We start from the raw sequence: 72,089 nt of genomic DNA, 5'->3' as shown, positions 1-72,089 counted from the left end.
TATAACAACGTATAGTACAACGTTATAACGTATTACGTTATATGGTATAACGATATATGGTATAACGTTATAACGTAATACGTTATACAGTATAACGTTATATGGTACAACGTTATAACGTATTACGTTATATGGTATAACGTTATATGATATAACGTTATATGGTATAACGGTATAACGTAATACGTTATATAGTATAACGTTATATGGTATAACGTTATAACGTATTACGTTATATGGTATAACGTTATAACGTATTACATTATGTGGTATAACGTTGTAACGTATTACGTTATATGGTATAACGTTATAACGTATTACGTTATGTAGTACAAGGTTATAATGTATAACGTTATAACGTATTACGTTATATGGTATAACGTTATATGGTATAACGTTATAACGTATTACGTTATATGGTATAACGTTATATGGTATAACGTTATAACGTATTACGTTATATGGTATAACGATATAACGTATTACGTTATATGATATAACGTTATAACGTATTACGTTATATGGTATAACGTTATAACCTATTACGTTATATGGTACAACGTTATAACGTATTACGTTATATGGTATAACGTTATATGGTATAACGTTATAACGTAATACGTTATATAGTATAACGTTATAACGTATTACGTTATATGGTACAACGTTATAACATATTAGGTTATATGGTATAACGTTATATGGTATAACGTTATAACGTAATACGTTATATAGTATAACGTTAGATGGTATAACGTTATAACGTATTACGTTATATGGTATAACGTTATATGGTATAACGTTATAACGTATTACGTTATATGCTATAACGTTATAACGTATTACGTTATAGGGTATAACGTTATAACGTATTACGTTATATGGTATAACGTTATAACGTATTACGTTATATGGTATAACGTTATAACGTAGTACGTTATATGGTATAACGTTATAATGTATTACGTTATGTAGTACAACGTTATAAGGTATAACATTATAACGTATTACGTTATATAATACAACGTTATATTGTATAACGTTATATCGTAATACGTTATATGGTACAACGATATAACGTATTACGTTATATGGTACAACGTTATATGGTATAAGGTTATAACGTAATACGTTATATAGTATAACGTTATAACGGATTACGTTATATGGTACAACGTTATAACGTATTACGTTATATGGTATAACGTTATATGGTATAACGTTATAACGTAATACGTTATATAGTATAACGTTATATGGTATAACGTTATAACGTATTACGTTATATGGTATAACGTTATAACGTATTACGTTATATGGTATAACGTTATAACGTATTACGTTATATGGTACAACGTTATAACGTATTACGTTATATGGTATAAAGTTATATGGTATAACGTTATAACGTATTACGTTATATGGTATAACGTTATAATGTATTACGTTATGTAGTACAACGTTATAAGGTATAACATTATAACGTATTACGTTATATAGTACAACGTTATATTGTATAACGTTAGAACGTAATACGTTATATGGTACAACGATATAACGTATTACGTTATATGGTATAACGTTATATGGTATAACGTTATAACGTAATAGGTTATATAGTATAACGTTATATGGTATAACGTTATAACGCATTACGTTATGTACTACAAGGTTATAAGGTATAACGCTATAACGTATTACGTTATATAGTATAACGTTATAACAACGTATAGTACAACGTTATAACGTATTACGTTATATGGTATAACGATATATGGTATAACGTTATAACGTAATACGTTATACAGTATAACGTTATATGGTACAACGTTATAACGTATTACGTTATATGGTATAACGTTATATGATATAACGTTATATGGTATAACGGTATAACGTAATACGTTATATAGTATAACGTTATATGGTATAACGTTATAACGTATTACGTTATATGGTATAACGTTATAACGTATTACATTATGTGGTATAACGTTGTAACGTATTACGTTATATGGTATAACGTTATAACGTATTACGTTATGTAGTACAAGGTTATAATGTATAACGTTATAACGTATTACGTTATATGGTATAACGTTATATGGTATAACGTTATAACGTATTACGTTATATGGTATAACGTTATATGGTATAACGTTATAACGTATTACGTTATATGGTATAACGATATAACGTATTACGTTATATGGTATAACGTTATAACGTATTACGTTATATGGTATAACGTTATAACCTATTACGTTATATGGTACAACGTTATAACGTATTACGTTATATGGTATAACGTTATATGGTATAACGTTATAACGTAATACGTTATATAGTATAACGTTATAACGTATTACGTTATATGGTACAACGTTATAACATATTAGGTTATATGGTATAACGTTATATGGTATAACGTTATAACGTAATACGTTATATAGTATAACGTTATATGGTATAACGTTATAACGTATTACGTTATATGGTATAACGTTATATGGTATAACGTTATAACGTATTACGTTATATGCTATAACGTTATAACGTATTACGTTATAGGGTATAACGTTATAACGTATTACGTTATATGGTATAACGTTATAACGTATTACGTTATATGGTATAACGTTATAACGTAGTACGTTATATGGTATAACGTTATAATGTATTACGTTATGTAGTACAACGTTATAAGGTATAACATTATAACGTATTACGTTATATAATACAACGTTATATTGTATAACGTTATATCGTAATACGTTATATGGTACAACGATATAACGTATTACGTTATATGGTACAACGTTATATGGTATAAGGTTATAACGTAATACGTTATATAGTATAACGTTATAACGGATTACGTTATATGGTACAACGTTATTACGTATTACGTTATATGGTATAACGTTATATGGTATAACGTTATAACGTAATAGGTTATATAGTATAACGTTATATGGTATAACGTTATAACGTAATACGTTATATAGTATAACGTTATATGGTATAAAGTTATAACGTATTACGTTATATGGTATAACGTTATAACGTTTTATGTTATATGGTATAACGTTATAACGTATTACGTTATATGGTACAAGGTTACATGGTATAATCTTGTAACGTATTACGTTATATGGTATAACGTTATAACTTTTTATGTTATATGGTATAACGTTATAACGTATTACGTTATATGGTACAAGGTTACATGGTATAATCTTGTAACGTATTACGTTATATGGTATAACGTTATAACGTAATACGTTATATGGTATAACGTTATAATGTATTACGTTATGTAGTACGACGTTATAAGGTATAACATTATAACGTATTACGTTATATAATACAACGTTATATTGTATAACGTTATAACGTAATACGTTATATGGTACAACGATATAACGTATTACGTTATATGGTATAACGTTATATGGTATAAGGTTATAACGTAATACGTTATATAGTATAACGTTATAACGGATTACGTTATATGGTACAACGTTATAACGTATTACGTTATATGGTACAACGTTATAACGTATTACGTTATATGGTATAACGTTATAACGTATTACGTTATATGGTACAACGTTATAACGTATTACGTTATATGGTATAAAGTTATATGGTACAACGTTATAGCGTATTACGTTATATGGTATAACGTTATATGGTATAACGTTATAACGTATTACGTTATACGCTATAACGTTATAACGTATTACGTTATAGGGTATAACGTTATAACGTATTACGTTATATGGTATAACGTTATAACGTATTACGTTATATGGTATAACGTTATATCGTAGTACGTTATATGGTATAACGTTATAATGTATTACGTTATGTAGTACAACGTTATAAGGTATAACATTATAACGTATTACGTTATATAATACAACGTTATATTGTATAACGTTATAACGTAATACGTTATATGGTACAACGATATAACGTATTACGTTATATGGTATAACGTTATATGGTATAAGGTTATAACGTAATACGTTATATAGTATAACGTTATAACGGATTACGTTATACGGTACAACGTTATAACGTATTACGTTATATGGTATAACGTTATATGGTATAACGTTATAACGTAATAGGTTATATAGTATAACGTTATATGGTATAACGTTATAACGTAATACGTTATATAGTATAACGTTATATGGTATAAAGTTATAACGTATTACGTTATACGGTATAACGTTATAACGTTTTATGTTATATGGTATAACGTTATAACGTATTACGTTAAATGGTATAACGTTATAACGTATTACGTTATATGGTACAACGTTATAACGTATTACGTTATATGGTATAACGTAATATGGTATAACGTTATAACGTAATACGTTATATAGTATAACGTTATAACGTATTACGTTATATGGTACAACCTAATAACGTATTACGTTATATGGTATAACGTTAAATGGTATAAGGTTATAACGTAATACGTTATATAGTATAACGTTATAACGTATTACGTTATATGGTATAACGTTATAACGTATTACGTTATATGGTATAACGTTATATGGTATAACGTTATAACGTATTACGTTATATGGTATAACGTTATAAAGTATTACGTTATGTAGTACAACGTTATAGGGTATAACGTAATAACGTATTACGTTATATAGTATAACGTTATATGGTATAAAGTTATATGGTATAACGTTATAACGTATTACGTTATATGGTATAACGTTATATGGTATTACGTTATATGGTATAACGTTATATGGTATAACGTAATATGGTATAACGTTATAACGTAATACGTTATATAGTATAACGTTATAACGTATTACGTTATAGGGTATAACGTAATAACGTATTACGTTATATAGTATAACGTTATATGGTATAACGTTATAACGTAATACGTTATATGGTACAACGTTATAACGTATTACGTTATGTGGTATAACGTTATATGGTATAACGTTATAACGTATTACGTTATATGGTATAACGTTATAACGTATTACGTTATATGGTATAACGTTATAACGCATTACGTTATGTACTACAAGGTTATAAGGTATATCGCTATAACGTATTACGTTATATAGTATAACGTTATAACATATTACGTTATATGGTACGACGTTATAACGTATTACGTTATATGGTATAACGATATATGGTATAACGTTATAACGTAATACGTTATATAGTATAACGTTATATGGTATAACGTTATAACGTATTACGTTATATGGTATAACGTTATAACGTATTACGTTATATGGTATAACGTAATAACGTATTACGTTATATGGTATAAAGTTATATGGTATAACGTTATAACGTATTACGTTATATGGTATAACGTTAAATGGTATAAGGTTATAACGTAATACGTTATATAGTATAACGTTATAATGTATTACGTTATATGGTACAACGTTATAACGTATTACGTTATATGGTATAACGTTATATGGTATAACGTTATAACGTAATACGTTATATAGTATAACGTTATATGGTATAACGTTATAACGTATTACGTTATATGGTATAACGTTATAACGTATTACGTTATATGGTATAACGCTATATGGTATAACGTTATAACGTATTACGTTATATGGTATAACGTTATAACGTAGTACGTTATATGGTATAACGTTATAATGTATTACGTTATGTAGTACAACGTTATAGGGTATAACGTAATAACGTATTACCTTATATAGTACAACGTTATATTGTATAACGTTATAACGTAATACGTTATATGGTACAACGTTATAACGTATTACGTTATATGGTATAACGTTAAATGGTATAAGGTTATAACGTAATACGTTATATAGTATAACGTTATAACGTAATACGTTATATAGTATAACGTTATATGGTATAACGTTATAACGTATTACGTTATATGGTATAACGTTATAACGTATTACGTTATATGGTATAACGCTATATGGTATAACGTTATAACGTAATACGTTATATGGTACAACGTTATAACGTATTACGTTATATGGTATAACGTTAAATGGTATAAGGTTATAACGTAATACGTTATATAGTATAACGTTATAATGTATTACGTTATATGGTACAACGTTATAACGTATTACGTTATATGGTATAACGTTATATGGTATAACGTTATAACGTAATACGTTATATGGTACAACGTTATAACGTATTACGTTATATGGTATAACGTTATATGGTACAACGTTATAACGTATTACGTTATATGGTATAACGCTATATGGTATAACGTTATAACGTATTACGTTATATGGTATAACGTTATAACGTAGTACGTTATATGGTATAACGTTATAATGTATTACGTTATGTAGTACAACGTTATAAAGTATAACATTATAACGTATTACCTTATATAGTACAACGTTATATTGTATAACGTTATAAGGTAATACGTTATATGGTACAACGTTATAACGTATTACGTTATATGGTATAACGTTAAATGGTATAAGGTTATAACGTAATACGTTATATAGTATAACGTTATAACGGATTACGTTATATGGTACAACGTTATAACGTATTACGTTATATGGTATAACGTTATATGGTATAACGTTATAACGTAATAGGTTATATAGTATAACGTTATATGGTATAACGTTATAACGCATTACGTTATGTACTACAAGGTTATAAGGTATAACGCTATAACGTATTACGTTATATGGTATAACGTTATATGATATAACGTTATATGGTATAACGTTATAACGTAATACGTTATATGGTATAACGATATAACGTATTACGTTATATGGTATAACGTTATAACGTATTACGTTATGTGGTATAACGTTGTAACGTATTACGTTATATGGTATAACGTTATAACGTATTACGTTATGTAGTACAAGGTTATAATGTATAACGTTATAACGTATTACGTTATATGGTATAACGTTATATGGTATAACGTTATAACGTATTACGTTATATGGTATAACGTTATATGGTATAACGTTATAACGTATTACGTTATATGGTATAACGATATAACGTATTACGTTATATGGTATAACGTTATAACGTATTACGTTATATGGTATAACGTTATAACCTATTACGTTATATGGTACAACGTTATAACGTATTACGTTATATGGTATAACGTTATATGGTATAACGTTATAACGTAATACGTTATATAGTATAACGTTATAACGTATTACGTTATATGGTACAACGTTATAACATATTAGGTTATATGGTATAACGTTATATGGTATAACGTTATAACGTAATACGTTATATAGTATAACGTTATATGGTATAACGTTATAACGTATTACGTTATATGGTATAAAGTTATATGGTACAACGTTATAGCGTATTACGTTATATGGTATAACGTTATATGGTATAACGTTATAACGTATTACGTTATACGCTATAACGTTATAACGTATTACGTTATAGGGTATAACGTTATAACGTATTACGTTATATGGTATAACGTTATAACGTATTACGTTATATGGTATAACGTTATATCGTAGTACGTTATATGGTATAACGTTATAATGTATTACGTTATGTAGTACAACGTTATAAGGTATAACATTATAACGTATTACGTTATATAATACAACGTTATATTGTATAACGTTATAACGTAATACGTTATATGGTACAACGATATAACGTATTACGTTATATGGTATAACGTTATATAGTATAACGTTATAACGGATTACGTTATATGGTACAACGTTATAACGTATTACGTTATATGGTATAACGTTATATGGTATAACGTTATAACGTAATAGGTTATATAGTATAACGTTATATGGTATAACGTTATAACGTAATACGTTATATAGTATAACGTTATATGGTATAAAGTTATAACGTATTACGTTATATGGTATAACGTTATAACGTTTTATGTTATATGGTATAACGTTATAACGTATTACGTTAAATGGTATAACGTTATAACGTATTACGTTATATGGTACAACGTTATAACGTATTACGTTATATGGTATAACGTAATATGGTATAACGTTATAACGTAATACGTTATATAGAATAACGTTATAACGTATTACGTTATATGGTACAACGTAATAACGTATTACGTTATATGGTATAACGTTAAATGGTATAAGGTTATAACGTAATACGTTATATAGTATAACGTTATAACGTATTACGTTATATGGTATAACGTTATAACGTATTACGTTATATGGTATAACGTTATAACGTATTACGTTATATGGTATAACGTTATATGGTATAAAGTTATATGGTATAACGTTATAACGTATTACGTTATATGGTATAACGTTATATGGTATTACGTTATATGGTATAACGTTATAACGTATTACGTTATATGGTATAAAGTTATAACGTAGTACGTTATATGGTATAACGTTCTAATGTATTACCTTATGTAGTACAACGTTATAAGGTATAACATTATAACGTATTACGTTATATAGTATAACGTTATAACGTATTACGTTATATGGTACAACGTTATAACGTATTACGTTATATGGTATAACGTTATATGGTATAACGTTATAACGTATTACGTTATATGGTATAACGTTATAACGTAGTACGTTATATGGTATAACGTTATAATGTATTACCTTATGTAGTACAACGTTATAAGGTATTACGTTATATGGTATAAAGTTATATGGTATAACGTTATAACGTATTACGTTATATGGTATAACGTTATAGAGTATTACGTTATGTAGTACAACGTTATAGGGTATAACGTAATACCGTATTACGTTATATAGTATAACGTTATATGGTATAACGTTATAACGTAATACGATATATGGTACAACGTTATAACGTATTACGTTATGTGGTATAACGTTATATGGTATAACGTTATAACGTATTACGTTATATGGTATAACGTTATAACGCATTACGTTATGTACTACAAGGTTATATGGTATATCGCTATAACGTATTACGTAATATAGTATAACGTTATAACATATTACGTTATATGGTACAACGTTATAACGTGTTACGTTATATGGTATAACGATATATGGTATAACGTTATAACGTAATACGTTATATAGTATAACGTTATATGGTACAACGTTATAACGTATTAAGTTATATGGTATAACGTTATATGGTATAACGTTATAACGTAATACGTTATATAGTATAACGTTATATGGTATAACGTTATAACGTATTACGTTATATGGTACAACGTTATAACGTATTACGTTATATGGTATAACGTTATATGGTATAACGTTATAACGTATTACGTTATATGGTATAACGTTATAACGTAGTACGTTATATGGTATAACGTTATAATGTATTACCTTATGTAGTACAACGTTATAAGGTATAACATTATAACGTATTACGTTATATAGTACAACGTTATATTGTATAACATTATAACGTAATACGTTATATGGTACAACGTTATAACGTATTACGTAATATGGTATAACGTTAAATGGTATAAGGTTATAACGTATTACGTTATATGGTATAACGTTATAACGTATTACGTTATATGGTATAACGTTATAACGTATTACGTTATATGGTATAACGTTATAACGTATTACGTTATATGGTACAACGTTATAACGTATTACGTTATATGGTATAAAGTTATATGGTATAACGTTATAACGTATTACGTTATATGGTATAACGTTATATGGTATAACGTTATATGGTATAACGTTATAACGTAATAGGTTATATAGTATAACGTTATATGGTATAACGTTATAACGCATTACGTTATGTATTACAAGGTTATAAGGTATAACGCTATAACGTATTACGTTATATAGTATAACGTTATAACATATTACGTTATATGGTACAACGTTATAACGTATTACGTTATATGGTATAACAATATATGGTATAACGTTACAACGTAATACGTTATATAGTATAACGTTATATGGTACAACGTTATAACGTATTACGTTATATGGTATAACGTTATGTGGTATAACGTTATAACGTAATACGTTATATAGTATAACGTTATATGGTATAACGTTATAACGTATTACGTTATATGGTATAACGTTATAGCGTATTACATTATGTGGTATAACGTTGTAACGTATTACGTTATATGGTATAACGTTATAACGTATTACGTTATATGGTATAAAGTTATATGGTACAAAGTTATAACGTATTACGTTATATGGTATAACGTTATATGGTATAACGTTATAACGTATTACGTTATATGCTATAACGTTATAACGTATTACGTTATAGGGTATAACGTTATAACGTATTACGTTATATGGTATAACGTTATAACGTATTACGTTATATGGTATAACGTTATATGGTATAAAGTTATAACGTATTACGTTATATGGTATAACGTTATAACGTAGTACGTTATATGGTATAACGTTATAATGTATTACCTTATGTAGTACAACGTTATAAGGTATAACATTATAACGTATTACGTTATATAGTACAACGTTATATTGTATAACGTTATAACGTAATACGTTATATGGTACAACGTTATAACGTATTACGTAATATGGTATAACGTTAAATGGTATAAGGTTATTACGTAATACGTTATATAGTATAACGTTATAACGTATTACGTTATACGGTATAACGTTATATGGTATAACGTTATAACGTATTACGTTATATGGTATAACGTTATAACGTAGTACGTTATATGGTATAACGTTATAATGTATTACCTTATGTAGTACAACGTTATAAGGTATAACATTATAACGTATTACGTTATATAGTACAACGTTATATTGTATAACGTTATAACGTAATACGTTATATGGTACAACGTTATAACGTATTACGTAATATGGTATAACGTTAAATGGTATAAGGTTATAACGTAATACGTTATATAGTATAACGTTATAACGTATTACGTTAAATGGTACAACGTTATAACGTATTACGTTATATGGTACAACGTTATAACGTATTACGTTATAACCTTATACCATTTAACGTTATACCATATTACGTAATACGTTATAACGTTGTACCATATAACGTATTACGTTATAACGTTATACAATATAACGTTGTACTATATAACGTAATACGTTATAATGTTATACCTTATAACGTTGTACTACATAAGGTAATACATTATAACGTTATACCATATAACGTACTACGTTATAACGTTATACCATATAACGTAATACGTTATAACGTTATACCATATAACGTTATACCGTATAACGTAATACGTTATAACGTTATACCATATAACTTTATACCATATAACGTTATACTATATAACGTAATACGTTATTACGTTATACCCTATAACGTTGTACTACACAACGTAATACTTTATAACGTTATACCATATAACCTAATACGTTATAACGTTATACCATATAACTTTATACCATATAACGTAATACGTTATAACGTTGTACCATATAACGTAATACGTTATAACGTTGTACCATATAACGTAATACGTTATAACGTTATACTATATAACGTATTACGTTATAACCTTATACCATTTAACGTTATACCATATTACGTAATACGTTATAACGTTGTACCATATAACGTATTACGCTATAACGTTATACAATATAACGTTGTACTATATAACGTAATACGTTATAATGTTATACCTTATAACGTTGTACTACATAATGTAATACATTATAACGTTATACCATATAACGTACTACGTTATAACGTTATACCATATAACGTAATACGTTATAACGTTATACCATATAACGTTATACCATATAACGTAATACGTTATAACGTTGTACCATATAACGTAATACGTTATAACGTTATACTATATAACGTATTACGTTATAACCTTATACCATTTAACGTTATACCATATAACGTAATACGTTATTACGTTGTACCATATAACGTAATACGTTATAACGTTATACTATATAACGTATTACGTTATAACGTTATACCATATTACGTTATACCATATAATGTTATACCATATAACGTAATACCATATAACGTTATACCATATAACGTAATACGTTATAACGTTATACCATATAACTTTATACCATATAACGTAATACTATATAACGTAATACGTTATTACGTTATACCCTATAACGTTGTACTACACAATGTAATACTTTATAACGTTATACCATATAACCTAATGCGTTATAACGTTATACCATGTAACTTTATACCATATAACGTAATACGTTATAACGTTGTACCATATAACGTAATACGTTATAACGTTGTACCATATAACGTAATACGTTATAACGTTATACTATATAACGTATTACGTTATAACCTTATACCATTTAACGTTATACCATATTACGTAATACGTTATAACGTTGTACCATATAACGTATTACGTTATAACGTTATACAATATAACGTTGTACTATATAACGTAATACGTTATAATGTTATACCTTATAACGTTGTACTACATAAGGTAATACATTATAACGTTATACCATATAACGTACTACGTTATAACGTTATACCATATAACGTAATACGTTATAACGTTATACCATATAACGTTATACCATATAACGTAATACGTTATAACGTTGTACCATATAACGTTATACTATATAACGTATTACGTTATAACGTTATACCATATATCGTTATACCATATAACGTAATACGTTATAACGTTGTACCATATAACGTAATATGTTATAACGTTATACTATATAACGTAATACGTTATAGCGATATACCTTATAACCTTGTAGTACATAACGTAATGCGTTATAACGTTATACCATATAACGTAATACGTTATAACGTTATACCATATAACTTTATACCATATAACGTTATGCTATATAACGTAATACGTTATTACGTTATACCCTATAACGTTGTACTACACAACGTAATACTTTATAACGTTATACCATATAACCTAATGCGTTATAACGTTATACCATATAACTTTATACCATATAACGTAATACGTTATAACGTTGTACCATATAACGTAATACGTTATAACGTTGTATCTTATAACGTAATACGTTATAACGTTATACTATATAACGTATTACGTTATAACCTTATACCATTTAACGTTATACCATATTACGTAATACGTTATAACGTTGTACCATATAACGTAATACGTTATAACGTTATACAATATAACGTTGTATTATATAACGTAATACGTTATAATGTTATACCTTATAACGTTGTACTACATAACGTAATACATTATAACGTTATACCATATAACGTACTACGTTATAACGTTATACCATATAACGTAATACGTTATATCGTTATACCATATAACGTAATACGTTATAACGTTATACCCTATAACGTAATACGTTATAACGTTATAGCATATAACGTAATACGTTATAACGTTATACCATATAACGTTATACCATATAACGTAATACGTTATAACTTTGTACCATATAACTTTATACCATATAACGTAATACGTTATAACGTTATACCATATAACGTAATACGTTACAACGTTATACCACATAATGTAATACGCTATAACGTTATACCATATAACGTAATACGTTATAACGTTATACCATATAACGTTATACTATATAACGTATTACGTTATAACGTTATACCACATAACGTTATACCATATAACGTAATACGTTATAACGTTGTACCATATAACGTTATACTATATAACGTATTACGTTGTAACGTTATACCATATATTGTTATACCATATAACGTAATACGTTATAACGTTGTACCATATAACGTAATATGTTATAACGTTATACTATATAACGTAATACGTTATAGCGTTATACCTTATAACCTTGTAATACATAACGTAATGCGTTATAACGTTATACCATATAACGTTATACTATATAACCTATTACGTTATAACGTTATACCATATAACGTTATACCATATAACGTTATACCATATAACGTTATACCATATAACGTAATACGTTATAACGTTATACCATATAACTTTATACCATATAACGTAATTCGTTATAACGTTGTACCATATAACGTAATACGTTATAACGTTATACCATATAACGTAATACGTTATAACGTTATACCATATAACGTAATACGTTATAACGTTATACCATATAACGTAATACGTTATAACGTTATACCATATAACGTTATACTACATAACGTATTACGTTATAACGTTATACCATATAACGTTATACCATATAACGTAATACGTTATAACGTTGTACCATATAACGTTATACCATATAACGTAATACGTTTTAACGTAATACGTTATAACGTTATAACGTATTACGTTATATGGTATAACGTTATATGGTATAACGTTATAACGTATTACGTTATATGCTATAACGTTATAACGTATTACGTTATAGGGTATAACGTTATAACGTATTACGTTAAAACGTATTACGTTATATGGTATAACGTTATATGGTACAACGTTATAACGTATTACGTTATATGGTATAACGTTATAACGCATTACGTTATGTACTACAAGGTTATAAGGTATATCGCTATAACGTATTACGTTATATAGTATAACGTTATAACATATTACGTTATATGGTACAACGTTATAACGTATTACGTTATATGGTATAACGTTATAACGTAGTACGTTATATGGTATAACGTTATAATGTATTACGTTATATGGTATAACGTTATATGGTATAACGTTATAACGTATTACGTTATATGGTATAACGTTATAACGTAGTACGTTATATGGTATAACGTTATAATGTATTACATTATGTAGTACAACGTTATAAGGTATAACATTATAACGTATTACGTTATATAGTACAACGTTATATTGTATAACGTTATAGCGTAATACGTTATATGGTACAACGTTATAACGTATTACGTAATATGGTATAACGTTAAATGGTATAAGGTTATAACGTAATACGTTATATAGTATAACGTTATAACGTATTACGTTATATGGTATAACGTTATATGGTATAACGTTATAACGTATTACGTTATATGGTATAACGTTATAACGTAGTACGTTATATGGTATAACGTTATAATGTATTACGTTATATGGTATAACGTTATATGGTATTACGTTATATGGTATAACATTATATGGTATAACGTAATATGGTATAACGTTATAACGTAATACGTTATATAGTATAACGTTATAACGTATTACGTTATATGGTATAACATTATATGGTATAACGTAATATGGTATAACGTTATAACGTAATACGTTATATAGTATAACGTTATAACGTATTACGTTATATGGTACAACGTAATAACGTATTACGTTATATGGTATAACGTTAAATGGTATAAGGTTATAACGTAATACGTTATATAGTATAACGTTATAACGTATTACGTTATATGGTACAACGCTATAACGTATTACGTTATATGGTATAACGTTATATGGTATAACGTTATAACGTATTACGTTATATGGTATAACGTTATAACGTAGTACGTTATATGGTATAACGTTATAATGTATTACATTATGTAGTACAACGTTATAAGGTATAACATTATAACGTATTACGTTATATAGTACAACGTTATATTGTATAACGTTATAGCGTAATACGTTATATGGTACAACGTTATAACGTATTACGTAATATGGTATAACGTTAAATGGTATAAGGTTATAACGTAATACGTTATATAGTATAACGTTATAACGTATTACGTTATATGGTACAACGTTATAACGTATTACGTTATATGGTACAACGTTATAACGTATTACGTTATATGGTATAAAGTTATATGGTATAACGTTATAACGTATTAGGTTATATGGTATAACGTTATAAAGTATTACGTTGTGTAGTACAACGTTATAGGGTATAACGTAATAACGTATTACGTTATATAGTATAACGTTATATGGTATAAAGTTATATGGTATAACGTTATAACGTATTACGTTATACGGTATAACGTTATATGGTATAACGTTATAACGTATTACGTTATATGGTATAACGTTATAACGTAGTACGTTATATGGTATAACGTTATAATGTATTACCTTATGTAGTACAACGTTATAAGGTATAACATTATAACGTATTACGTTATATAGTACAACGTTATATTGTATAACGTTATAACGTAATACGTTATATGGTACAACGTTATAACGTATTACGTAATATGGTATAACGTTAAATGGTATAAGGTTATAACGTAATACGTTATATAGTATAACGTTATAACGTATTACGTTATATGGTACAACGTTATAACGTATTACGTTATATGGTACAACGTTATAACGTATTACGTTATATGGTATAAAGTTATATGGTATAACGTTATAACGTATTAGGTTATATGGTATAACGTTATAAAGTATTACGTTGTGTAGTACAACGTTATAGGGTATAACGTAATAACGTATTACGTTATATAGTGTAACGTTATATGGTATAAAGTTATGTGGTATAACGTTATAACGTATTACGTTATATGGTATAACGTTATATGGTATAACGTTATAACGTATTACATTATGTGGTATAACGTTGTAACGTATTACGTTATATGGTATAACGTTATAACGTAGTACGTTATATGGTATAACGTTATAATGTATTACGTTATATGGTATAACGTTATAACGTAGTACGTTATATGGTATAACGTTATAATGTATTACGTTATGTAGTACAACGTTATAAGGTATAACATTATAACGTATTACCTTATATAGTACAACGTTATATTGTATAACGTTAAATGGTATAAGGTTATAACGTAATAAGTTATATAGTATAACGTTATAACGTATTACGTTATATGGTACAACGTTATAACGTATTACGTTATATGGTATAACGTTATATGGTACAACGTTATAACGTATTACGTTATATGGTATAACGTTATAACGTAGTACGTTATATGGTATAACGTTATAATGTATTACGTTATATGGTATAACGTTATAACGTAGTACGTTATATGGTATAACGTTATAATGTATTACGTTATGTAGTACAACGTTATAAGGTATAACATTATAACGTATTACCTTATATAGTACAACGTTATATTGTATAACGTTAAATGGTATAAGGTTATAACGTAATAAGTTATATAGTATAACGTTATAACGTATTACGTTATATGGTATAACGTTATAACGTATTACGTTGTATGCTATAACGTTATAACGTAGTACGTTATGTGGTATAACGTTATAATGTATTACGTTATGTAGTACAACGTTATAAGGTATAACATTATAACGTATTACGTTATATAATACAACTGTATATTGTATAACGTTATTACGGATTACGTTATATGGTACAACGTTATAACGTATTACGTTATATGGTATAACGTTATATGGTATAACGTTATAACGTAATAGGTTATATAGTATAACGTTATATGGTATAACGTTATAACGTAATACGTTATATAGTATAACGTTATATGGTATAAAGTTATAACGTATTACGTTATATGGTATAACGTTATAACGTTTTATGTTATATGGTATAACGTTATAACGTATTACGTTATATGGTACAAGGTTACATGGTATAATATTGTAACGTATTACGTTATATGGTATAACGTTATATGGTATAACGTTATAACGTATTACGTTATATAGCATAACGTTATATGGTATAACGTTATAACGTAATACGTTATATTGTATAACGTTATATCGTATAACGTTATATGGTATAACGTTATAACGTAATACGTTATTAAGTATACCGCTATAACGTATTCCTTTATATAGTATAACGTTATATGGTATAACGTTATAACGTAATACGTTATATGGCATAACGTTTTAACGTATTACGTTATATAGTATATCGTTATAACGTAATTCGTTATATCATATATCGTTATAACGTATTACGTTCTGTAGTATAACGTTATAAGTTACAAAGTTATAACATAATACGTTATATAGTATAACGTTATATGGTATAACATTTTAACGTAAGACGTTATGCAGTATAACGTTATATGGTATAACGTTATAACGTACTACGTTATATGGTATAACGTTATAACGTATTACGTTATATGGTATAACGTTATAATGTATTACATTATACAGTATAACGTTATAACGTATCACGTTATGTAGTACAAGGTTAGAAGGTATAACGCTATAACGTATTACGTTTTGTAGTACAATGTTATAAGGTATAACGCAATAACGTATTACGTTATATAGTGTAACGTTATATGGTATAACTTTATAACGTAATACGTTATATGGTACAACGTTATAACGTATTACGTTATATGGTATAACGTTAAATGGTATAACGTTATAACGTAATACGTTATATATTATAACGATATATGGTATAACGTTATAACGCATTACGTCATATGGTATAACGTTATATGGTATAACGTTATATGATACAACGTTATAACGTAATACGTTATTAAGTATAACGTTATATGGTACAAAGTTATAACGTATTACGTTATATGGTATAACGTTATATAGTATAACGTTATAACGTATTACGTTATATGCTATAACGTTATAACGTATTACGTTATAGGGTATAACGTTATAACGTATTACGTTATATGGTATAACGTTATAACGTATTACGTTGTATGGTATAACGTTATAACGTAGTACGTTATGTGGTATAACGTTATAATGTATTACGTTATGTAGTACAACGTTATAAGGTATAACATTATAACGTATTACGTTATATAATACAACTGTATATTGTATAACGTTATTACGGATTACGTTATATGGTACAACGTTATAACGTATTACGTTATATGGTATAACGTTATATGGTATAACGTTATAACGTAATAGGTTATATAGTATAACGTTATATGGTATAACGTTATAACGTAATACGTTATATAGTATAACGTTATATGGTATAAAGTTATAACGTATTACGTTATATGGTATAACGTTATAACGTTTTATGTTATATGGTATAACGTTATAACGTATTACGTTATATGGTACAAGGTTACATGGTATAATATTGTAACGTATTACGTTATATGGTATAACGTTATATGGTATAACGTTATAACGTATTACGTTATATAGCATAACGTTATATGGTATAACGTTATAACGTAATACGTTATATTGTATAACGTTATATCGTATAACGTTATATGGTATAACGTTATAACGTAATACGTTATTAAGTATACCGCTATAACGTATTCCTTTATATAGTATAACGTTATATGGTATAACGTTATAACGTAATACGTTATATGGCATAACGTTTTAACGTATTACGTTATATAGTATATCGTTATAACGTAATTCGTTATATCATATATCGTTATAACGTATTACGTTCTGTAGTATAACGTTATAAGTTACAAAGTTATAACATAATACGTTATATAGTATAACGTTATATGGTATAACATTTTAACGTAAGACGTTATGCAGTATAACGTTATATGGTATAACGTTATAACGTACTACGTTATATGGTATAACGTTATAACGTATTACGTTATATGGTATAACGTTATAATGTATTACATTATACAGTATAACGTTATAACGTATCACGTTATGTAGTACAAGGTTAGAAGGTATAACGCTATAACGTATTACGTTTTGTAGTACAATGTTATAAGGTATAACGCAATAACGTATTACGTTATATAGTGTAACGTTATATGGTATAACTTTATAACGTAATACGTTATATGGTACAACGTTATAACGTATTACGTTATATGGTATAACGTTAAATGGTATAACGTTATAACGTAATACGTTATATATTATAACGATATATGGTATAACGTTATAACGTATTACGTTATATAGTATAACGTTATATAGTATAACGTTATAACGTGTTACGTTATATGGTACAACGTTATAACGCATTACGTCATATGGTATAACGTTATATGGTATAACGTTATATGGTACAACGTTATAACGTAATACGTTATTAAGTATAACGTTATATGGTATAACGTTATAACGTATTACGTTCTATGGTATAACGTTATAACGTAATACGTTATATGGTATAACGTTATAACGTAATACGTTTTATGGTATAACGTTATATCGAATTACGTTATACGGAATAACGTTATATGGTATAACGTTATATGGTACAACGTTATAACGTAATACGTTATAAAAGTATAACGTTATATGGTATAACGTTATAACGTATTACGTTGTATGGTATAACGTTATAACGTAATACGTTATATGGTATAACGATATAACGTATTACACTATATGGAATAACGTTATAACGTATTACGTTATATGGTATAACGTTATAACGTATTACGTTATGTATTACAAGGTTATAAGGTATAACTTTATAACATATTACGATATATGGTATAACGTTATATGGTATAACGTAATATGGTATAAAGTTATAACGTATTACGTTATATAGTATAACGTTATAACGTATTACGTTATATGGTATAACGTTATAACGTATTACGGTATGTAGTACAAGGTTGTAAGGTATAACGTTATAACGTATTAAGTTATATGGTACAACGTTATAACTCATTACGTCATATGGTATAACGTTATATGGTATAACGTTATATGGTACAACGTTATAACGTTATACGTTATTAATTATAACGTTATATGGAATAACGTTATAACGTATTACGTTGTATGATATAACGTTATAACGTAATACGTTATATGGTATAACGTTATAACGTAATACGTTTTATGGCATAACGTTATATCGAATTACGTTATATAGAATAACGTTATATGGTATAACGTCATAACTTATTACGTTATGTAGTATAACGTTATATGGCATAACGTTATAACGTAATACGTTATATGGTATAACGTTATAACGTAATACGTTATATGGTATAACGTTATAGCGTACTGCGTTATATGGTATAACGTTATAACGTAATACGTGATATGGTATAAAGTTATATGGTATAACGTTATAACGTATTACGTTATATGGTATAACGTTATAACGTATTACGTTATAACGTATTACGTTATATGGTATAACGTTATAACGTAGTACGTTATATGGTATAACGTTATAATGTATTACGTTATGTAGTACAACGTTATAAAGTATAACATTATAACGTATTACCTTATATAGTACAACGATATATTGTATAACGTTATAACGTAATACGTTATATGGTACAACGTTATAACGTATTACGTTATATGGTATAACGTTAAATGGTATAAGGTTATAACGTAATAAGTTATATAGTATAACGTTATAACGTATTACGTTATATGGTACAACGTTGTAACGTATTACGTTATATGGTATAACGTTATATGGTATAACGTTATAACGTAATACGTTATATAGTATAACGTTATATGGTATAAAGTTATATGGTATAACGTTATAACGTAATACGTTATATAGTATAACGTTATATGGTATAACGTTATAACGCATTACGTTTTGTACTACAAGGTTATAAGGTATAACGCTATAACGTATTACGTTATATAGTATAACGTTATAACATATTACGTTATATGGTACAACGTTATAACGTATTACGTTATATGGTATAACGATATATGGTATAACGTTATAACGTAATACGTTATATAGTATAACGTTATATGGTACAACGTTATAACGTATTACGTTATATGGTATAACATTATATGGTATAACGTTATAACGTAATACGTTATATAGTATAACGTTATATGGTATAACGTTATAACGTATTACGTTATATGGTATAACGTTATAACGTATTACATTATGTGGTATAACGTTGTAACGTATTACGTTATATGGTATAACGTTATAACGTATTACGTTATGTAGTACAAGGTTATAATGTATAACGTTATAACGTATTACGTTATATGGTATAACGTTATATGGTATAACGTTATAACGTATTACGTTATATGGTATAACGTTATATGGTATAACGTTATAACGTATTACGTTATATGGTATAACGTTATAACGTAATACGTTATTAAGTATACCGCTATAACGTATTCCTTTATATAGTATAACGTTATATGGTATAACGTTATAACGTAATACGTTATATGGCATAACGTTTTAACGTATTACGTTATATAGTATATCGTTATAACGTAATTCGTTATATCATATATCGTTATAACGTATTACGTTCTGTAGTATAACGTTATAACTTATTACGTTATATAGTATAACATTATAAGTTACAAAGTTATAACATAATACGTTATATAGTATAACGTTATATGGTATAACATTTTAACGTAAGACGTTATGCAGTATAACGTTATATGGTATAACGTTATAACGTACTACGTTATATGGTATAACGTTATAACGTATTACGTTATATGGTATAACGTTATAATGTATTACAAAATACAGTATAACGTTATAACGTATCACGTTATGTAGTACAAGGTTAGAAGGTATAACGCTATAACGTATTACGTTATGTAGTACAATGTTATAAGGTATAACGCAATAACGTATTACGTTATATAGTGTAACGTTATATGGTTTAACTTTATAACGTAATACGTTATATGGTACAACGTTATAACGTATTACGTTATATGGTATAACGTTAAATGGTATAACGTTATAACGTAATACGTTATATATTATAACGATATATGGTATAACGTTATAACGCATTACGTTATGTACTACAAGGTTATAAGGTATAACGTTATAACGTATTACGCTATATGGTATAACGTTATATGGTATAACGTTATAACGTATTACGGTATTAAGTATAACGTTATATGGTATAACGTTATAACGTATTACGTTGTATGGTATAACGTTATAACGTAATACGTTATATGGTATGACGTTATAACGTAATACGTTTTATGGTATAACGTTATATCGAATTACGTTATATGGAATAACGTTATATGGTATAACGTTATATGGTACAACGTTATAACGTAATACGTTATTAAGTATAACGTTATATGGTATAACGTTATAACGTATTACGTTATGTATTACAAGGTTATAAGGTATAACGTTATAACGTATTACGATATATGGTATAACGTTATATGGTATAACGTAATATGGTATAAAGTTATAACGTATTACGTTATATAGTATAACGTTATAACGTATTACGTTATATGGTATAACGTTATAACGTATTACGGTATGTAGTACAAGGTTATAAGGTATAACGTTATAACGTATTAAGTTATATGGTACAACGTTATAACTCATTACGTCATATGGTATAACGTTATATGGTATAACGTTATATGGTACAACGTTATAACGTTATACGTTATTAATTATAACGTTATATGGAATAACGTTATAACGTATTACGTTGTATGATATAACGTTATAACGTAATACGTTATATGGTATAACGTTATAACGTAATACGTTTTATGGTATAACGTTATATCGAATTACGTTATATAGAATAACGTTATATGGTATAACGTCATAACTTATTACGTTATGTAGTATAACGTTATATGGCATAACGTTATAACGTAATACGTTATATGGTATAACGTTATAACGTAATACGTTATATGGTATAACGTTATAGCGTACTGCGTTATATGGTATAACCTTATGACGTATTAGGTTATATAGTATAACGTTATAACGTATTACATTATATAGTATAACGTTATATGGAATAACGTTATAACGTAATACGTTATATGGTATAACGTAATAACGTAATACGTTTTATGGTATAACGTTATATGGTATAACGTTATAACATAATACGTTATATAGTATAACGTTATATGGTATAACGTTATAACGTATTACGCTATATGGTATACGTTATAACGTATTACGTTATATGGTATAACGTTATAACGTATTACGTTATACAGTATAACGTTATATGGTATAACGTTATAACGTATTACGTTAAATGGTATAACGTTATAACGTATCACGTTATGTAGTACAAGGTTAGAAGGTATAACGCTATAACGTATTACGTTATGAAGTACAACGTTATAAGGTATAACGTAATAACGTATTACGTTATATAGTATAACGTAATATGGTATAACGTTATAACGTATTACGTTATATAGTATAACGTTATATAGTATAACGTTATAACGTATTACGTTATATGGTACAACGTTATAACGTATTACGTTATGTGTTATAACGTTATATGGTATAGCGTTATATGGTATAACGTTATATGGTATAACGTTATAATGTAATACGTTATATGGTATAACGTTATAACGCATTACACTATATGGAATAACGTTATAACGTATTACGTTATGTGGTATAACGTTATAACGTATTACGTTATGTAGTACAAGGTTATAAGGTATAACGTTATAACGTATTACGTTATATAGTATAACGTTATATAGTATAACGTTATAACGTATTACGTTATATGGTACAACGTTATAACGTATTACGTTATGTGGAATAACGTTATATGGTATAGCGTTATATGGTATAACGTTATATGGTATAACGTTATAACGTAATACGTTATATGGTATAACGTTATAACGTAATACGTTATATGGTATAACGTTATAACGTATCACACTATATGGAATAACGTTATAACGTATTACGTTATATGGTATAACGTTATAACGTATTACGTTATGTAGTACAAGGTTATAAGGTATAACGTTGTAACGGATTACGTTATATAGTATAACGTTATATAGTATAACGTTATAACGTATTACGTTATATGGTACAACGTTATAACGTATTACGTTATGTAGTACAAGCTTATAAGGTACAACGTTATAACGTATTACGTTATATGGTATAACGTTATATGGTATAACATAATATGGTATAACATTATAACGTATTACGTTATATAGTATAACGTTATAACGTATTACGTTATATGGTATAACGTTATAACGTATTACGGTATGTAGTACAAGGTTATAAGGTATAACGTTATAACGTATTAACTTATATGGCACAACGTTATAACGCATTACGTCATATGGTATAACGTTATATGGTATAACGTTATATGATACAACGTTATAACGTAATACGTTATTAAGTATAACGTTATATGGTATAACGTCATAACGCATTACGTTGTATGGTACAACGTTATAACGTAATACGTTATATGGTATAACGTTCTAACGTAATACGTTTTATGGTATAACGTTATATCGAATTACGTTATATGGAATAACGTTATATGGTATAATGTCATAACTTATTACGTTATGTAGTATAACGTTATATGGTATAACGTTATAACGTATTACGTTATATGGTGTAACGTTATAACGTATTACGTTATATGGTATAACGATATAACGTATTACACTATATGGAATAACGTTATAACGTATTACGTTATGTGGTATAACGTTATAACGTATTACGTTATGTAGTACAAGGTTATAAGGTATAACATTATAACGTATTTCGTTATATAATACAACGTTATATTGTATAACGTTATAACGTAATACGTTATATGGTACAACGATATAACGTATTACGTTATATGGTATAACGTTATATGGTATAAGGTTATAACGTAATACGTTATATAGTATAACGTTATTACGGATTACGTTATATGGTACAACGTTATAACGTATTACGTTATATGGTATAACGTTATATGGTATAACGTTTATAACGTAATCGGTTATATAGTATAACGTAATATGGTATAACGTTATAACGTAATACGTTATATAGTATAACGTTATATGGTATAAAGTTATAACGTATTACGTTATATGGTATAACGTTATAACGTATTACGGTATGTAGTACAAGGTTATAAGGTATAACTTTATAACGTATTAACTTATATGGCACAACGTTATAACGCATTACGTCATATGGTATAACGTTATATGGTATAACGTTATAACGCATTACGTTGTATGGTATAACGTTATTTCGAATTACGTTATATGGAATAACGTAATATTGTATAATGTCACAACTTATTACGTTATGTAGTATAACGTTATATGGCATAACGTTATAACGTAATACTTTGTGTGGTATAACGTTATAACGTATTACATTATACAGTATAACGTTATAACGTATCACGGTATGTAGTACAAGCTTATAAGGTATAACGTTATAACGTATTAACTTATATGGCACAACGTTATAACGCATTACGTCATATGGTATAACGTTATATGGTATAACGTTATATGGTACAACGTTATAACGTAATACGTTATTAAGTATAACGTTATATGGTATAACGTCATAACGCATTACGTTGTATGGTATAACGTTATAACGTAATACGTTATATGGTATAACGTTCTAACGTAATACGTTTTATGGTATAACGTTATATCGAATTACGTTATATGGAATAACGTTATATGGTATAATGTCATAACTTATTACGTTATGTAGTATAACGTTATATGGCATAACGTTATAACGTAATACGTTATATGGTATAACGTTATAACGTAATACGTTATATGGTATAACGTTATAGCGTACTGCGTTATATGGTATAACGTTATAACGTAATACGTTATATGGTATAGCGTTATAACGTAATACTTTGTGTGGTATAACGTTATAACGTATTACATTATACAGTATAACGTTATAACGTATCACGTTATGTAGTACAAGGTTAGAAGGTATAACGCTATAACGTATTACGTTATGTAGTACAACGTTATAAGGTATAACGTAATAACGTATTACGCTATATAGTATAACGTTATATGGTACAACTTTATAACGTAATACGTTATATGGTACAACGTTATAACGTATTACGTTATATGGTATAACGTTAAATGGTATAACGTTATAACGTAATACGTTATATAGTATAACGTTATATAGTATAAAGTTATAACGTATTACGTTATATGGTACAACGTTATAACGTATTACGTTATGTGGTATAACGTTATATGGTATAGCGTTATATGGTATAACGTTATATGGTATAACGTTATAACGTAATACGTTATATGGTATAACGTTATAACGTATTACACTATATGGAATAACGTTATAACGTATTACGTTATGTGGTATAACGTTATATGGTATAGCGTTATATGGTATAACGTTATATGGTATAACGTTGTAACGTAATACGTTATATGGTATAACGTTATAACGTAATACGTTATATGGTATAACGTTATAACGTATTACACTATATGGAATAACGTTATAACGTATTACGTTATATGGTATCACGTTATAACGTATTACGGTATGTAGTACAAGGTTATAAGGTATAACGTTATAACGTATTAACTTATATGGCACAACGTTATAACGCATTACGTCATATGGTATAACGTTATATGGTACAACGTTATAACGTATTACGTTATATGGTATAACGTTAAATGGTATAACGTTATAACGTAATACGTTATATAGTATAACGTTATATAGTATAAAGTTATAACGTATTACGATATATAACGTTATATGGTATAACGTTATAACGTATTACGTTATATGGTATAACGTTATAACGCATTACGTTATGTACTACAAGGTTATAAGGTATAACGTTATAACGTATTACGCTATATTGTATAACGTTATATGGTATAACGTTATAACGTATTACGTTATATAGTATAACGTTATATAGTATAACGTTATAACGTATTACGTTATATGGTACAACGTTATAACGTATTCCGTTATGTGGTTTAACGTTATATGGTATAGCGTTATATGGTATAACGTTATATGGTATAACGTTATAACGTAATACGTTATATGGTATAACGTTATAACGTATTACACTATATGGAATAACGTTATAACGTATTGCGTTATATGGTATAACGTTATAACGTATTACGTTATGTAGTACAAGGTTATAAGGTATAACGTTATAAAGTATTACGTTATATGGTATAACGTTATATGGTATAACGTTATAACGTAATACGTTATATGGTATAACGCTATAACGTATTACACTATATGGAATAACGTTATAACGTATTGCGTTATATGGTATAACGTTATAACGTATTACGTTATGTAGTACAAGGTTATAAGGTATAACGTTATAACGTATTACGTTATATGGTATAACGTTATATGGTATAACGTTATATGGTACAACGTTATAACGTAATACGTTATTAAGTATAACGTTATATGGTATAACGTTATAACGTATTACGTTGTATGGTATAACGTTATAACGTAATACGTTATATGGTATAACGTTGTAACGTAATACGCTATATGGTATAACGTTATAACGTATTACACTATATGGAATAACGTTATAACGTATTACGTTATATGGTATAACGTTATATGGTATAACGTAATATGGTATAACGTTATAACGTATTACGTTATATGGTATAACGTTATAACGTAATACTATATATAGTATAACGTTATATGGTATAACGTTATAACGTATTACGTTATATGGTATAACGATATATGGTATAACGTTATAACGTAATACGTTATATGGTATAACGTTATATGGTATAACGTTATAACATATTACGTTATATGGTAGAACGTTATAACGTAATACGTTATATGGTACAACGTTATAACATATTACGTTATATAGTATAACGTTATAACGTATTACGTTATATGGTACAACGTTATAACGTATTACGTTATGTGGTATAACGTTATATGGTATAGCGTTATATGGTATAACGTTATATGGTATAACGTTATAACGTAATACGTTATATGGTATAACGTTATAACGTATTACACTATATGGAATAACGTTATAACGTATTACGTTATGTAGTACAAGGTTATAAGGTATAACGTTGTAACGGATTACGTTATATAGTATAACGTTATATAGTATAACGTTATAACGTATTACGTTATATGGTACAACGTTATAACGTATTACGTTATGTAGTACAAGGTTATAAGGTATAACGTTATAACGTATTACGTTATATGGTATAACGTTATATGGTATAACATAATATGGTATAACGTTATAACGTATTACGTTATATAGTATAACGTTATAACGTATTACGTTAGATGGAATAACGTTATATGGTATAATGTCATAACTTATTACGTTATGTAGTATAACGTTATATGGCATAACGTTATAACGTAATACGTTATATGGTATAACGTTATAACGTATTACGTTATATAGTATAACGTTATATCGTATTACGTTATATGGTACAACGTTATAACGTATTACGTTATGTAGTACAAGGTTATAAGGTATAACGTTATAACGTATTACGTTATATGGTATAACGTTATATGGTATAACATAATATGGTATAACGTTATAACGTATTACGTTATATAGTATAACGTTATATCGTATTACGTTATATGGTACAACGTTATAACGTATTACGTTATGTAGTACAAGGTTATAAGGTATAACGTTATAACGTATTACGTTATATGGTATAACGTTATATGGTATAACATAATATGGTATAACGTTATAACGTATTACGTTATATAGTATAACGTTATAACGTATTACGTTATATGGAATAACGTTATATGGTATAATGTCATAACTTATTACGTTATGTAGTATAACGTTATATGGCATAACGTTATAACGTAATACGTTATATGGTATAACGTTATAACGTATTACGTTATATAGTATAACGTTATATCGTATTACGTTATATGGTACAACGTTATAACGTATTACGTTATGTAGTACAAGGTTATAAGGTATAACGTTATAACGTATTACGTTATATGGTATAACGTTATATGGTATAACATAATATGGTATAACGTTATAACGTATTACGTTATATAGTATAACGTTATATCGTATTACGTTATATGGTACAACGTTATAACGTATTACGTTATGTAGTACAAGGTTATAAGGTATAACGTTATAACGTATTACGTTATATGGTATAACGTTATATGGTATAACATAATATGGTATAACGTTATAACGCATTACGTCATATGGTATAACGTTATATGGTATAACGTTATATGGTACAACGTTATAACGTAATACATTATTAAGTATAACGTTATATGGTATAACGTTATAACGCATTACGTTGTATGGTATAACGTTATTTCGAATTACGTTATATGGAATAACGTAATATTGTATAATGTCATAACTTATTACGTTATGTAGTATAACGTTATATGGTATAACGTCATAACTTATTACGTTATGTAGTATAACGTTATATGGCATAACGTTATAACGTAATACGTTATATGGTCTAACGTTATAACGTAATACGTTATATGGTATAACGTTATAGCGTACTGCGTTATATGGTATAACGTTATAACGTAATACGTTATATGGTATAACATTATAACGTAATACTTTGTGTGGTATAACGTTATAACGTAATACGTTATATGGTATAACCTTATGACGTATTAGGTTATATAGTATAACGTTATAACGTATTACATTATATAGTATAACGTTATATGGAATTTGCGTTATAACGTAATACGTTATATGGTATAACGTAATAACGTAATACGTTTTATGGTATAACGTTATATGGTATAACGTTATAACATAATACGTTATATAGTATAACGTTATATGGTATAACGTTATATGGTATAACGTTATAACATAATACGTTATATAGTATAACGTTATATGGTATGACGTTATAACGTATTACGTTATATGGTATAACGTTATAACGCATTACGTTATGTACTACAAGGTTATAAGGTATAACGTTATAACGTATTACGCTATATGGTATAACGTTATATGGTATAACGTTATAACGTATTACGTTATATGGTATAACGTTATAACGTAATACGTTAAGTAGCAAAACGATATAACGTATTAGGTTATATAGTATAACGTTAGACGGTACAACCTTTTCGTAATTCGTAATATCGTATATCGTTATAACGTATTACGTTATGTAGTATAACGTTATAACTTATTACGTTATATAGTATAACATTATATGTTATAAAGCTATAACATAATACGTTATATACCATAACGTTATATGGTATAACGTTATAACGTAATACGCTATATGGTAAAACGTTATAACATAATACGTTATATGGCGTAACGTTATAAAATATTACGTTATATGGTATAACGTTGTAACGTAATACATTATATGGTATAACGTTATAACGTAATACGTTGTGTGGTATAACGTTATAACGTATTACGTTATATAGTATAACGTTATACGGTATAACATTAGAACGTAATACGTTATATGGTATAACGTCATAACGTATTGGGTTATATAGCATAACGTTATATGGTATAACGTTATAACGTGTTACGTTATGTAGTATAACGAAATAAGGTATAACGTTATAAGGTAATACGTTGTATGGTATAACGTTCTAACGTATTACGTTATATGGTACAACGTTAAAACGTAATACGTTATGTGTTATAACGTTGTAGCGTATTACGTTATACAGTATAACGTTATATGGTATAACGTTATAACGTATTACGTTATATGGTATAACGTTATATAGTATAACGTTATAACGTATTACGTTATATGGTACAACGTTATAACGTATTACGTTATGTGGTATAACGTTATATGGTATAGCGTTATATGGTACAATGTTATAACGTATTACGTTATGTGGTATAACGTTATATGGCATAACGTTGTAACGTATTACGTTATATGGTATAACGTTATAACATATTTCGTTATATGGTATAACTTTATATGGTATAACGTTATATGGTATAACGTAATATGGTAAAACGTAGTAACGTATTACGTTATATGGTATAACGTTATAACGTATTACGGTATGTAGTACAAGGTTATAAGGTATAACGTTATAACGTATTAAGTTATATGGTACAACGTAATAACGTAATACGTTATGTAGCAAAACGATATAACGTATTACGTTATATAGTATAACGTTAGACGGTACAACATTTTCGTAATTCGTAATATTGTATATCGTTATAACGTATTACGTTATATAGTATAGCGTTATAACTTATTACGTTATATAATATAACATTATATGTTATAAAGCTATAACATAATACGTTATATAGCATAACGTTATATGGTATAACGTTATAACGTAATACGCTATATGGTAAAACGTTATAACATAATACGTTATATGGCGTAACGTTATAAAATATTACGTTATATGGTATAACGTTGTAACGTAATACATTATATGGTATAACGTTATAACGTAATACGTTGTGTGGTATAACGTTATAACGTATTACGTTATATAGTATAACGTTATACGGTATAATATTATAACGTAATACGTTATATGGTATAACGTTATAACGTATTGGGTTATATAGCATAACGTTATATGGTATAACGTTATAACGTGGAACGTTATGTAGTATAACGAAATAAGGTATAACGTTATAACGTAATACGTTGTTTGGTATAACGTTCTAACGTATTACGTTATATGGTACAACGTTAAAACGTAATACGTTATATGTTATAACGTTGTAGCGTATTACGTTATACAGTATAACGTTACATGGTATAACGTTTTAACGTATTACGTTATATGGTATAACGTTATATGGTATAGGTTTATAACGTAATACGTTATATGGTATAACGTTATAACGTACTACGTTATATGGTATAAAGTTATAATGTATTACGTTATATAGTATAACGTTATAACGTATTACGTTATATGGTATAACGTTATATGGTATAACGTTATAAGGTATAACGTAATAACGTATTACGTTATATAGTATAACGTTATATGGTATAACGTTATAACGTATTACGTTATATGGTATAACGTTATATGGTATAACGTTATAAGGTATAACGTAATAACGTATTACGTTATATAGTATAACGTTATATGGTATAACGTTATAACGTACTACGTTATATGGTATAAAGTTATAATGTATTACGTTATATAGTATAACGTTATAACGTATTACGTTATATAGTATAACGTTATATGGTATAACGTTATAAGGTATAACATTATAACATATTACTATATATGGTATAACGTTATAACGTATTACGTTATATAGTATAACGTTATATTTTATTACGTTATAACGTATTACGTTATATAGTATAACGTTATAACGTATTACGTTATATGGTATAACGTTATAACGTATTACGTTATATGGTATAACGTTATATGGTATAACGTTATAAGGTATAACGTAATAACGTATTACGTTATATAGTATTACGTTATATGGTATAACGTTATATAGTATAACGTTATAACGTATTACGTTATATGGTACAACGTTATAACGTATTACGTTATGTGGTATAACGTTATATGGTATAGCGTTATATGGTACAACGTTATAACGTATTACGTTATGTGGTATAACGTTATATGGCATAACGTTGTAACGTATTACGTTATATGGTATAACGTTATAACATATTTCGTTATATGGTATAACTTTATATGGTATAACGTTATATGGTATAACGTTATATGGTATAACGTTATAACTTATTACGGTATGTAGTACAACGTTATAAGATATAACGATATAACGTAATACGTTATAAGGTACAACGTTAGAAAGTATTACGTTATACGGTATTACGTTCTATAGTATAACGTTTTATGGTATAACGTAATATGGTATAACGTAGTAACGTATTACGTTATATGGTATAACGTTATAACGTATTACGGTATGTAGTACAAGGTTATAAGGTATAACGTTATAACGTATTAAGTTATATGGTACAACGTTATAACGTAATACGTTATTAAGTATAACGTTATATGGTATAACGTTATAATGTATTACGTTGTATGGTATAACGTTATAACCTAATACGTTATATGGTATAACGTTATAACGTAATACGTTTTATGGTATAACGTTATATCGAATTACGTTATATACAATAACGTTATATGGTATAACGTCATAACTTATTACGTTATGTAGTACAACGTTATATGGCATAACGTTATAACGTAATACGTTATATGGTATAACGTTATATGGTATAACGTTATAACGTATTACGTTATATGGTATAACGTTATAACGTATTACGTTATATAGTATAACGTTATATGGTATAACGTTATATCGTAATACATTATATGGCACAACGTTACAACGTATTACGTTATATAGTATAACTTTATAACGTATTATGTTATATAATATAACGTTATATGGCATAACGTTATAACGTATGACGTTATATGGTATAACGTTATAACATAATACGTAGTGTTGTATAACGTTATAACGTATTACGTTATATAGTATAACGTTATACGGTATAACATTATAACGTAGTACGTTGTATGGTATAACGTTATAACGTATGACGTTATATGGTACAACGTTAAAACATATTACGCTATGTTGTATATCGTTACAACGTATTACGTTTTATAGTATAACGTTATATGGTGTAACGTTATAACGTATTTCGTAATATAGTATAACGTTATATCTTCTAACGTTATAACGTAATACGTTATATGGTATAACGTTATAACGTAATACGTCGTGTGGTATAACGTTATAACGTATTACGTTATATAGTATAACGTTATACGGTATAACATTATAACGTAATACGTTATATGGTATAACGTTGTAACGTATTGGGTTATATAGCATAACGTTATATGGTATAACGTTATAACGTGTTACGTTATGTAGTATAACGAAATAAGGTATAACATTATAACGTAATACGTTGTATGGTATAACGTTCTAACGTATTACGTTATATGGTACAACGTTAAAACGTAATACGTTATATGTTATAACGTTGTAGCGTATTACGTTATACAGTATAACGTTACATAGTATAACGTTTTAACGTATTACGTTATATGGTATAACGTTATATGGTATAGGGTTATAACGTAATACGTTATATTGTATAACGTTATAACGTATTACGTTATATGGTATAACGTTATATGGTATAACGTTATAAGGTATAACGTAATAACGTATTACGTTATATAGTATAACGTTATATGGTATAACGTTATAACGTATTACGTTATATGGTATAACGTTATATAGTATAACGTTATAACGTATTACGTTATATGGTACAACGTTATAACGTATTACGTTATGTGGTATAACGTTATATGGTATAGCGTTATATGGTACAAAGTTATAACGTATTACGTTATGTGGTATAACGTTATATGGCATAACGTTGTAACGTATTACGTTATATGGTATAACGTTATAACATATTTCGTTATATGGTATAACTTTATATGGTATTACGTTATATGGTATAACGTTATATGGTATAACGTTATATGGTATAACGTTATAACTTATTACGGTATGTAGTACAACGTTATAATATATAACGATATAACGTAATACGTTATAAGGTACAACGTTATAAAGTATTACGTTATACGGTATTACGTTATATAGTATAACGTTATATGGTATAACGTAATAGGGTATAACGTAGTAACGTATTACGTTATATGGTATAACGTTATAACGTATTACGGTATGTAGTACAAGGTTATAAGGTATAACGTTATAACGTATTAAGTTATATGGTACAACGTTATAACGTAATACGTTATTAAGTATAACGTTATATGGTATAACGTTATAATGTATTACGTTGTATGGTATAACGTTATAACCTAATACGTTATATGGTATAACGTTATAACGTAATACGTTTTATGGTATAACGTTATATCGAATTACGTTATATAGAGTAACGTTATATGGAATAACGTCATAACTTATTACGTTATGTAGTATAACGTTATATGGCATAACGTTATAACGTAATACGTTATATGGTATAACGTTATATGGTATAACGTTATAACGTATTACGTTATATGGTATAACGTTATAACGTATTACGTTATATAGTATAACATTATATGGTATAACGTTATATCGTAATACATTATATGGCACAACGTTACAGCGTATTACGTTATATAGTATAACTTTATAACGTATTATGTTATATAATATAACGTTATATCTTCTAACGTTATAACGTAATACGTTATATGGTATAACGTTATAACGTAATACGTAGTGTGGTATAACGTTATAACGTATTACGTTATATAGTATAACGTTATACGGTATAACATTATAACGTAATACGTTATATGGTATAACGCTATAACGTATTAGGTTAAATAGCATAACGTTATATGGTATAACGCTATAACGTATTACGTTATGTAGTATAACGATATATGGTATAACGTTATAACGTAATACGTTGTATGGTATAACGTTATCACGTATAACGTTATATGGTACAACGTTATAACGTAATACGTTATATGTTATAACGTTGTAACGTATTACGTTATATAGTATAACGTTTTATGGTATAACGATATAACGTAATACGTTATATGGTATAATGTTATAACGTAATACGTTATATGGTATACCGTTATAACGTATTACGTTATGTAGTATAGCGTTATATGGTATAACGTTATATCGTATTACGTTATATGGTATAACGTTATATGGTATAACATAATATGGTATAACGTTATAACGTATTACGTTATATAGTATAACGTTATAACGTATTACGTTATATGGAATAACGTTATATGGTATAATGTCATAACTTATTACGTTATGTAGTATAACGTTATATGGCATAACGTTATAACGTAATACGTTATATGGTATAACGTTATAACGTATTACGTTATATAGTATAACGTTATATCGTATTACGTTATATGGTACAACGTTATAACGTATTACGTTATGTAGTACAAGGTTATAAGGTATAACGTTATAACGTATTACGTTATATGGTATAACGTTATATGGTATAACATAATATGGTATAACGTTATAACGTATTACGTTATATAGTATAACGTTATATCGTATTACGTTATATGGTACAACGTTATAACGTATTACGTTATGTAGTACAAGGTTATAAGGTATAACGTTATAACGTATTACGTTATATGGTATAACGTTATATGGTATAACATAATATGGTATAACGTTATAACGCATTACGTCATATGGTATAACGTTATATGGTATAACGTTATATGGTACAACGTTATAACGTAATACATTATTAAGTATAACGTTATATGGTATAACGTTATAACGCATTACGTTGTATGGTATAACGTTATTTCGAATTACGTTATATGGAATAACGTAATATTGTATAATGTCATAACTTATTACGTTATGTAGTATAACGTTATATGGTATAACGTCATAACTTATTACGTTATGTAGTATAACGTTATATGGCATAACGTTATAACGTAATACGTTATATGGTCTAACGTTATAACGTAATACGTTATATGGTATAACGTTATAGCGTACTGCGTTATATGGTATAACGTTATAACGTAATACGTTATATGGTATAACATTATAACGTAATACTTTGTGTGGTATAACGTTATAACGTAATACGTTATATGGTATAACCTTATGACGTATTAGGTTATATAGTATAACGTTATAACGTATTACATTATATAGTATAACGTTATATGGAATTTGCGTTATAACGTAATACGTTATATGGTATAACGTAATAACGTAATACGTTTTATGGTATAACGTTATATGGTATAACGTTATAACATAATACGTTATATAGTATAACGTTATATGGTATAACGTTATATGGTATAACGTTATAACATAATACGTTATATAGTATAACGTTATATGGTATGACGTTATAACGTATTACGTTATATGGTATAACGTTATAACGCATTACGTTATGTACTACAAGGTTATAAGGTATAACGTTATAACGTATTACGCTATATGCTATAACGTTATATGGTATAACGTTATAACGTATTACGTTATATGGTATAACGTTATAACGTAATACGTTAAGTAGCAAAACGATATAACGTATTAGGTTATATAGTATAACGTTAGACGGTACAACCTTTTCGTAATTCGTAATATCGTATATCGTTATAACGTATTACGTTATGTAGTATAACGTTATAACTTATTACGTTATATAGTATAACATTATATGTTATAAAGCTATAACATAATACGTTATATACCATAACGTTATATGGTATAACGTTATAACGTAATACGCTATATGGTAAAACGTTATAACATAATACGTTATATGGCGTAACGTTATAAAATATTACGTTATATGGTATAACGTTGTAACGTAATACATTATATGGTATAACGTTATAACGTAATACGTTGTGTGGTATAACGTTATAACGTATTACGTTATATAGTATAACGTTATACGGTATAACATTAGAACGTAATACGTTATATGGTATAACGTTATAACGTATTGGGTTATATAGCATAACGTTATATGGTATAACGTTATAACGTGTTACGTTATGTAGTATAACGAAATAAGGTATAACGTTATAAGGTAATACGTTGTATGGTATAACGTTCTAACGTATTACGTTATATGGTACAACGTTAAAACGTAATACGTTATATGTTATAACGTTGTAGCGTATTACGTTATACAGTATAACGTTATATGGTATAACGTTATAACGTATTACGTTATATGGTATAACGTTATATAGTATAACGTTATAACGTATTACGTTATATGGTACAACGTTATAACGTATTACGTTATGTGGTATAACGTTATATGGTATAGCGTTATATGGTACAACGTTATAACGTATTACGTTATGTGGTATAACGTTATATGGCTTAACGTTGTAACGTATTACGTTATATGGTATAACGTTATAACATATTTCGTTATATGGTATAACTTTATATGGTATAACGTTATATGGTATAACGTAATATGGTAAAACGTAGTAACGTATTACGTTATATGGTATAACGTTATAACGTATTACGGTATGTAGTACAAGGTTATAAGGTATAACGTTATAACGTATTAAGTTATATGGTACAACGTAATAACGTAATACGTTATGTAGCAAAACGATATAACGTATTACGTTATATAGTATAACGTTAGACGGTACAACATTTTCGTAATTCGTAATATTGTATATCGTTATAACGTATTACGTTATATAGTATAGCGTTATAACTTATTACGTTATATAATATAACATTATATGTTATAAAGCTATAACATAATACGTTATATAGCATAACGTTATATGGTATAACGTTATAACGTAATACGCTATATGGTAAAACGTTATAACATAATACGTTATATGGCGTAACGTTATAAAATATTACGTTATATGGTATAACGTTGTAACGTAATACATTATATGGTATAACGTTATAACGTAATACGTTGTGTGGTATAACGTTATAACGTATTACGTTATATAGTATAACGTTATACGGTATAATATTATAACGTAATACGTTATATGGTATAACGTTATAACGTATTGGGTTATATAGCATAACGTTATATGGTATAACGTTATAACGTGGAACGTTATGTAGTATAACGAAATAAGGTATAACGTTATAACGTAATACGTTGTATGGTATAACGTTCTAACGTATTACGTTATATGGTACAACGTTAAAACGTAATACGTTATATGTTATAACGTTGTAGCGTATTACGTTATACAGTATAACGTTACATGGTATAACGTTTTAACGTATTACGTTATATGGTATAACGTTATATGGTATAGGTTTATAACGTAATACGTTATATGGTATAACGTTATAACGTACTACGTTATATGGTATAAAGTTATAATGTATTACGTTATATAGTATAACGTTATAACGTATTACGTTATATGGTATAACGTTATATGGTATAACGTTATAAGGTATAACGTAATAACGTATTACGTTATATAGTATAACGTTATATGGTATAACGTTATAACGTATTACGTTATATGGTATAACGTTATATGGTATAACGTTATAAGGTATAACGTAATAACGTATTACGTTATATAGTATAACGTTATATGGTATAACGTTATAACGTACTACGTTATATGGTATAAAGTTATAATGTATTACGTTATATAGTATAACGTTATAACGTATTACGTTATATGGTATAACGTTATATGGTATAACGTTATAAGGTATAACATTATAACATATTACTATATATGGTATAACGTTATAACGTATTACGTTATATAGTATAACGTTATATTTTATTACGTTATAACGTATTACGTTATATAGTATAACGTTATAACGTATTACGTTATATGGTATAACGTTATAACGTATTACGTTATATGGTATAACGTTATATGGTATAACGTTATAAGGTATAACGTAATAACGTATTACGTTATATAGTATTACGTTATATGGTATAACGTTATATAGTATAACGTTATAACGTAATACGTTATATGGTACAACGTTATAACGTATTACGTTATGTGGTATAACGTTATATGGTATAGCGTTATATGGTACAACGTTATAACGTATTACGTTATGTGGTATAACGTTATATGGCATAACGTTGTAACGTATTACGTTATATGGTATAACGTTATAACATATTTCGTTATATGGTATAACTTTATATGGTATAACGTTATATGGTATAACGTTATATGGTATAACGTTATATGGTATAACGTTATAACTTATTACGGTATGTAGTACAACGTTATAATATATAACGATATAACGTAATACGTTATAAGGTACAACGTTATAAAGTATTACGTTATACGGTATTACGTTATATAGTATAACGTTATATGGTATAACGTAATAGGGTATAACGTAGTAACGTATTACGTTATATGGTATAACGTTATAACGTATTACGGTATGTAGTACAAGGTTATAAGGTATAACGTTATAACGTATTAAGTTATATGGTACAACGTTATAACGTAATACGTTATTAAGTATAACGTTATATGGTATAACGTTATAATGTATTACGTTGTATGGTATAACGTTATAACCTAATACGTTATATGGTATAACGTTATAACGTAATACGTTTTATGGTATAACGTTATATCGAATTACGTTATATAGAGTAACGTTATATGGAATAACGTCATAACTTATTACGTTATGTAGTATAACGTTATATGGCATAACGTTATAACGTAATACGTTATATGGTATAACGTTATATGGTATAACGTTATAACGTATTACGTTATATGGTATAACGTTATAACGTATTACGTTATATAGTATAACATTATATGGTATAACGTTATATCGTAATACATTATATGGCACAACGTTACAGCGTATTACGTTATATAGTATAACTTTATAACGTATTATGTTATATAATATAACGTTATATCTTCTAACGTTATAACGTAATACGTTATATGGTATAACGTTATAACGTAATACGTAGTGTGGTATAACGTTATAACGTATTACGTTATATAGTATAACGTTATACGGTATAACATTATAACGTAATACGTTATATGGTATAACGCTATAACGTATTAGGTTAAATAGCATAACGTTATATGGTATAACGCTATAACGTATTACGTTATGTAGTATAACGATATATGGTATAACGTTATAACGTAATACGTTGTATGGTATAACGTTATCACGTATAACGTTATATGGTACAACGTTATAACGTAATACGTTATATGTTATAACGTTGTAACGTATTACGTTATATAGTATAACGTTTTATGGTATAACGATATAACGTAATACGTTATATGGTATAATGTTATAACGTAATACGTTATATGGTATACCGTTATAACGTATTACGTTATGTAGTATAGCGTTATATGGTATAACGTTATATCGTATTACGTTATATGGTATAACGTTATATGGTATAACATAATATGGTATAACGTTATAACGTATTACGTTATATAGTATAACGTTATAACGTATTACGTTATATGGAATAACGTTATATGGTATAATGTCATAACTTATTACGTTATGTAGTATAACGTTATATGGCATAACGTTATAACGTAATACGTTATATGGTATAACGTTATAACGTATTACGTTATATAGTATAACGTTATATCGTATTACGTTATATGGTACAACGTTATAACGTATTACGTTATGTAGTACAAGGTTATAAGGTATAACGTTATAACGTATTACGTTATATGGTATAACGTTATATGGTATAACATAATATGGTATAACGTTATAACGTATTACGTTATATAGTATAACGTTATATCGTATTACGTTATATGGTACAACGTTATAACGTATTACGTTATGTAGTACAAGGTTATAAGGTATAACGTTATAACGTATTACGTTATATGGTATAACGTTATATGGTATAACATAATATGGTATAACGTTATAACGCATTACGTCATATGGTATAACGTTATATGGTATAACGTTATATGGTACAACGTTATAACGTAATACATTATTAAGTATAACGTTATATGGTATAACGTTATAACGCATTACGTTGTATGGTATAACGTTATTTCGAATTACGTTATATGGAATAACGTAATATTGTATAATGTCATAACTTATTACGTTATGTAGTATAACGTTATATGGTATAACGTCATAACTTATTACGTTATGTAGTATAACGTTATATGGCATAACGTTATAACGTAATACGTTATATGGTCTAACGTTATAACGTAATACGTTATATGGTATAACGTTATAGCGTACTGCGTTATATGGTATAACGTTATAACGTAATACGTTATATGGTATAACATTATAACGTAATACTTTGTGTGGTATAACGTTATAACGTAATACGTTATATGGTATAACCTTATGACGTATTAGGTTATATAGTATAACGTTATAACGTATTACATTATATAGTATAACGTTATATGGAATTTGCGTTATAACGTAATACGTTATATGGTATAACGTAATAACGTAATACGTTTTATGGTATAACGTTATATGGTATAACGTTATAACATAATACGTTATATAGTATAACGTTATATGGTATAACGTTATATGGTATAACGTTATAACATAATACGTTATATAGTATAACGTTATATGGTATGACGTTATAACGTATTACGTTATATGGTATAACGTTATAACGCATTACGTTATGTACTACAAGGTTATAAGGTATAACGTTATAACGTATTACGCTATATGCTATAACGTTATATGGTATAACGTTATAACGTATTACGTTATATGGTATAACGTTATAACGTAATACGTTAAGTAGCAAAACGATATAACGTATTAGGTTATATAGTATAACGTTAGACGGTACAACCTTTTCGTAATTCGTAATATCGTATATCGTTATAACGTATTACGTTATGTAGTATAACGTTATAACTTATTACGTTATATAGTATAACATTATATGTTATAAAGCTATAACATAATACGTTATATACCATAACGTTATATGGTATAACGTTATAACGTAATACGCTATATGGTAAAACGTTATAACATAATACGTTATATGGCGTAACGTTATAAAATATTACGTTATATGGTATAACGTTGTAACGTAATACATTATATGGTATAACGTTATAACGTAATACGTTGTGTGGTATAACGTTATAACGTATTACGTTATATAGTATAACGTTATACGGTATAACATTAGAACGTAATACGTTATATGGTATAACGTTATAACGTATTGGGTTATATAGCATAACGTTATATGGTATAACGTTATAACGTGTTACGTTATGTAGTATAACGAAATAAGGTATAACGTTATAAGGTAATACGTTGTATGGTATAACGTTCTAACGTATTACGTTATATGGTACAACGTTAAAACGTAATACGTTATATGTTATAACGTTGTAGCGTATTACGTTATACAGTATAACGTTATATGGTATAACGTTATAACGTATTACGTTATATGGTATAACGTTATATAGTATAACGTTATAACGTATTACGTTATATGGTACAACGTTATAACGTATTACGTTATGTGGTATAACGTTATATGGTATAGCGTTATATGGTACAACGTTATAACGTATTACGTTATGTGGTATAACGTTATATGGCTTAACGTTGTAACGTATTACGTTATATGGTATAACGTTATAACATATTTCGTTATATGGTATAACTTTATATGGTATAACGTTATATGGTATAACGTAATATGGTAAAACGTAGTAACGTATTACGTTATATGGTATAACGTTATAACGTATTACGGTATGTAGTACAAGGTTATAAGGTATAACGTTATAACGTATTAAGTTATATGGTACAACGTAATAACGTAATACGTTATGTAGCAAAACGATATAACGTATTACGTTATATAGTATAACGTTAGACGGTACAACATTTTCGTAATTCGTAATATTGTATATCGTTATAACGTATTACGTTATATAGTATAGCGTTATAACTTATTACGTTATATAATATAACATTATATGTTATAAAGCTATAACATAATACGTTATATAGCATAACGTTATATGGTATAACGTTATAACGTAATACGCTATATGGTAAAACGTTATAACATAATACGTTATATGGCGTAACGTTATAAAATATTACGTTATATGGTATAACGTTGTAACGTAATACATTATATGGTATAACGTTATAACGTAATACGTTGTGTGGTATAACGTTATAACGTATTACGTTATATAGTATAACGTTATACGGTATAATATTATAACGTAATACGTTATATGGTATAACGTTATAACGTATTGGGTTATATAGCATAACGTTATATGGTATAACGTTATAACGTGGAACGTTATGTAGTATAACGAAATAAGGTATAACGTTATAACGTAATACGTTGTATGGTATAACGTTCTAACGTATTACGTTATATGGTACAACGTTAAAACGTAATACGTTATATGTTATAACGTTGTAGCGTATTACGTTATACAGTATAACGTTACATGGTATAACGTTTTAACGTATTACGTTATATGGTATAACGTTATATGGTATAGGTTTATAACGTAATACGTTATATGGTATAACGTTATAACGTACTACGTTATATGGTATAAAGTTATAATGTATTACGTTATATAGTATAACGTTATAACGTATTACGTTATATGGTATAACGTTATATGGTATAACGTTATAAGGTATAACGTAATAACGTATTACGTTATATAGTATAACGTTATATGGTATAACGTTATAACGTATTACGTTATATGGTATAACGTTATATGGTATAACGTTATAAGGTATAACGTAATAACGTATTACGTTATATAGTATAACGTTATATGGTATAACGTTATAACGTACTACGTTATATGGTATAAAGTTATAATGTATTACGTTATATAGTATAACGTTATAACGTATTACGTTATATGGTATAACGTTATATGGTATAACGTTATAAGGTATAACATTATAACATATTACTATATATGGTATAACGTTATAACGTATTACGTTATATAGTATAACGTTATATTTTATTACGTTATAACGTATTACGTTATATAGTACAACGTTATAACGTATTACGTTATATGGTATAACGTTATAACGTATTACGTTATATGGTATAACGTTATATGGTATAACGTTATAAGGTATAACGTAATAACGTATTACGTTATATAGTATTACGTTATATGGTATAACGTTATATAGTATAACGTTATAACGTATTACGTTATATGGTACAACGTTATAACGTATTACGTTATGTGGTATAACGTTATATGGTATAGCGTTATATGGTACAACGTTATAACGTATTACGTTATGTGGTATAACGTTATATGGCATAACGTTGTAACGTATTACGTTATATGGTATAACGTTATAACATATTTCGTTATATGGTATAACTTTATATGGTATAACGTTATATGGTATAACGTTATATGGTATAACGTTATAACTTATTACGGTATGTAGTACAACGTTATAAGATATAACGATATAACGTAATACGTTATAAGGTACAACGTTAGAAAGTATTACGTTATACGGTATTACGTTCTATAGTATAACGTTTTATGGTATAACGTAATATGGTATAACGTAGTAACGTATTACGTTATATGGTATAACGTTATAACGTATTACGGTATGTAGTACAAGGTTATAAGGTATAACGTTATAACGTATTAAGTTATATGGTACAACGTTATAACGTAATACGTTATTAAGTATAACGTTATATGGTATAACGTTATAATGTATTACGTTGTATGGTATAACGTTATAACCTAATACGTTATATGGTATAACGTTATAACGTAATACGTTTTATGGTATAACGTTATATCGAATTACGTTATATAGAATAACGTTATATGGTATAACGTCATAACTTATTACGTTATGTAGTACAACGTTATATGGCATAACGTTATAACGTAATACGTTATATGGTATAACGTTATATGGTATAACGTTATAACGTATTACGTTATATGGTATAACGTTATAACGTATTACGTTATATAGTATAACGTTATATGGTATAACGTTATATCGTAATACATTATATGGCACAACGTTACAACGTATTACGTTATATAGTATAACTTTATAACGTATTATGTTATATAATATAACGTTATATGGCATAACGTTATAACGTATGACGTTATATGGTATAACGTTATAACGTAATACGTAGTGTTGTATAACGTTATAACGTATTACGTTATATAGTATAACGTTATACGGTATAACATTATAACGTAGTACGTTGTATGGTATAACGTTATAACGTATGACGTTATATGGTACAACGTTAAAACATATTACGCTATGTTGTATATCGTTACAACGTATTACGTTTTATAGTATAACGTTATATGGTGTAACGTTATAACGTATTTCGTAATATAGTATAACGTTATATCTTCTAACGTTATAACGTAATACGTTATATGGTATAACGTTATAACGTAATACGTAGTGTGGTATAACGTTATAACGTATTACGTTATATAGTATAACGTTATACGGTATAACATTATAACGTAATACGTTATATGGTATAACGTTGTAACGTATTGGGTTATATAGCATAACGTTATATGGTATAACGTTATAACGTGTTACGTTATGTAGTATAACGAAATAAGGTATAACATTATAACGTAATACGTTGTATGGTATAACGTTCTAACGTATTACGTTATATGGTACAACGTTAAAACGTAATACGTTATATGTTATAACGTTGTAGCGTATTACGTTATACAGTATAACGTTACATAGTATAACGTTTTAACGTATTACGTTATATGGTATAACGTTATATGGTATAGGGTTATAACGTAATACGTTATATTGTATAACGTTATAACGTATTACGTTATATGGTACAACGTTATAACGTATTACGTTATGTGGTATAACGTTATATGGTATAGCGTTATATGGTACAAAGTTATAACGTATTACGTTATGTGGTATAACGTTATATGGCATAACGTTGTAACGTATTACGTTATATGGTATAACGTTATAACATATTTCGTTATATGGTATAACTTTATATGGTATAACGTTATATGGTATAACGTTATATGGTATAACGTTATATGGTATAACGTTATAACTTATTACGGTATGTAGTACAACGTTATAATATATAACGATATAACGTAATACGTTATAAGGTACAACGTTATAAAGTATTACGTTATACGGTATTACGTTATATAGTATAACGTTATATGGTATAACGTAATAGGGTATAACGTAGTAACGTATTACGTTATATGGTATAACGTTATAACGTATTACGGTATGTAGTACAAGGTTATAAGGTATAACCTTATAACGTATTAAGTTATATGGTACAACGTTATAACGTAATACGTTATTAAGTATAACGTTATATGGTATAACGTTATAATGTATTACGTTGTATGGTATAACGTTATAACCTAATACGTTATATGGTATAACGTTATAACGTAATACGTTTTATGGTATAACGTTATATCGAATTACGTTATATAGAGTAACGTTATATGGAATAACGTCATAACTTATTACGTTATGTAGTATAACGTTATATGGCATAACGTTATAACGTAATACGTTATATGGTATAACGTTATATGGTATAACGTTATAACGTATTACGTTATATGGTATAACGTTATAACGTATTACGTTATATAGTATAACATTATATGGTATAACGTTATATCGTAATACATTATATGGCACAACGTTACAGCGTATTACGTTATATAGTATAACTTTATAACGTATTATGTTATATAATATAACGTTATATCTTCTAACGTTATAACGTAATACGTTATATGGTATAACGTTATAACGTAATACGTAGTGTGGTATAACGTTATAACGTATTACGTTATATAGTATAACGTTATACGGTATAACATTATAACGTAATACGTTATATGGTATAACGCTATAACGTATTAGGTTAAATAGCATAACGTTATATGGTATAACGCTATAACGTATTACGTTATGTAGTATAACGATATATGGTATAACGTTATAACGTAATACGTTGTATGGTATAACGTTATCACGTATAACGTTATATGGTACAACGTTATAACGTAATACGTTATATGTTATAACGTTGTAACGTATTACGTTATATAGTATAACGTTTTATGGTATAACGTTATAACGTAATACGTTATATGGTATAATGTTATAACGTAATACGTTATATGGTATACCGTTATAACGTATTACGTTATGTAGTATAGCGTTATATGGTATAACGTTATATCGTATTACGTTATATGGTATAACGTTATAACGTAATACGTTATGTAGCAAAACGATATAACGTATTACGTTATATAGTATAACGTTAGACGGTACAACCTTTTAGTAATTCGTAATATCGTATATCGTTATAACGTATTACGTTATGTAGTATAACGTTATAACTTATTACGTTATATAGTATAACATTATATGTTATAAAGCTATAACATAATACGTTATATAGCATAACGTTATATGGTATAACGTTATAACGTAAGACGTTATGCAGTATAACGTTATATGGTATAACGTTATAACGTAATACGTTATATGGTATAACGATATAACGTAATACGTTATATGGCATAACGTTATAGCGTATTACGTTATATAGTATAACGTTATATGGTATAACGTTATAACGTATTAGATTACATAGTATAACGTTATATGGCATAACGTTATAACGTATTACGTTATATAGTATAACGTTATACGGTATCACGTTATAACGTAATTCGTTATATCGTATATCGTTATAACGTATTACGTTATGTTGTATAACGTTATAATGTATTACGTTATATATTATAACGATTTATGGAATAACGTTATAACGTAATACGTTATATGGTATACCGTTTTATGGTATAACGTTATATCGTATTACGTTATGTAGTATAACGTTATACGGTATAACGTTATAACGTAATACGCTATATGGTAAAACGTTATAACATAATACGTTATATGGCGTAACGTTATAAAATATTACGTTATATGGTATAACGTTGTAACGTAATACATTATATGGTATAACGTTATAACATAATACGTTGTGTGGTATAACGTTGTAACGTATTACGTTATATAGTATAACGTTATACGGTATAACATTATAACGTAATACGTAATATGGTATAACGTTATAACGTATTGGGTTATATAGCATAACGTTATATGGTATAACGTTATAACGTGTTACGTTATGTAGTATAACGAAATAAGGTATAACGTTATAACGTAATACGTTGTATGGTATAACGTTCTAACGTATTACGTTATATGGTACAACGTTAAAACGTAATACGTTATATGTTATAACGTTGTAGCGTATTACGTTATGCAGTATAACGTTACATGGTATAACGTTTTAACGTATTACGTTATATGGTATAACGTTATATGGTATAGGGTTATAACGTAATACGTTATATGTTATAACGTTATAACCTACTACGTTATATGGTATAAAGTTATAATGTATTACGTTATGTAGTACAACGTTATAAGGTATAACATTATATCATATTACGTTATATGGTATGACGTTATAACGTATTACGTTATATAGTATAACGTTATATTTTATTACGTTATAACGTATTACGTTATATAGTATAACGTTATAACGTATTACGTTATATGGTATAACGTTATATGGTATAGCGTTATATGGTACAACGTTATAACGTATTACGTTATGTGGTATAACGTTTAATGGCATAACGTTGTAACGTATTACGTTATATGGTATAACGTTATAACATATTTCGTTATATGGTATAACTTTATATGGTATAACGTTATATGGTATAACGTTATATGGTATAACGTTATAACTTATTACGGTATGTAGTACAACGTTATAAGATATAACGATATAACGTAATACGTTATATGGTACAACGCTATAAAGTATTACGTTATACGGTATTACGTTATATAGTATAACGTTATATGGTATAACGTAATATGGTATAACGTAGTAACGTATTACGTTATATGGTATAACGTTATAACGTATTACGGTATGTAGTACAAAGTTATAAGATATAACGTTATAACGTATTACGTTATATGGTATAACGTTATAACGTATTACGTTATATGGTATAACGATATATGGTATAACGTTATAACGTAATACGTTATATAGTATAACGTTATATGGTATAACATTTTAACGTAAGACGTTATGCAGTATAACGTTATATGGTATAACGTTATAACGTATTACGTTATATGGTATAACGTTATAACGTACTACGTTATATGGTATAACGTTATAACGTAATACGGTATATGGTATAACGTTATAACGTAATACTTTGTGTGGTATAACGTTATAACGTAATGCGTTATATGGCATAACGTTTTAACGTATTACGTTATATAGTATATCGTTCTAACGTAATTCGTTATATCATATATCCTTATAACGTATTACGTTCTGTAGTATAACGTTATAACTTATTACGTTATATAGTATAACATTATAAGTTACAAAGTTATAACATAATACGTTATATAGTATAACGTTATATGGTATAACAATTTAACGTAAGACGTTATGCAGTATAACGTTATATGGTATAACGTTATAACGTATTACGTTATATGGTATAACGTTATAACGTATTACGTTATATGGTATAACGTTATAACGTACTACGTTATATGGTATAACGTTATAACGTAATACGTTATATGGTATAACGTTATAACGTATAGGGTTATATAGCATAACGTTATATGGTATAACGTTATAACGTGTTACGTTATGTAGTATAACGAAATAAGGTATAACGTTATAACGTAATACGTTGTATGGTATAACGTTCTAACGTATTACGTTATATGGTACAACGTTAAAACGTAATACGTTATATGTTATAACGTTGTAGCCTATTACGTTATACAGTATAACGTTACATGGTATAACGTTTTAACGTATTACGTTATATGGTATAACGTTATATGGTATAGGGTTATAACGCAATACGTTATATGGTATAACGTTATAACGTACTACGTTATATGGTATAAAGTTATAATGTATTACGTTATGTAGTACAACGTTATAAGGTATAACATTATAACATATTACGTTATATGGTATAACGTTATAAGGTATTACGTTATATAGTATAACGTTATATTTTATTACGTTATAACGTATTACGTTATATAGTATAACGTTATAACGTATTACGTTATATGGTATAACGTTATATGGTATAACGTTATAAGGTATAACGTAATAACGTATTACGTTATATAGTATAACGTTATATGGTATAACGTTATAACGTATTACGTTATGTGGAACAACGTTATAACGTATTACGTTATGTGGTATAACGTTATATGGTATAGCGTTATATGGTACAACGTTATAACGTAATACGTTATATGGTACATCGTTATAACGTATTACGTTATGTGGTATAACGTTATATGGTATAACGTTATAACGTATAACGTTATATAGTATAACGTTATATGGTATAACGTTATAACGTATTACGTTATATAGTATAACGTTATATAGTATAACGTTATAACGTATTACGTTATGTGGTACAACGTTATAAAGTATTACGTTATACGGTATTACGTTATATAGTATAACGTTATATGGTATAACGTAATATGGTATAACGTAGTAACGTATTACGTTATATGGTATAACGTTATAACGTATTACGTTATATGGTATAACGTTATAACGTAATACGTTATATGGTACAACATTTTAACGTAAGACGTTATGCAGTATAACGTTATATGGTATAACGTTATAACGTATTACGTTATATGGTATAACGTTATAACGTACTACGTTATATGGTATAACGTTATAACGTGATACGTTATATGGTATAACGTTATAACGTAATACTTTGTGTGGTATAACGTTATAACGTAATACGTTATATGGTATAACCATATGACGTATTAGGTTATATAGTATAACGTTATAACGTATTACATTATATAGTATAACGTTATATGGAATAACGTTATAACGTAATACGTTATATGGTATAACGTTATATGGTATAACGTTATAACGTATTACGTTATATGTTATACGTTATAACGTATTACGTTATATGGTATAACGTTATAACGTATTACATTATACAGTATAACGTTATAACGTATCACGTTATGTAGTACAAGGTTAGAAGGTATAACGCTATAACGTATTACGTTATGTAGTACAACGTTATAAGGTGTAACGTAATAACGTATTACGTTATATAGTATAACGTTATATGGTATAACTTTATAACGTAATACGATATATGGTACAACGTTATAACGTATTACGTTATATGGTATAACGTTAAATGGTATAACGTTATAACGTAATACGTTATATATTATAACGATATATGGTATAACGTTATAACGCATTACGTTATGTACTACAAGGTTATAAGGTATAACGTTATAACGTATTACACTATATGGTATAACGTTATATGGTATAACGTTATAACGTATTACGTTATATAGTATAACGTTATATATTATAACGTTATAACGTATTACGTTATATGGTACAACGTTATAACGTATTACGTTATGTGGTATAACGTTATATGGTATAGCGTTATATGGTATAACGTTATATGGTATAACGTTATAACGTAATACGTTATATGGTATAACGTTATAACGTATTACACTATATGGAATAACGTTATAACGTATTAAGTTATATGGTACAACGTTATAACGCATTACGTCATATGGTATAACGTTATATGGTATAACGTTATATGGTACAACGTTATAACGTAATACGTTATTAAGTATAACGTTATATGGTATAACGTTATAACGTATTACGTTGTGTGGTATAACGTTATATGGTATAGCGTTATAACGTATTACGTTATATATTATAGTATAACGTTATATATTATAACGTTATAACGTATTACGTTATATGGTACAACGTTATAACGTATTACGTTATGTGGTATAACGTTATATGGTATAGCGTTATATGGTATAACGTTATATGGTATAACGTTATAGCGTAATACGTTTTATGGTATAACGTTATATCGAATTACGTTATATGGAATAACGTTATATGGTATAACGTCATAACTTATTACGTTATGTAGTATAACGTTATATGGCATAACGTTATAACGTAATACGTTATATGGTATAGCGTTATAACGTAATACGTTATATGGTATAACGTTATAACGTATTACACTATATGGAATAACGTTATAACGTATTACGTTATATGGTATAACGTTATAACGTATTACGTTATGTAGAACAAGGTTATAAGGTATAACGTTATAACGTATTACGATATATGGTATAACGTTATATGGTATAACGTAATATGGTATAACGTTATAACGTATTACGTTATATAGTATAACGTTATAACGTATTACGTTATATGGTATAACGTTATAACGTATTACGGTATGTAGTACAAGGTTATAAGGTATAACGTTATAACGTATGAAGTTATATGGTACAACGTTATAACTCATTACGTCATATGGTACAACGTTATATGGTATAACGTTATATGGTACAACGTTATAACGTAATACGTTATTAATTATAACGTTATATGGAATAACGTTATAACGTATTACGTTGTATGATATAACGTTATAACGTAATACGTTATATGGTATAACGTTATAACGTAATACGTTTTATGGTATAACGTTATATCGAATTACGTTATATAGAATAACGTTATATGGTATAACGTCATAACTTATTACGTTATGTAGTATAACGTTATATGGCCTAACGTTATAACGTAATACGTTATATGGTATAACGTTATAACGTAATACGTTATATGGTATAACGTTATAGCGTACTGCGTTATATGGTATAACGTTATAACGTAATACGTTATATGGTATAACGTTATAAGTAATACTTTGTGTGGTATAACGTTATAACGTAATACGTTATATGGTATAACCTTATGACGTATTAGGTTATATAGTATAACGTTATAACGTATTACATTATATAGTAGAACGTTATATGGAATAACGTTATAACGTTATACGTTATATGGTATAACGTAATAACGTAATACGTTTTATGGTATAACGTTATATGGTATAACGTTATAACATAATACGTTATATAGTATAACGTTATATGGTATATGGTTATAACTGATTACGTTATATGGTATAACGTTATAGCGTACTGCGTTATATGGTATAACGTTATAACGTAATACGTTATATGGTATAACGTTATAAGTAATACTTTGTGTGGTATAACGTTATAACGTAATACGTTATATGGTATAACCTTATGACGTATTAGGTTATATAGTATAACGTTATAACGTATTACATTATATAGTAGAACGTTATATGGAATAACGTTATAACGTTATACGTTATATGGTATAACGTAATAACGTAATACGTTTTATGGTATAACGTTATATGGTATAACGTTATAACATAATACGTTATATAGTATAACGTTATATGGTATAATGTTATAACTGATTACGTTATATGGTATACGTTATAACGTATTACGTTATATGGTATAACGTTATAACGTATTACGTTATACAGTATAACGTTATATGGTATAACTTTATAACGTAATACGTTATATGGTACAACGTTATAACGTATTACACTATATGGAATAACGTTATAACGTATTAAGTTATATGGTACAACGTTATAACGCATTACGTCATATGGTATAACGTTATATGGTATAACGTTATATGGTACAACGTTATAACGTAATACGTTATTAAGTATAACGTTATATGGTATAACGTTATAACGTATTACGTTGTATGGTAAAACGTTATAACGTAATACGTTATATGGTATAACGTTATAACGTAATACGTTTTATGGTATAACGTTATATCGAATTACGTTATATGGAATAACGTTATATGGTATAACGTCATAACTTATTACGTTATGTAGTATAACGTTATATGGCATAACGTTATAACGTAATACGTAGTGTGGTATAACGTTATAACGTATTACGTTATATAGTATAACGTTATACGGTATAACATTATAACGTAATACGTTATATGGTATAACGCTATAACGTATTAGGTTAAATAGCATAACGTTATATGGTATAACGCTATAACGTATTACGTTATGTAGTATAACGATATATGGTATAACGTTATAACGTAATACGTTGTATGGTATAACGTTATCACGTATAACGTTATATGGTACAAAGTTATAACGTAATACGTTATATGTTATAACGTTGTAACGTATTACGTTATATATGTCGGAGATGAAAGGAAAGCCGAAGCCGTTCCTTGGAAATTTTGGGAACATCTTCTAGTAGTCTAGCCTGGATTTTATCATAGCTGTAATTGTTAGAGATTTGTGATATCAAGATTGGGTTCGAGGCGACAATTGGTCGCCGAACGTAGCCACGGTCACGGGATGGATGTTTTATCTAACGGAGGTCTGGAGTGGTTGTATGTGTTCTCCGAGAAATGTGGTTGTGGCGGCATGCGACCTCGAGAGCGGGCCTAGCCACGTGTGACGTTGCCTCGGAGGTGCCGATGCAATGGGACATACATTGTATTAGTAATCAAAACTCCAGGCAGAAACTGCCTAGCAACGGCGTTTGGAACTTTCTCGATGCTTCCAACGAGTGTGCCTAGCAACGGCGTTTGGAACCTTCTCGATGCTTCCAAACGGGCATAGAAAACAAAATGCAATCGTACGGGGAGAAAAATCTCCACGAGACTGGATTCGTCTTGTGGCTGCTTTAGAGAGTGACACGTCGTGTTTCTGCGCTTAAGATCAGTCTGCGCTTAGTAAGGAGTCATCCCGTTGATCGTGGATTCGTTTGAACTCAAATTATTGTTTATAACGATTATTAACTTATTGTTTGTAAACCATATTATTCATTGAACTTACTATCCGTTAAACGTATTACTCATTAGCTTTATTATCTGTTAGACTTACTAACCGTTCAACTTATTATCCACTAACTTTATTATTTGTTTAGTTTATTATTCGTTCAATATATTTTTCGCTAACTTCATTATTTGTTAAGTTTATTATTCTCTAGACTTATTATTTGTTAATCTTTGTAACAGACTTGTGTATAAGTGAAAATATAATCTTAGTTGTGTTAAACAATGGATAACTCACGTGAAGAATTGTCACGCGCCCAAAATTCCAATCTCACCCCGACATCAGAAGTGGGATCAGTGCCGACTATGACAATACAAGAACATATGGCCATCATGCGCGAGTTAATTCAGACGCTGGCGCCGAAGTCAAGTGCGGAACCTAAAAACATCGTGCTACCACGTTTTAACCCCGCGATCGCGGGCGCCGATCCAGCCGCATGGTGCTCGACTGTGGACTTGCTTATGAAGGGTAATCCTCTGCAAGACAGTGCATTAGTTTCTGTTTTAAATAGTGCTCTAGAGGGTCGTGCAGCGCATTGGCTCACGCAGATAGTGACCGGCGAAGGGCTTACCTGGCCAACGTTTAGGGAACTTTTCATTACACGTTTTGGTAGCAAAGATACGGCAACCTCGACGCTAATGAAGATACTCAGGGAACCACCACAAGAGGACGAAAACATGGCTGCGTACGCCATCCGTCTCCGTTCCCTCCTGGAGACGAAGTGGCAAAATGCCACTATGGCTGAAGTAATCAACGCTGTCGTTCTTTATCACCTGAGCTCACGGGATCAGCGCATCGAAGAGATAGCAGCTATGAAGGATATCAAGACCAAGGACCAATTTTTAGACGAAATGAGAGCTACTGCTTTCGCGAAAAGGCCCGTATTTTCGACGAGCGACACCTCCACGGGCCCTGAAGCCAAAAGACACAAGCCGTCGGCCCACCACGTGAAGTGCCTCTACTGTGGTAAACACGGACACAGAATAGCGGAGTGCCGCAGTAGGATGCAGAAAGAGCAGCGAGGAAATACACAACGCCCGGAAGGAAGACGACCGGCAACATCGCCCCAGGTGGTTTGCTTCAAGTGTAAGGCGGAGGGCCATATCGCACCTGATTGTCCGCTACTGCAGCACAAGAAAACCGGCTCCAAGAACGAACGACGAGTCGACTCCTGCATGGTGGAGTCTCCAGCAGGTAGTTTAAGTCATCTGGGTGAGTCGTACCCATTTTGTTTCGATTCCGGAGCTGAATGCTCGTTAATTAAAGAATCTATATCTTCGAAATTTTCTGGCAAACGAACGACTGATGTAGTAGTAATGCGAGGTATAGGAAATACTTGTGTTAACAGTACACTTCAGATCTTGTCCACTGTATGTATTAACGGTTTTACACTGGAGATAACTTTTCATGTCCTTGCTGATAGCTACTTAAAATATGGTATCATGATTGGTCGTGAAATTTTGAGCCAAGGTTTTGACGTGAATATTACACGAAATAGCGTCGATATTTGCAAGACAAAAATGGTTAACGCCTGTAGCAAAGTCGTGGAAGATGCGGTCAACATTAACGAGATCAACACTGATGTAGTTGGTAACGACAAAGATCGATTGATCTCTGTCCTTGAAAAATTCAAAGAGTCATTTATTACGGGTTTCCCGCGGACGCGTGTGAGTACGGGCCAGTTAGAAATTCGGTTGATTGACCCTAATGTCACCGTACAGAGAAGTCCTTACAGACTTAACGGGGAAGAGCGGAGAATAGTGCGCGAGCGGATAAGTGAACTGATTAGGGCAAAAATTGTAAAACCTAGTAATTCGCCGTTCGCGAGCCCCATGTTACTCGTGAAGAAGAAGGACGGATCGGACAGATTGTGTGTAGATTTCCGGGCGCTAAATAAAAACACGGTCGCGGATCGGTATCCCTTACCCCTTATTGCTGATCAAATCGTGAGATTGCAGAGTGCGAGATACTTTATTAGCTTGGACATGGCCAGTGGATTTCATCAGATCCCTATTCACCCTAACTCCACTGAATATACAGCGTTCGTCACCCCCGACGGTCAGTACGAATATGTAACGATGCCGTTTGGGTTGAAAAATGCACCAGCCGTTTTCCAAAGAGCCATTTTCAAAGCCTTAGGCGACCTTGCTTATTCATACGTCATAGTTTACCTGGATGACGTCTTAATTATCGCTGACTCGGTAGATCAAGCCCTAGAACGATTGGACATCGTATTAGATACCCTTGTAAAAGCCGGATTCTCTTTTAACTTTGCAAAATGTTCTTTTCTAACGACCTCGGTACTCTATTTGGGTTATGTAATTTGTAACGGAGAAGTTCGCCCCAACCCGGGAAAAATACACGCCTTAAGCTCTTTACCCGCACCGACGACCGTTACACAGCTTCGGCAGTTCATCGGTCTAGCTTCTTATTTTCGAAAATTCGTTCCAAAATTCTCACAAGTAATGAAACCTTTGTATGCACTCACTTCCGGTAACAAGAACATAAATTGGACGGATAAACATGAAAAGATAAGGCAAAAAATAATTTCTATTCTGACCGATGAACCGGTGCTAATGATATTTGATCCCAATTACCCAATAGAGCTACACACCGACGCTAGTTCAGAAGGCTACGGGGCTATCCTAATGCAGAAGGTCGAAGGTAAAAATAGAGTAGTAGAGTATTACAGCAAAAAGACTAGCCCAACGGAATCTAGATATCATTCCTACGAATTAGAAACGTTAGCAGTCGTAAACGCCGTCAAGCATTTTCGCCACTATCTACACGGGCGAGAATTCCTTGTCGTTACTGATTGCAATTCCTTGAAGGCATCCAGCAATAAGGTGCATTTGAATGACAGGATTTACAGGTGGTGGGCTTACCTACAAACTTTTACCTTTGACGTTATGTATCGGGAAGGCAGACGAATGGCTCACGTCGATTTTTTTTCGCGGAACCCCGTAGACTCGGATCACCGTACGATCGTCAAAATTGCCGAAAAAGAAATCAATCTGGCCGAAATTTCCGAAGATTGGCTCTTGGCGGAGCAACGTCGCGATCCTCAAATTATGGAAATCGTCGATAAGTTGCGGAACGACGAGCTTGCGGACGACGTTGCGAACACGTACGAATTACGATCCGGCACCCTGTATCGTAAGATACAAAGGAGAGGCAGAACTCTCTGCTTGCCCATTGTCCCAAGAGGCTTTAGGTGGTCCGTGATCAACCATGTGCACCAGTCAATTATGCACTTAGGATGGGATAAAACGCTCGAGAAACTGTACGAGTGTTATTGGTTCGAGGGAATGGCGAAATACGTTCGCAAATTCGTCGAGAACTGTCATGCTTGTCGAGTTTCAAAGGCTAGTTCAGGCAAAACACAAGCCGAACTACATCCCATACCTAAGACCAGCATACCTTGGCACACGGTTCACATGGATATCACGGGAAAACTAAGTGGTAAAAGCGACTCGAAGGAATATGTCGTTGTGCTGGTCGACGCCTTCACCAAGTTCGTATATTTGCACCATACCCGTAAGATAGACTCCCTAAATACCATTAAAGCGCTTAAGTCCGCTATATTTTTATTCGGTAACCCCTGCCGGGTAATAGCGGACCAGGGGAGATGCTTTACGGGTAAAGATTTCCAAAGTTTCTGTCAAGATAGGCACATTAAACTCCACTTAATAGCAACCGGTGCTAGTAGGGCCAATGGACAGGTAGAGCGTACTATGAGCACCCTAAAAAATATGTTTTCGACGGTAGAAACGACCGGGCGAACGTGGCAAGACGCGATTGGCGAGATACAGTTAGCCTTGAATTGCACCACCAATCGTGTAACTAAGTCAAGTCCTCTGGAGTTATTAATTGGCAAGGCAGCAAGGCCCTACGGTTTAACGTTGTCTGATAGTGTCGAGGAAAAGGAAGTAGACATCTCCAGTGTAAGACAACAGGCGATACGGAACATGGAGACTTGCGCTAGCTATGATAAAGACAGGTTCGACAAAACGAAAGCCAAGATAGTTAGGTTTAACCTTGGTGACTTTGTGTTACGAAAAAATGAGGAAAGGAACCAAACGAAGTTGGACCCGAAATTCAGGGGTCCATTCGTGATAGCAGAGATTTTGGAAGGGGACCGATATACATTAAAGACCTTAGACGGTAAACGGACATACAAGGACAGACATGACAAACTAAGAAAAATGCCAAATAGTTGCGTTCCTGATGAGTTGGACGTCTGCGACGATGACAGCGACGGTGATAATAACGATGCGAGTGCACGGACCTCAGAGGATCATTAATACCACGTCGTGGTCGTACACCCAGTGTGGTGCTCTGCGCGTTCGTAATGCGTCCACTGTGACCCTCTGCGCCTTAGTAATACACCCAGTGTGGTGCTGTGCGCGTTCGTAATACGTCCAGTGAGATGCTCTGCGCGTTCGTAATACGTCCACTGTGACCCTCTGCGCCTTAGTAATACACCCAGTGTGGTGCTGTGCGCGTTCGTAATACGTCCAGTGAGATGCTCTGCGCGTTCGTAATACGTCCACTGTGACTCTCTGCGCGTTCGTAATACGTCCACTGTGACCCTCTGCGCTTTAGTAATACACCCAGTGTGGTGCTCTGCGCGTTCGTAATACGTCCAGTGAGATGTTCTGCGCTTTTGTAATATGTCCAGTGAGATGTTCTGCGCTTTCGTAGTACGCCCAATGTGGTAACACGATCCAACAATCTGAGATTCACCCGTGTACGGAATCGAAAATGATCTGTCGTGTCGTTGCGGTCTGACTGGTGACTCACAGAATGCAACTAGTACTTCGAAATACAAACTATGACACTACCAATTTGAGTTCTCTTTCATTTCTTTGTTTGTTAAACCTTCGAACGGAATCTTGCTGTCAAACTGGACCCTTGACTTATTTGGAACATTTAACTGAATGGTAGATAATATTAGTTACAACGAGTCTAATGTTAAAAAAAAAACTCTGTATTTTAGCTACACACGAGGACGTGTGACAGTCAGAATGGCCGTGTCGGAGATGAAAGGAAAGCCGAAGCCGTTCCTTGGAAATTTTGGGAACATCTTCTAGTAGTCTAGCCTGGATTTTATCATAGCTGTAATTGTTAGAGATTTGTGATATCAAGATTGGGTTCGAGGCGACAATTGGTCGCCGAACGTAGCCACGGTCACGGGATGGATGTTTTATCTAACGGAGGTCTGGAGTGGTTGTATGTGTTCTCCGAGAAATGTGGTTGTGGCGGCATGCGACCTCGAGAGCGGGCCTAGCCACGTGTGACGTTGCCTCGGAGGTGCCGATGCAATGGGACATACATTGTATTAGTAATCAAAACTCCAGGCAGAAACTGCCTAGCAACGGCGTTTGGAACTTTCTCGATGCTTCCAACGAGTGTGCCTAGCAACGGCGTTTGGAACCTTCTCGATGCTTCCAAACGGGCATAGAAAACAAAATGCAATCGTACGGGGAGAAAAATCTCCACGAGACTGGATTCGTCTTGTGGCTGCTTTAGAGAGTGACACGTCGTGTTTCTGCGCTTAAGATCAGTCTGCGCTTAGTAAGGAGTCATCCCGTTGATCGTGGATTCGTTTGAACTCAAATTATTGTTTATAACGATTATTAACTTATTGTTTGTAAACCATATTATTCATTGAACTTACTATCCGTTAAACGTATTACTCATTAGCTTTATTATCTGTTAGACTTACTAACCGTTCAACTTATTATCCACTAACTTTATTATTTGTTTAGTTTATTATTCGTTCAATATATTTTTCGCTAACTTCATTATTTGTTAAGTTTATTATTCTCTAGACTTATTATTTGTTAATCTTTGTAACAGACTTGTGTATAAGTGAAAATATAATCTTAGTTGTGTTAAACAATGGATAACTCACGTGAAGAATTGTCACGCGCCCAAAATTCCAATCTCACCCCGACATATAGTATAACGTTTTATGGTATAACGTTATAACGTAATACGTTATATGGTATAATGTTATAACGTAATACGTTATATGGTATACCGTTATATGGTATAACGTTATAACTTATTACGTTATATGGTGTAACGTTATAACGTATTACGTTATATGGTATAACGATATATGGTATAACGTTATAACGTAATACGTTATATAGTATAACGTTATATGGTATAACGTTATAACATATTACGTTATGCGGTATAACGTTATACCGTATAACGTTATATAGTATAACGTTATAACGTAATACGCTATTAGGTATAACGTTATAACGTATTCCTTTATATAGTATAACGTTATATGGTATAACGTTATAACGTAATACGTTATATGGCATAACGTTTTAACGTGTTACGTTATATAGTATATCGTTATAACGTAATTCGTTATATTGTATAACGTTATATGGTATAACGTTATAACGTATTACGTTATATGGAATAACGCTTTAACGTATTACGGTATGTAGTACAAGGTTATAAGGTATAACGTTATAACGTATTACGTTATATAGTATAACGTTATATAGTATAACGTTATAACGTATTACGTTATATGGTACAACGTTATAACGTATTACGTTATGTGGAATAGCGTTATATGGTATAGCGTTATATGGTATAACGTTATATGATATAACGTTATAACGTAATACGTTATATGGTATAACGTTATAACGTATCACACTATATGGAATAACGTTATAACGTATTACGTTATATGGTATAACGTTATAACGTATTACGTTATGTAGTACAAGGTTATAAGGTATAACGTTATAACGTATTACGTTATATGGTATAACGTTGTATGGTATAACATAATATGGTATAACGTTATAACGTATTACGTTATATAGTATAACGTTATAACGTATTACGTTATGTAGTACAAGGTTATAAGGTATAACGTTATAACGTATTACGTTATATAGTATAACGTTATATAGTATAACGTTATAACGTATTACGTTATATGGTACAACGTTATAACGTATTACGTTATGTGGAATAGCGCTATATGGTATAGCGTTATATGGTATAACGTTATATGATATAACTTTATAACGTAATACGTTATATGGTATAACGTTATAACGTATCACACTATATGGAATAACGCTATAACGTATTACGTTATATGGTATAACGTTATATGGTATAACATTATATGGTACAACGTTATAACGTAATAAGTTATTAAGTCTAACGTTATATGGTATAACGTTATAACGCATTACGTTGTATGGTATAACGTTATAACGTAATACGTTATATGGTATAACGTTATAACGTAATACGTTTTATGGTATAACGTTATATCGAATTACGTTATATGGAATAACGTTATATGGTATAATGTCATAACTTATTACGTTATGTAGCATAACGTTATATGGCATAACGTTATAACGTAATACGTTATATGGTATAACGTTATATGGTATAACGTTATAACGCATTACGTTATATGGTGTAACGTTATAACGTATTACGTTATATGGTATAACGATATATGGTATAACGTTATAACGTAATACGTTATATAGTATAACGTTATATGGTATAACGTTATAACATATTACGTTATGCGGTATAACGTTACATCGTATAACGTTATATAGTATAACGTTATAACGTAATACGTTATTAAGTATAACGTTATAACGTATTCCTTTATATAGTATAACGTTATATGGAATAACGTTATAACGTATTACGTTGTATGATATAACGTTATAACGTAATACGTTATATGGTATAACGTTATAGCGTAATGCGTTTTATGGTATAACGTTATATCGAATTACGTTATATAGAATAACGTTATATGGTATAACGTCATAACTTATTACGTTATGTAGTATAACGTTATATGGCATATCGTTATAACGTAATACGTTATATGGTATAACGTTATAACGTAATACGTTATATGGTATAACCTTATGACGTATTAGGCTATATAGTATAACGTTATAACGTTTTACATTATATAGTATAACGTTATATGGAATAACGTTATAACGTAATACGTTATATGGTATAACGTAATAACGTAATACGTTTTATGGTATAACGTTATATGGTATAACGTTATAACATAATACGTTATATAGTATAACGTTATTAGGTATAACGTTATAACGTATTACGTTATATGGTATACGTTATAACGTATTACGTTATATGGTACAACGTTATAACGTATTACGTTATATGGTATAACGTTAAATGGTATAACGTAATAACATAATACGTTATATAGTATAACGTTATATGGTATAACGTTATAACGTATTACGTTATATGGTATAACGTTATAACGTATCACGTTATGTAGTACAAGGTTAGAAGGTATAACGCTATAACGTATTACGTTATGTAGTACAACGTTATAAGGTATAACGTAATAACGTATTACGTTATATAGTATAACGTTATATGGTATAACTTTATAACGTAATACGTTATATGGTACAACGTTATAACGTATTACGTTATATGGTATAACGTTCAATGGTATAACGTTATAACGTAATACGCTATATAGTATAAAGTTATATGGTATAACGTTAGAACGTATTACGTTATATGGTATAACGTTATAACGCATTACGTTATGTACTACAAGGTTATAAGGTATAACGTTATAACGTATTGCGCTATATGGTATAACGTTATATGGTATAACGTTATAACGTATTACGTTATATAGTATAACGTTATATAGTATAACGTTATAACATAATACGTTATATGGCGTAACGTTATAAAATATTACGTTATATGGTATAACGTTATAACGTAATACGTTATATGGTATAACGTTATAACGTATTACACTATATGGAATAACGTTATAACGTATTACGTTATATGGTATAACGTTATAACGTATTACGTTATGTAGTACAAAGTTATAAGGTATAACGTTATAACGTATTACGTTATATGGTATAACGTTATAACGTATTACGGTATGTAGTACAAGGTTATAAGGTATAACGTTATAACGTATTAAGTTATATGGTACAACGTTATAACGCATTACGTCATATGGTATAACGTTATATGGTATAACGTTATATGGTATAACGTTATATGGTACAACGTTATAACGTAATACGTTATTAAGTATAACGTTATATGGTATAACGTTATAACGCATTACGTTGTATGGTATAACGTTATAACGTAATACGTTATATGGTATAACGTTATAACGTAATACGTTTTATGGTATAACGTTATATCGAATTACGTTATATGGAATAACGTTATATGGTATAATGTCACAACTTATTACATTATGTAGTATAACGTTATATGGCATAACGTTATAACGTAATACGTTATATGGTATAACGTTATAACGTATTACGTTATATGGTGTAACGTTATAACGTATTACGTTATATGGTATAACGATATATGGTATAACGTTAGAACGTAATACGTTATTAATTATAACGTTATATGGAATAACGTTATAACGTATTACGTTGTATGATATAACGTTATAACGTAATACGTTATATGGTATAACGTTATAACGTAATACGTTTTATGGTATAACGTTATATCGAATAACGTTATATAGAATAACGTTATATGGTATAACGTCATAACTTATTACGTTATGTAGTATAACGTTATATGGCATAACGTTATAACGTAATACGTTATATGGTATAACGTTATAACGTAATACGTTATATGGTATAACGTTATAGCGTACTGCGTTATATGGTATAACGTTATAACGTAATACGTTATATGGTATAACGTTATAACGTAATACTTTGTGTGGTATAACGTTATAACGTAATACGTTATATGGTATAACCTTATGACGTATTAGGTTATATAGTATAACGTTATAACGTATTACATTATATAGTATAACGTTATATGGAATAACGTTATAACGTAATACGTTATATGGTATAACGTAATAACGTAATACGTTTTATGGTATAACGTTATATGGTATAACGTTATAACATAATACGTTATATAGTATAACGTTATATGGTATAACGTTATAGCGTATTACGTTATATGGTATACGTTATAACGTATTACGTTATATGGTATAACGTTATAACGTATTACGTTATACAGTATAACGTTATATGGTATAACTTTATAACGTAATACGTTATATGGTACAACGTTATAACGTATTACGTTATATGGTATAACGTTAAATGGTATAACGTTATAACGTAATACGTTATATAGTATAACGTTATATGGTATAACGTTATAACGTATTACGTTATATGGTATAACGTTATAACGTATCACGTTATGTAGTACAAGGTTAGAAGGTATAACGCTATAACGTATTACGTTATGTAGTACAACATTATAAGGTATAACGTAATAACGTATTACGTTATATAGTATAACGTTATATGGTATAACTTTATAACGTAATACGTTATATGGTACAACGTTATAACGTATTACGTTATATGGTATAACGTTCAATGGTATAACGTTATAACGTATTACGTTATATAGTATAAAGTTATATGGTATAACGTTAGAACGTATAACGTTATATGGTATAACGTTATAACGCATTACGTTATGTACTACAAGGTTATAAGGTATAACGTTATAACGTATTACGCTATATGGTATAACGTTATATGGTATAACGTTATAACGTATTACGTTATATAGTATAACGTTATATAGTATAACGTTATAACGTATTACGTTATATGGTACAACGTTATAACGTATTACGTTATGTGGTATAACGTTATATGGTATAGCGTTATATGGTATAACGTTATATGGTATAACGTTATAACGTAATACGTTATATGGTATAGCGTTATATGGTATAACGTTATATGGTATAACGTTATAACGTAATACGTTATATGGTATAACGTTATAACGTATTACACTATATGGAATAACGTTATAACGTATTACTTTATATGGTATAACGTTATAACGTATTACGTTATGTAGTACAAGGTTATAAGGTATAACGTTATAACGTATTACGTTATATGGTATAACGTTATATGGTATAACATAATATGGTATAACGTTATAACGTATTACGTTATATAGTATAACGTTATACGGTATAACATTATAACGTAATACGTTATATGGTATAACGCTATAACGTATTAGGTTAAATAGCATAACGTTATATGGCATAACGTTATAACGTAAGACGTTATGCAGTATAACGTTATACGGTATAACGTTATAACGTAATACGTTATATGGTATAACGATATAACGTAATACGTTATATGGTACAACGTTATAAAGTATTACGTTATGTAGTATGGCGTAATAGGGTATAACGTTATAACGTAATACGTTATATGGTATAACGTTATAACGTAATACGTTATATGGAATAACGTTATAACGTAATACGATGTGTGGTATAACGTTATAACGTATTACGTTATAGTATAACGTTATACGGTATAACATTATAACGTAATACATTATATGGTATATCGTTATAACGTATTAGGTTATATAACATAACGTTATATGGTATCACGTTATAACGTGTTACGTTATGTAGTATAACGATATATATGGTATAACGTTATAACGTAATACGTTGTATGGTATAACGTTCTAATGTATTACGTTATATGGTACAACGTTATAACGTAATACGTTATATGTTATAACGTTGTAGCGTATTACGTTATACAGTATAACGTTACATGGTATAACGTATTAACGTAATACGTTATATGGTATAACGTTATAACGTATTACGTTATGTTGTATATCGTTACAACGTATTACGTGTTATAGTCTAACGTTATATAGTGTAACGTTACAACGTATTTCGTAATATAGTCTAACGTAATATGGTATAACGTTATAGCGTACTGCGTTATATGGTATAACGTTATAACGTAATACGTTATATGGTATAACGTTATAAGTAATACTTTGTGTGGTATAACGTTATAACGTAATACGTTATATGGTATAACCTTATGACGTATTAGGTTATATAGTATAACGTTATAACGTATTACATTATATAGTAGAACGTTATATGGAATAACGTTATAACGTTATACGTTATATGGTATAACGTAATAACGTAATACGTTTTATGGTATAACGTTATATGGTATAACGTTATAACATAATACGTTATATAGTATAACGTTATATGGTATATGGTTATAACTGATTACGTTATATGGTATAACGTTATAGCGTACTGCGTTATATGGTATAACGTTATAACGTAATACGTTATATGGTATAACGTTATAAGTAATACTTTGTGTGGTATAACGTTATAACGTAATACGTTATATGGTATAACCTTATGACGTATTAGGTTATATAGTATAACGTTATAACGTATTACATTATATAGTAGAACGTTATATGGAATAACGTTATAACGTTATACGTTATATGGTATAACGTAATAACGTAATACGTTTTATGGTATAACGTTATATGGTATAACGTTATAACATAATACGTTATATAGTATAACGTTATATGGTATAATGTTATAACTGATTACGTTATATGGTATACGTTATAACGTATTACGTTATATGGTATAACGTTATAACGTATTACGTTATACAGTATAACGTTATATGGTATAACTTTATAACGTAATACGTTATATGGTACAACGTTATAACGTATTACACTATATGGAATAACGTTATAACGTATTAAGTTATATGGTACAACGTTATAACGCATTACGTCATATGGTATAACGTTATATGGTATAACGTTATATGGTACAACGTTATAACGTAATACGTTATTAAGTATAACGTTATATGGTATAACGTTATAACGTATTACGTTGTATGGTAAAACGTTATAACGTAATACGTTATATGGTATAACGTTATAACGTAATACGTTTTATGGTATAACGTTATATCGAATTACGTTATATGGAATAACGTTATATGGTATAACGTCATAACTTATTACGTTATGTAGTATAACGTTATATGGCATAACGTTATAACGTAATACGTAGTGTGGTATAACGTTATAACGTATTACGTTATATAGTATAACGTTATACGGTATAACATTATAACGTAATACGTTATATGGTATAACGCTATAACGTATTAGGTTAAATAGCATAACGTTATATGGTATAACGCTATAACGTATTACGTTATGTAGTATAACGATATATGGTATAACGTTATAACGTAATACGTTGTATGGTATAACGTTATCACGTATAACGTTATATGGTACAAAGTTATAACGTAATACGTTATATGTTATAACGTTGTAACGTATTACGTTATATAGTATAACGTTTTATGGTATAACGTTATAACGTAATACGTTATATGGTATAATGTTATAACGTAATACGTTATATGGTATACCGTTATATGGTATAACGTTATAACTTATTACGTTATATGGTGTAACGTTATAACGTATTACGTTATATGGTATAACGATATATGGTATAACGTTATAACGTAATACGTTATATAGTATAACGTTATATGGTATAACGTTATAACATATTACGTTATGCGGTATAACGTTATACCGTATAACGTTATATAGTATAACGTTATAACGTAATACGCTATTAGGTATAACGTTATAACGTATTCCTTTATATAGTATAACGTTATATGGTATAACGTTATAACGTAATACGTTATATGGCATAACGTTTTAACGTGTTACGTTATATAGTATATCGTTATAACGTAATTCGTTATATTGTATAACGTTATATGGTATAACGTTATAACGTATTACGTTATATGGAATAACGCTTTAACGTATTACGGTATGTAGTACAAGGTTATAAGGTATAACGTTATAACGTATTACGTTATATAGTATAACGTTATATAGTATAACGTTATAACGTATTACGTTATATGGTACAACGTTATAACGTATTACGTTATGTGGAATAGCGTTATATGGTATAGCGTTATATGGTATAACGTTATATGATATAACGTTATAACGTAATACGTTATATGGTATAACGTTATAACGTATCACACTATATGGAATAACGTTATAACGTATTACGTTATATGGTATAACGTTATAACGTATTACGTTATGTAGTACAAGGTTATAAGGTATAACGTTATAACGTATTACGTTATATGGTATAACGTTGTATGGTATAACATAATATGGTATAACGTTATAACGTATTACGTTATATAGTATAACGTTATAACGTATTACGTTATGTAGTACAAGGTTATAAGGTATAACGTTATAACGTATTACGTTATATAGTATAACGTTATATAGTATAACGTTATAACGTATTACGTTATATGGTACAACGTTATAACGTATTACGTTATGTGGAATAGCGCTATATGGTATAGCGTTATATGGTATAACGTTATATGATATAACTTTATAACGTAATACGTTATATGGTATAACGTTATAACGTATCACACTATATGGAATAACGCTATAACGTATTACGTTATATGGTATAACGTTATATGGTATAACATTATATGGTACAACGTTATAACGTAATAAGTTATTAAGTCTAACGTTATATGGTATAACGTTATAACGCATTACGTTGTATGGTATAACGTTATAACGTAATACGTTATATGGTATAACGTTATAACGTAATACGTTTTATGGTATAACGTTATATCGAATTACGTTATATGGAATAACGTTATATGGTATAATGTCATAACTTATTACGTTATGTAGCATAACGTTATATGGCATAACGTTATAACGTAATACGTTATATGGTATAACGTTATATGGTATAACGTTATAACGCATTACGTTATATGGTGTAACGTTATAACGTATTACGTTATATGGTATAACGATATATGGTATAACGTTATAACGTAATACGTTATATAGTATAACGTTATATGGTATAACGTTATAACATATTACGTTATGCGGTATAACGTTACATCGTATAACGTTATATAGTATAACGTTATAACGTAATACGTTATTAAGTATAACGTTATAACGTATTCCTTTATATAGTATAACGTTATATGGAATAACGTTATAACGTATTACGTTGTATGATATAACGTTATAACGTAATACGTTATATGGTATAACGTTATAGCGTAATGCGTTTTATGGTATAACGTTATATCGAATTACGTTATATAGAATAACGTTATATGGTATAACGTCATAACTTATTACGTTATGTAGTATAACGTTATATGGCATATCGTTATAACGTAATACGTTATATGGTATAACGTTATAACGTAATACGTTATATGGTATAACCTTATGACGTATTAGGCTATATAGTATAACGTTATAACGTTTTACATTATATAGTATAACGTTATATGGAATAACGTTATAACGTAATACGTTATATGGTATAACGTAATAACGTAATACGTTTTATGGTATAACGTTATATGGTATAACGTTATAACATAATACGTTATATAGTATAAC

Source organism: Bombus flavifrons, chromosome 1, assembly GCF_040668555.2.
Source record: "Bombus flavifrons isolate JBK064 chromosome 1, iyBomFlav1_principal, whole genome shotgun sequence".
Taxonomy (NCBI): domain Eukaryota; kingdom Metazoa; phylum Arthropoda; class Insecta; order Hymenoptera; family Apidae; genus Bombus; species Bombus flavifrons.
Note: the sequence above shows the minus strand (reverse complement) of the source record.